The sequence below is a fragment of the Triplophysa rosa genome, linkage group LG1 (genome assembly GCF_024868665.1).
Source record: "Triplophysa rosa linkage group LG1, Trosa_1v2, whole genome shotgun sequence".
NCBI lineage: Eukaryota > Metazoa > Chordata > Actinopteri > Cypriniformes > Nemacheilidae > Triplophysa > Triplophysa rosa.
In genome coordinates, this window is record NC_079890.1 from 10140151 (window position 1) to 10201098 (window position 60948).

The 60948-nt window shown below is 37.2% G+C and overlaps 3 protein-coding genes across 13 annotated transcripts; 2 read left to right on the forward strand and 1 right to left on the reverse strand.

The window, feature by feature from the left end:
- The first annotated feature begins 2901 nt into the window (after nt 1-2901).
- On the forward strand, nt 2902-9528 carry enoph1 (enolase-phosphatase 1). Its single transcript, XM_057321646.1, has 4 exons — nt 2902-3627; nt 4118-4250; nt 6003-6126; nt 9395-9528. Exons 1-4 carry the CDS (start codon nt 3539-3541, stop codon nt 9526-9528), a joined length of 480 nt encoding a protein of 159 aa, XP_057177629.1. The 5' UTR covers nt 2902-3538.
- Nucleotides 9529-14007: 4479 nt separating this feature from the next.
- tmem150c (transmembrane protein 150C) lies at nt 14008-34978 on the reverse strand. Of its 2 annotated transcripts, XM_057331864.1 has the most exons (9): nt 34531-34978; nt 24987-25107; nt 22580-22670; nt 22430-22483; nt 22284-22316; nt 22136-22203; nt 21526-21653; nt 21239-21416; nt 14008-15378 (listed from the first exon to the last, which is right to left on the reverse strand). In XM_057331864.1, the coding sequence occupies exons 3-9, from the start codon at nt 22651-22653 to the stop codon at nt 15170-15172; spliced, it is 744 nt and encodes a 247-aa protein (XP_057187847.1). In that variant the 5' UTR covers nt 22654-22670; nt 24987-25107; nt 34531-34978; the 3' UTR covers nt 14008-15169. The 2 variants fall into 2 exon arrangements, with proteins under 2 accessions (XP_057187847.1, XP_057187857.1); XM_057331874.1 differs by lacking the exon at nt 24987-25107.
- A 5505-nt stretch (nt 34979-40483) lies between these two features.
- carm1l (coactivator-associated arginine methyltransferase 1, like) lies at nt 40484-60721 on the forward strand. Of its 10 annotated transcripts, XM_057331814.1 has the most exons (26): nt 40484-40682; nt 42297-42422; nt 43735-43838; nt 43945-44049; nt 45408-45518; nt 48077-48254; nt 48770-48860; nt 52820-52901; nt 53023-53108; nt 53221-53310; nt 53432-53569; nt 53640-53729; nt 54075-55991; nt 56767-56938; nt 57022-57288; nt 57641-57830; nt 57899-58038; nt 58215-58853; nt 58962-59036; nt 59144-59244; nt 59377-59496; nt 59582-59629; nt 59728-59811; nt 59928-59993; nt 60493-60553; nt 60671-60721. In XM_057331814.1, the coding sequence occupies exons 1-13, from the start codon at nt 40526-40528 to the stop codon at nt 54082-54084; spliced, it is 1368 nt and encodes a 455-aa protein (XP_057187797.1). In that variant the 5' UTR covers nt 40484-40525; the 3' UTR covers nt 54085-55991; nt 56767-56938; nt 57022-57288; nt 57641-57830; nt 57899-58038; nt 58215-58853; nt 58962-59036; nt 59144-59244; nt 59377-59496; nt 59582-59629; nt 59728-59811; nt 59928-59993; nt 60493-60553; nt 60671-60721. The 10 variants fall into 10 exon arrangements, with proteins under 10 accessions (XP_057187797.1, XP_057187792.1, XP_057187811.1 ...); XM_057331809.1 differs by having other exon boundaries at nt 58215-59036; XM_057331828.1 differs by having other exon boundaries at nt 53640-55991; nt 58215-59036.
- The last annotated feature ends 227 nt before the right edge of the window (nt 60722-60948 follow it).

Sequence of the window (60948 nt, forward strand, 5' to 3'; positions counted from 1 at the left end):
ACGAGATATGTCGTTTAAATGAAATAATATGTCGTTTTAACGAGATAATATGTCGTTAAAACGACATATTATCTCATTTTAACGACATATTATTTCGTTTTAACGACATCTTTGAGTGGAAAAAATAAAATGTAAGTGCCAGCAATACGCCACCGTAGTAAAGGGATAATATGACGTCTCATAATAATTACACATTAATCTATTACGTGAAAGTGACATGTTTTCTAGCTGGACATAGGTAAAATGTCATGTTTTCGAACCACGGCCCGCTGTACGGTACACTAAAAAAAATCCATAAAAATAGGGCACAATATACTGTATTAATATGAAGGAATTTTCTGTATTCATTTTTACAGTTGTTTTACCTGTATTTTACATTTTGCACTGCATTAAATTGCATTTTAGCATTAACGGAAATGTCCATAAAATAAAGGAAAATGTACTGGTAATTTTCTGCAACTACTTTATCCGATTTTAAACGGGATTTCTTTTTTACAGTGTAGCCAAAATCAAGAGAGCAATTTCTCTTCTGAGTTGTGCTTACGGATACAGAATATTTAATAAATGTTTGACTGACAACAAATCCAGCCTGAATACATTTCAGATGTAGTAGTTTATATCCACGAAGCTTCCCATAACGGTCTAGTTCATCAACGAGGAGTAATGCCACTTCCAATGGGTCCGTTCAGCTACCACAGTGACGACCGGACCATATTCGTTGCCACGACGTACCAAATAACGTTTATGGGACGTGACGAGTACATCCCAACAACCAAACAGTTAAAATCGTTTTTATAATTGTATTTAAACATATCGTCCCTCGCATGGAGGATTAAATTAATTTGTGATTTAATCTGTGCATTAAAGATTCAATTTTATGCATAATTTAAATAATTTTCTAGTTAAATATGTATTATACAAAATATGACGATTAATAAAACTTAACACAGCACTGTACATCAGCATCAGACACTTTATTCAGATAGGCTACTGAAGTAAATGACATAAATAACCAAAGACTTCAACTCAATGTAGAGGATTCAAAGCAGATATTTATTGACAAAGATTAATAAATATTATCTTTAAGCTTAATATTACATTCTTGTTTTACCACAAGTTTAGCAGGATGTCCGTTTTTTAGATACAACTATCAAAATCTTCTTCAGTCACACTCGCAAACATCAGGGTCAATTTTGTTTTGAACTCATGAAACTACAAAGTTGTGACTTTTTCCATTTATTTGAGTTTTCTATCAAGTATCAAAATGTAATTAATCTTGCAATAGACGATAGCAACGGCATGTCGAGAACAATAAGGACGAATATATAGCATCAAAGTGCAATTAAGCGCAAAATGTTTGGTACATGTATGACTAGAACAGCCATTTTCAAATATTTTCATCGTTTATTACAAATAAATACCTTTACAATCTGATATGTGACAGGGAAAAAGTTCAGCGGACAGCAGTCCCGAACCCACGACGACATGAAGTAGGTAACACACACTTTACGCGCTACGCCACTGGAGAAGTTGATGTTTGTGTGCGTTTCTTACGCTTTGTCTATTCCAATCTGAAACTGATGGGCGGAGTTGTTAGAAATTGCCTCTGCTTACAAAGCAACAAAATTGACTTTGGCAAAAAGTGGTGGGGACATGACCCACCCGTCCACCCGCAAATTACGCCTATGGAAAATGCGTTATAATTTAAGCATTCGAAATGCCACGTGTTATGCATTGCAAAGTTAGGAAACGCGAATGTAAACTGTATTTGCAGACGCGTTTCAAACGCATTGATCATAATGCTTGCGTAGACTTCAGTGAAATGCGCTAGTTTCTCTCGGCGTTCTGAGCTGGTTTGTGCGAGTCTCATCGACAAACAACTCAAGTTCTTATCAGCTCCATCCAGCGCATTTACAATAAATGTGATCACTAGTGGATAATTTCACGCGCTTCCATGTCCAAGTGTATTCTTCCAAGTGTCTCATAGCAGACCTGTTGTGCAGTTTCTGTTTTATGTGTGCAAAGACATTTTAGAAATCTCGACCGAATAATGTTTTATGGCAATGTCCCTAATAAAGAGTATGTAGGCTATGTGTGGTAACCCTATCTACATACAGTTAGGGTGATATTAAATGACTCGATTGCCTTCTCTATGCAACTTCGTCAAACCTCGTTTCGTTCGGTAACACCACAAGGTGTCCCTGTGGCCTCAAAGCTTCAGCACCGCCGCTCTGAGATCGATTGCTAATGTCTGAGGTGAAACACGCCCCCACTCATTAGCATACAGACAAAGAAATAAATAAATGTAGAAATAAATAAATGTAAAAATAAATAAATGTAGGAATAAATACATATATACATGAATAAATGTGGAAATAAATAAATAAATGAAAAAATAAATAAGCGTGAAAAAATATATAATTACCCATAAATAAGGAAATAAAAGTATAAATACTCATTTATTTTTGCTTTTTTACATTTCTTCATGGATTTATTTTTGTATTTATTTATTTTTTATATTGTCACTTTTGGAATTCCATAGCATTAAAGTGATAATTCTGTTCCAAATGTGTATAATTTCTTTGTTCTGATGAACACTGAGAAAGATATTTGGAATAATGCTTATAACCGAACAGATCTCAACACCCCCCTGGTGACAAAAACCACCATATGCTGGGTTAGGTGTGTTTTGATGCTGGTTTGACCATCTTAAACCAGCTATGGACCAGCACATAACCAGCTTAAACCAGCGCATGACCAGCTTAAACCAGCAAAGCAGCATCAAAACATACCAAACAGGCATATTCCGTTTTTATTTCAACAGGGCCATTGACTACCATAGTAGGAAAAATTACTTTATCATTTTTTTTGTTCCGTTTAACACAAAAGAAGACAATTTGAAGAATGTAGGACAGCAAACAGTTCTGGCGCACTTTTGATTATCACTTTTGTTTTTTTCCTACTCTGGTAGTCAATGGGTGTTGAGATCTGTTTGGTTATATAAGCATTATTCCAAATATATTTCTCTGTGTTCATCAGAACAAAGAAATTTATACACATTTGGAACAACTCAAGGTGAGTAAATGATGACAGAATTTTCATTTTTGAGTGAAGTATCCCTTTAAGAGTTTCAACACTTACAATACTGGAATTGGCCCATAGTTTGTGCTAAAATCTGTATCCGCTAAAAAATCTGTGCATTCCTTTTGGTATCATGGTTTATGCCTAAGTAATAACATGGTATTACTAATTTACTATGTTTTTTGGACGTAGTTATGCTATCTTTTGAAGACATACCAATACAATGATGTATGTCACAGTACCATGGCATTGCCTGCATATATAACGAAATTGTGATGGACCATGCAGAATGCTTGCTTAATCCATTTGTGGTTCACTAAATAAAACACATGTCTATTTCCAGGCTGAAGAAGACCTGCGGCAAAATAAAGCATGTCCAGTTCATGCAGTTGACCAGACTGTACACACAGATGAGGAGAAGGCAATCCGTGAGGTTGTGGATAGTGTGCTCTGGGAGATGGCTGCAGACAGAAAAACTACTGCACTCAAACAGTTGCAAGGCCACATGTGGAGAGCAGCCTATCTGATGGGGAAAATTAAAGGCGAGTAAGTAACATCATCTGTCTTTACACATACAGCCCATTTATGCCTGAGTGATAAGGAATAGACTCTTTGCATTGGATGAGGGCCAAGTATAATTTGAGTAAACTCGATTGTTAAATAATTATGTTATGGCTGTGGTCAGACTAAACCATGTTGTTGCAAATTCTGACCAATTTTTGAAGAAACTGCTCAACTGGTGCATGTCTTTTTGATAAAGCGGTCTAATGGAATCTGTTGAATGAAAATTTTAAATAAATTGGTGGATTATAAGAAATCAATTTATTTCCAAAGCCTTTGACAGTAATGCAGTTAAAATGGGGAAATGTGAATAATTGTGTAGCAGGTGGTTTTAAGTTTTCCCTAATTTTTCTCTTTTTGCCCCCAATTCAGTGTTCCTAGTAATACAGATTAATCTAGGGCCCTGGTATGAAAAACTTAACCATGTTGAATATAGACTCGAAAGATGAGAATTTTTTTGTTGTTTTTTTTGCAGGGTGTACCCAGACGTGGTACCAGCCATCAGACAGTGGAGGCATCATGGTTTGCAGATCTACATCTACTCCTCAGGAAGTGTGGAGGCACAGAAGCTACTGTTTGGCTATTCTGTTGAAGGAGATCTATTAGATGTAAGCCTGATGTATTCACACTGATAGTGATTTGCAGTGACAACGTTTTATTTCAATTAAAAAACAAAACATTTATTAAAATGAGCAGCAATGCAATGCTGTGACTAGCAATAGAAAGGAAGACAGTGGAGATCAAGTGTTGGCAATTGTAGGCAAGTCGTTTCTATTATTATAAGCAGTGTTCTTTAGAACTTTTCATTTCAATCGATTTTGCTTGATAATCATTATTGTACCTCACTTATTGTTGTTAATGATATGATGTATTATGCCCTGCTAAAATGTATATACAAACATTTTCGCCTCCCTAACTTCAAATATGATGCTGTCAGTGAGTGCTTTTCCACCATCGTGCCGAACCATTCTCGTTGCTTAATCGTTCCACTCTGTGCCAATCCAGGCCAGCCGGTATGTAAATGGTTTCATTTTCCACCGCTGGGGTGATAATAGACCTTTTTAGAACGTAAATACAAATGCGTCACTCACTGCCTTGGTAACTAGGGTGACCACCACCCAACAAACCAAATATGGGACAGGTAATCCATTTGTGTGGGCCACCACTGAAAGGTAGCATAAAACTATGATATAATAACGGAATGAAAACATTTTGATGATTTTTTTTCTAACTTTTAGCAAGCATAGATAATTTGTTATTTAGTCCATTCCAACTACAACATGATTAAGGCATAGGTCAAATGTTATATAACATAAAACAGTTTTAATAGAGATTTCAATTTAAGGTTAACCGTCTCTTAAAATTTTGAGCACAGATCAGACAAGGAAGCTCTTTGAAGATCTTCTCAAAAAGAGAAAACAAAGAATAAAGAACAAACAAATAATGAAAAGAGTTTATCTTTTAAAATGTATTATTGGTAAATTATGCAATTTATTATTTGCAAATAAATTTAGTTTTAATACGCTAACCACAACCTATAGGCTAAACACAGTTTCAAAACCACAGTTTACAATGTTTTAGTGACTTTTTATCCGGCAAGTTGACATGGGAGGATCGCTACTCGATCTACTGACAGATGTCGCAGCCTCTTGATGACTGAAATCACTGCCATCTTCTGTAAAAGTCAGGCTTTAAAAAATAGTTGCGTTTGTATGAGCTCTTTGGACACTGGTGTGCACCGTGCTGTTAAATAGTTAAATAAACACTGGCGCAAACAAGCGTCTTGTGTGCGTTTCGGGTTAAAGAACATGTTTCTTAATGTGACAACTAAAAGCCAACAGACTGATGAAAATGTGTGATATTTTCTCTATATGCTACGTGCGGGACAAGGGATGAAAATGCTGTGCGCCACAATGCAAAGCGGGATGGGTGGTCACCCTATTGGTAACGCAAGAGACTATGACTTGACGTTTTAATTTTTCTTGGTACCCCCAGCTCCAGCTGTTAACCAGCTAAGTTCACTTTATTTCCTACTTTAATAACGCGCTATTTTGGCTACAGAGAGAAAGTGTTATCTAGGCCACTGATGAGTGACAAATCCTGAGTGGCGATGTCACCTATCAGCATGATTAAATTCCGGGCCGAGAACGGTTTGTAGTCGCACTGTGCCGAACCAGGCTCACGTGGAAACAAACCTGTGACCGTTTCAGACTTTGCATAGAATGGTTCGGTGCGATGGTGGGAAAGCGCTCCGTGTGAATTAGTCAGTATAAGTATTAAAAACTCTTTGCTTGATGTAAATTCTTTAAATTTATATGATTTGACTTCTAATATTGACACTTTGCAAATGTCTGTCTTAGCTGTTTGATGGTCACTTTGACACAAACATTGGTGCCAAAGTTGAAAGCAAAAGCTATGAAAACATTGCAGAGAAGATTGGCTGCCAACCAGAGGAGATCATGTTCTTAACCGATGTCACACGAGGTGGGTTTACAAACATGCCTTAAATATTTTTAGATTAAAAAATGTATTATTTATTAAGAGTTGATGTGCAGTATTATATATATATATATATATATATATATATATACACAGTTAGGGCCATAAATATTTGGACAGAGGCACATTTTTTGTTATTTTAGTTGTGTATCAATATGTTTTCGAGTTACAGTTTTATAATAGATATTGTCTTAAAGTGCACACTCTCAGTTTTATTTAGAGTGTATTCACATCCAGATTAGCTGAAGGATTTAGGAATTACAGCTCTTTAATATGAAGCGCCCCCCTTTTTCAAGGGACCAAAAGTAATTGGACAGTTGAATAAAAATCTGTTTTATTCACATGTATGGGCTTTTCCTTAAATAATTTTGTCATAAATGAAGCATGTTAAAGGTCTGGAGTTGATTCTACATGTGGTGTTTGCATTTGGAAGCTGTTGCTGTGAACCCACATCATGGGGTTCAGGGAGATCTCCATGCAAGTGAAACAGACCATAGTTAGATTTTAAAAACACTACACATCCGTCAGAAAGATGCCAGGAACATTAAGAGCGGCCAAATCAACAATTTGGGACATTCTGGGGGGAAAAAAACACACCGCTGAGCTCAGTAACAAAACAATCCTAGGCGTCCATATGAGATCAAAGTGGTGGATGATGACATTATCCTCTCCATGATAAAGAAAAACATCTTCACAACTTCCAGACAAGTGAAGAATTAATCCGGATGCTTCTGTCTTCTGTTACATCACCAAAAAAACACCAGTGACCCAGTGCCTGAGGACGTCATGCATGGAAATGGAATCACACTGCCTGAACACTATTTTACTGAAGATGTTGTATGCTCATATCATGAGATATTCCAAGCCTTCTCCATATCTTTTATTCTTTTTAGTCTTATGCAGGCTGAAATTAATTTGATCTCTCCAAAAAAATGCTTTCTAGAGCTTGTTCGGCTATTTCAGAAGTCTAATCTACCCATCCTATTCTTGAGGCTTTTGCACCTTGTTGTGAACCCTCTCTATTTTTTCCTTGTATTCTCTTTATTGTTTTGATTGACAAACATTGACATATTTACCTCTTGGAGAGTGTTCTTCACTTGTCCGGACGTTGTGAAGGTGTTTTTCTTCATCATGGAGAGGATAATGTCATCATCCACCACTTTTATCTCATATGGACGCCCAGGATTGTTTTGTTACTGAGCTCAGCGGTGTGTTGTTTTTTTCTTAGAATGTCCAAATTGTTGATTTGGCCGCTCTTAATGTTCCTGGCATCTTTCTGACGGATGTGTAGTGTTTTTAAAATCTAACTATGGTCTGTTTCACTTGCATGGAGATCTCCCTGAACCCCATGATGTGGGTTCACAGCAACAGCTTCCAAATGCAAACACCACATGTAGAATCAACTCCAGACCTTTAACATGCTTCATTTATGACAAAATTATTTAAGGAAAAGCCCATACATGTGAATAAAACAGCTTTTTATTCAACTGTCCAATTACTTTTGGTCCCTTGAAAAAGGGGGGCGCTTCATATTAAAGAGCTGTAATTCCTAAATCCTTCAGCTAATCTGGATGTGAATACACTCTAAATAAAGCTGAGAGTGTGCACTTTAAGACAATATCTATTATAAAACTGTAACTCGAAAACATATTGATACACAGCTAAAATAACAAAAAATGTGGCTCTGTCCAAATATTTATGGCCCTAACTGTAAATAACAATGATTAAGATAATTTATAATTAGTTTAAACATTTACATATAATATAAATATGGTCAGTATATATAAATAATATAATACAATATACAGGTGCTGGTCATATAATTAGAATATCATCAAAAAGTTGATTTATTTCACTAATTCCATTCAAAAAGTGAAACTTGTATATTATATTCATTCATTACACACAGACTGATATATTTCAAATGTTTATTTCTTTTAATTTGATGATTATAACTGACAACTAATGAAAATCCCAAATTCAGTATCTCAGAAAATTAGAATATTACTTAAGACCAATACAAAGAAAGGATTTTTAGAAATCTTGGCCAACTGAAAAGTATGAACATGAAAAGTATGAGCATGTACAGCACTCAATACTTAGTTGGGGCTCCTTTTGCCTGAATTACTGCAGCAATGCGGCGTGGCATGGAGTGGATCAGTCTGTGGCACTGCTCAGGTGTTATGAGAGGCCAGGTTGCTCTGATAGTGGCCTTCAGCTCTTCTGCATTGTTGGGTCTGGCATATCGCATCTTCCTCTTCACAATACCCCATAGATTTTCTATGGGGTTAAGGTCAGGCGAGTTTGCTGGCCAATTAAGAACAGGGATACCATGGTCCTTAAACCAGGTACTGGTAGCTTTGGCACTGTGTGCAGGTGCCAAGTCCTGTTGGAAAATGAAATCTGCATCTCCATAAAGTTGGTCAGCAGCAGGAAGCATGAAGTGCTCTAAAACTTCCTGGTATACGGCTGCGTTGACCTTGGACCTCAGAAAACACAGTGGACCAACACCAGCAGATGACATGGCACCCCAAACCATCACTGACTGTGGAAACTTTACACTGGACCTCAAGCAACGTGGATTCTGTGCCTCTCCTCTCTTCCTCCAGACTCTGGGACCCTGATTTCCAAAGGAAATGCAAAATTTACTTTCATCAGAGAACATAACTTTGGACCACTCAGCAGCAGTCCAGTCCTTTTTGTCTTTAGCCCAGGCGAGACGCTTCTGATGCTTCCTGCTGCTGACCAACTTGCAATGCAGAAGAGCTGAAGGCCACTATCAGAGCAACCTGGCTCTCATAACACCTGAGCAGTGCCACAGACTGATCGACTCCATGCCACGCCGCATTGCTGCAGTAATTCAGGCAAAAGGAGCCCCAACTAAGTATTGAGTGCTGTACATGCTCATACTTTTCATGTTCATACTTTTCAGTTGGCCAAGATTTCTAAAAATCCTTTCTTTGTATTGGTCTTAAGTAATATTCTAATTTTCTGAGATACTGAATTTGGGATTTTCATTAGTTGTCAGTTATAATCATCAAATTAAAAGAAATAAACATTTGAAATATATCAGTCTGTGTGTAATGAATGAATATAATATACAAGTTTCACTTTTTGAATGGAATTAGTGAAATAAATCAACTTTTGATGATATTCTAATTATATGACCAGCACCTGCTAATATATTTACTGTATAGCCTGGTGCAGAAATTTATATCTGCCATTCAATATATCTCTAATGTCTCCCTTACAGAGCGAAGCGCAGAGGATGCTGGCGGTGAATGTGGCAGTAGTAGTACGACCTGTAACATGGAGTTAACTGAAGTGAAAGGAACAAGTATAGGATCTCACATCTTTCAACCAGTTGGAACTGAGTGGAAATGTTGACAAAATGAACTTTGGTTTATGAACATTGGGTTATTAGTGAAAGCCTATAATTTTATTGTTTCGTTCTTCCCCAAGGTCCAGGTGCTTGTATTTTTACACTGAAATCCAACTTGCATTGTAGTGTATTCAACAATCATGAAATGTTTTATGTGCAACATTAATATGTAGCATGTGAACATATGTTGGATACTTTGTCTATTAACCCTCCATACATTTTACGTACATTTCTAGTGATTGGATATGTAATTTTATCTTTCAGCTAACATTACAAACGTACTGTGTCCTTATTAATGTTAAATACACCCAAAAGTACGTCTTAAGACTATATGCACTATATCTCTTTTGAAAGCACACAATATCACATTTATCAGATTTTTGCACCTGGTCAAAAATTCGCTCTTATTCAGGTAAATGACTCTTATGTCAACTCAACTCTGCTTGTGAGTTAATAGTATAAGGATACTCTCACCCAAAATGGATTTTTTTGTCATTTACTCACCTTCCGAGTTGTTCAGATCTGTATAAAATTTCTTTGTTCTGATGAACAAAGAAAGATATTTGAAAGAATGCTTAAAACCGACCGATTTCCCCCCAACCCCGCCCCCCAACCCCCCCCCCACCACTACAACCTTCCAAATATCTTTATCTGTATTTATCAGAACAAAGAAATGTATAGATTTGAAACAACTCGAAGGTGAGTAAATGATGACAGAATTTCATTTTTGGGTGAAGTATCCCTTTAGGATCAATCGCTAGGCAGGTACAGCGATGAAGGGAAAGGATGGAAGACAGGAAACAAAGTGATGATAGGATAAAATGAGCAGAGAATAATCAGCGCTTTGATGTTCAGCCTGACTTTGTCTGACTAGAAACAGATTCAACAGGTATTATACCAGCATAGACAGTGGAAAATTACTGCTTCACAACATTGTCTTGTAAGAACCTTCAGAAGGAGTCCATTGAAAGCGCATATCTTGTAAAGACAATATAAATACAACATCCAACAATATTAAAATAAGAATAAATTAGCCGGTAAAATGACATTACTAATAGCTAATACAGGTGCATAAAAAAGGAGAATATAATTAGCAAATTCTTTTTCTTCTGTAATTTAATTCCAACAAGCAAACTTTCTTATATTATTCATTACGCACAAATTTAAATATTTAAAGAGTTTTTGTTTTAATTCTGATGGCTACGACTTGCAGCTAAAAAATGTTTTTAATACAGTTTCTAAAAAAAATTGACGGCTTAAGGAAATGGGTTACAGTTGCATTCCTAGAACCAAGACCAAGTTGTTTGAAGTCCAGTGTAAAGTTTCCACAGTGTGATAATATGGGGTACCATGTCATCTGCTGGTGTTGGTCCACTGTGCTTTATCAACTCCTAAGTCAATGCAGCCATCTAGCAGGAGAATTTAGAGTACTTTGTGTTTTCGTCTGCTGACAAGCTTTTTGGAGATACCGATTTCCTTTTGCAGCAGGACCAAATCGACTTCTAACTGGTTTGCTGACTATGATATTACTGTGCTTTATTGGCCAACCAACTCATTTGACCTGAACACCATAGAGAACCTAAGGGGTATTGTCAAGAGGAAGTTTAGAAACATCCGATCAAACAATACAGACAAGCTGAAGGCCACTTTTAAAGCAACCTGGGCTTCAGGCTGATCACCTCCATGCCACTCCACGCCACATTGAAGCAGTCATTTGTGCAAAAGGAGCCCCAACCAAGTATTGAGTGCATAATTTAACATACTTTGGAGATCTTTAACATATGTTTTGTAAATCGTTTTTTATTAATCTTTGAGGAAATATTCTAATTTTTTAGCTTTAAAAGTAGCCACCAGAAGAAAAACAAAAAAAAACCACTCAAAATATTTCAATTTGTGAGAAATGAATCTAGAATATAAGAAAATTTGCTCTTTGGAATTAAATTACAAAAGAAAAATATCTTGTTCATGATATTCAATTTTTTTGAGATGCACCTAAATTGCCATTAATAAAAATAGAACAGAACAGAATAGAATAGGTCTAATAAAATGGATATATAACCAATAAACTAATTAAATAAAAATATGCAAAAGAATGTAAGTGAAATACTGCAAAAATGTATGTCTTTACTTTCAAGTCAAAATTTCAGTCATTTCTCAGATAATAAGCACCACAGAACGTTTTTAAGAAACATGTAGCCACAGCCACTGTATCAGGAGGCCTTTACCTCTGTACCACCAACAAATATTGACATGTATACAAATGTTTAATAAATGTTATAAAAAGCTGTGCAATATCAACACAACATTTTGTCACAACATCATTACCTGTACCTGAAAATAATTGTTCTTCTACCTGTAGCTGAAAATATTGTAAGAAATAAGAAATGTAGATAATCTATGCTAATATTAGACCTCAGTAATCACATTTAGGGTGCAAACTTCTGATTAAGTACTAAAAACTACGAGCTGTCACTTTACTCAGCAGGTTGGTCTTCTTTGTATCAAAAGAGAATAATATGTTGTTTACTTATAATATGTTGTCATACTGTCTGGAGTGTATGAAAACAACCACACTGGTGACGCATTCTGCTCGTCAGCATAGACCCTTCCACCAGTGAGTCCGCTGTGTTTATGTCCTGCCCATAATAACATAAGAAACAATGTAAATGTTCCGTTGTTGACCGTAACGGTGAACATAAAGAGGGGCGGACAACAGGACACAGCTCATGTTCTGGGTGAGAGAGCTAAAGTCTGCTCCTAAATTTCAATGCGATTGATTTTATTTTGGCCCAAATCTGAGAATTGGAGAAGTTTTCTGATTCCTTGTCTCCTTAACATCACACGCAGTGATTTTGTGGCTGAATTTTATAGGGCCCTTCAGGTTCTGGCCCACGTAATCGACGCTTTAAACTTGCTGGCAACTTAGCATCTATGGCTGAAGTTGATTCAATAGGGGTTGGTTGTACCCCAAAGTAGAACAATTTGTCCTCTGATGACGCTCTACGGCAGGGGTCACTAACTAGCGGACTCCGGTCCGAATGCGGACCGCGAGATGCGTCCGTCCGGACCTCAAAGCCTTTTGACATAATAAATAAATGAACGCCTAACATTATTTTCTAATGCAATCAAATTTATAGCAGGCACATCAAGGTCCGCTCAGTAGCAGTTTGGGTCCTACGGCGCCACGGACAGTTAACATACAGTATGCGCACTGTTGCTACGTACAGACGTCGACGAGTGAAGAGAGCCGAGACAGACTCGCTGCACAGCGCGCAGACAGATGTAACTCTCAGTGACTGAAAAACAATGCCCTTTTCAAAAGTTAGAAAAGTTGACGCTGAAAACCATGTTTTCCGAGATGAATGGGTCGAGAGATTTGCATTTATTCTTCCTGCATCGAGATCGGTTTGTCTCATTTGCTCGGAGTCTGTTGCGGTTGTCAAAAGTGGAAACCTTAAATGGCATTATGAAATTAGACAGAGACACTTTGAAGAAACTTACCCGCAGCAGTCCGAGGTAAGGACACGGAAAATATATTAGCTCAAAGCCCAGTAGGAGCGATCTACACGGGTCCTCCCTCACTCACTTACTGCCCAACAACCAGATATATGAATGTTCACTAAGAATACAGTGGATCTTAGGAAAACATAACAAGCCCTTTACTGATGGGGAAATAGTGCATGGAGGCTTCTGTGAAACATTTTTAGAAGGAAAATAAAGACATGAACTAAAATAAAATATGACACAAACCCCCTTTCAGCTGCAACGGCCACCAGAAGAGCTGAAATGCTATCAGAGGATGTTGTATCTGCTATTTGTTCATCTCAGTTCAGCAGAAAACAACACTTTAGTTTTCTTTTAAAGTTGTTCATGTTGAAATGAATGTATGTTCAGTGCAGGTTTAGAGATTAGGGAATTTTGCACATTTTCCTTCATTATATTGTTGTCAGACATTGTTATGCCATCGTATAGATATATAAAAAAAACATCTATTCATATTTTTAGGTATTTAATTGTCCGTACCTCGGCTGGTAAGGAGGGTTCATTAACTGGACCTCAAGCAATTTTAGTGTAAGACTCCTGCTCTACGGGGTAATGTACAGTGCCCTAGTGCACAATGTGGTTGCACAGATTCCCTGTTAAAGAAGGCTTACAAGTCTTAAAGGATGTTAATAGAATTATTCTATAAATTAAAGCAATTGCATCTAATTTTTCTTCTCCATTAAAGTATTGCTGGATGCATCTCAGTTTATAAATTCAGAGATTTGATTTCCCATTATCGCTTAAACTTCAGATACATAATGAAATGCATCAAAAATATATAGTTTTCATAGTATCTTGTTTTCTTAAAAATGTCTCTGCTCATTAGCCTCCTCTACATTACTGCGTAGTCTTTAAATCACAATTTGTTATTGATCTTTCAAGATGGGCGTTTTACAGCTTGTGTAACAGCTGAAAAGCCTTTTAGGGAACAAAGTCACACCCAAAAAGAAAATGTATTTATTTCAGACATATCAGTTATTAGTGTACTGAAAAGTAAATTCTTCAAATGTATGTAAACTGCAGTAGTCTGTACAATTAAAAGATTCTATTAATGTGACTACATCAGCAACTGTTGAAAATAAAGTTGATACAATGCCATACGATCCAAAGTCAGTTTACAAAAACAAATTGGGTTTACATTCTTAGGGAACGTATAGCAAAGGAACAAAAAGTGGTAGTACAATACAGACACAATTTGCAGTGTAATCAAACACGCAACACAATTTGGTAAACTACACTGGTAAAAAAAGCATGGTACACATGGTAAAATAACAGTAACAAACATCTCAACAAAACTACACTTTGTGACAAAGAAAGATATTTCAGTATAAAAATAGTACATACTGTAGATAGACATAGACATTTTCACACTTGAATTAAATAAAATGAAATAAATGCTGTTTCATGCACACATTAATTTGGTCTGCTTTATAGCCTTGCACTTTATAAGTTTACGCAGGTCTATGACTTCTGTAAAATTGCTGGTTTAAAATGTTGGTTCACAGTCAAAAACTTGTGAAATCTGTGATCCATTAACAATGTCTTCAGGGTGTTGCCTACTAACTCTGGTTTACTTGCAAGAGGACTTTTATGTTACTTCTGGTTATTTTTCCCACATTGAAGTTTGTTCTATAAACTGTCATGTGGAGCATAGCAACCTGAAGATTCTCAAAAAATCTTAATTTCATCCTTTATTTTTTGTATCAAAGCACTTTAAATAATCAAAGAACAGTTTTTTGGTGATTAAATCCTTTACTATAAAATGTTTTTTTTTACTGTCTTTAAACTATCATATATGCTTTTAAATCAAAGAAAACAATTAAAATCATAAAAAATCAACTATTGTGCAAAAAAGGCTGAACCTGTTTTTATATTTTCTCATTTTATAAGCGTCCTTGGTATTTGATTCACATATAAATATGGAACGCATAACAGTAACATTGTGCATTTCATGACTTTGTTGCTTTCAAAAAGTCTATCTACACATTCAGAAAAGACAGTCATCCAAGGATCTATCTAGAGAAGTTACATTCAATATATATGCATGACTGATAAACTTGCAAACAGGAAGTACGGGACTCAACAGATATTATCAAAGAAAGACTATAGTTGGTCAGATTGGTATTCCGAGACCTCAGAGAAACTTTCAGACAGGCTAAGTGGAAGTTCCTGGTTGTCACTACACACCATCTCAAAATGGCAGTGACGGAACTCAATGGCAAATGTGCTCAGGTATGTCAGGAAAAACATAACCAAGGCCCATTGTGCCCGGGCAGCATGCATGTGTAGCCGCTGTGCCATTAGAGCAAAATCTGTCATTTGAGGTCAAGGTAGCAATAAAAACTGGGAAACTTCAATGAATGAAACAGGCAGCTAGATTATTATTTTAATTTTAATTAAGGATATTTCACCCAAAAAACAAAATTACCTAATGTTTTACTCACCTTCAAGGCATCCTACATGTACAACTTGCTTCTTTCAGAATAATGCAGTCGGAGTTGTAATACAACGTATCCTGGGTCTTGCAAGCTTTAGAATGGGAGTGAATATTTGATGATATTTTGAAGCTCCAAAAAGTGCATCCATCGATCCAAAAACTGCTCCACGTGTCTCCGTGGGGTTAATAAAGGCCATCTGAAGCGAATCGATAAACACGAACACTTTTTGCAGCTTCAAAATCTCATACTATTCACTCCCATTCTAAAGTTTGGAAGACCCAGGATACGTGGTATTACAACTCCGACTGCATTATTCTGAAAGAAAAAAGCCATATATAAATAGATGCCTTGAGGGTGAGTAAAATGGGAATTTTTATATTTGGGTAAAATATACAGTACCTTTAAAGCATTATATAAGAAAAAAGCCAGACAATTCGCAAAACGTAAACAACACTGGTCCAGCCCATCCTGTTTCCGTTTTTGGACACTAAACTAACATTAGAATGGAATTTCGGTAACACTTTACAATAAGGTGCTATTTATTAACAGTTAGTTAAAGCATTACCTAAAATGAATTAACAATACTAATACAGCAGTGGGTTGCACCAACAAGGATTAGGCTTAAATCTAGATTAAATCAAGGTTTATTTAATAATTCTGTTGCACCAAACTGTAAACCTTGTTTAAAAATAATCAGGTTTATATTTAAGATATCATTTGATCCAGGTTTTAATTTTACAGTAAATCTAGATTAACGGCGTCTACGGCAGAGGTCCATCCGCTCATGATTCCCTACTGCGCTCTTCTCTCTTATGTCTGCTCCAGTCGCGAGCTGAAGGATAAAGATGCGGCTCAACTGTCATGTTTGACATATTTGATCAGACTGATCAACGAATTATCCAGAGAGAGGTTTTAAATAGCAAAATTACTTTTCTTTTACATGCACGAGCTGTTTATTTCCTTTTTACATGACAGTGCAACAATCCATCATGGCTGACAACATTAATCGCATATGACGGTTTAAATACAGGTTAAAGGATCAACAAATCCTAGGCTAGCTCTAAACTCTGTTTACTTTAATCCTTGTTGGTGCAACCCACCCCTAGTTTATGATCATTTCAGCATTTACTAATACATTATTGAAATCAAACGTTGTCACTGTTAACATTAGTTAATGCACCATGAACTAACATGAATAACTGTATTGACATGAACTAACATTAACAAGGATTAATAAATGCTGAAAAATTTAATTGTTCATCGTTATCTAATGTTAGCTAATGCATTTACTAATGTTATTACACGGCTTGTTGAAATGCTTGATTCTGATTGGCCAGTCGCGACATTTGCAGGTTCGTTATACCCAGATAACAACCTCTCAAAACTAATAACACACGATAACCCGGATGCAGCAAATCATTTTGACAGTTTTTTTGACAAATTAAATATAACGCCGTTTCTTACCTTAAAACCGAAAGTAAACGGCTTTTCCTCACGGAAAGTCTGCATTCGATAAAAATTAGCTAATAAATATTTCAAATTCACATTTCATGTCTATTTTTTTCTCATGTGGCAAGTAGCCGTGTAATAAGCGGGATAATGTACAAGCATGTACAATGTACAACCTCCGCTTCGCGTCAGGTCCTGATCACACTGTCGGGTCTTATTTCTGCGATAACAACCGGTTGCCTGTACATTATCCCTTACTTAACAAATAGCTTTAACTGAAAGCTTTTGAGCCTATGTTATTTCTTGCGAAAATGGCAAATACATAAAAAAATGTTAAAACCAAAAATTCTTCTATGGCATCGCTTGAAGAACCTTTTAAGCACCTTTATTTTTAAGAGTGTTCTTGGATTATCATATTCACTCAGTTTACCAGTTGAATTGCTGATTTACCAGTTGGATCCTGATTAGATTACATTCAGGCTTTGTTTGACTGTAAATTAAACCTTGCAAATGGATTTATCAGATCAGCTATATACAGTATACTTACCGACCACTTTATTCGGTACACCAGTGCAAATGCTTGTTAACGCAAATAGCTAATCAGCCAATCACATGACAGCAACTCAATGCATTGAGGCATCTAAAGACGACTTGCTGAAGTTCAAACCAATCATCAGAATGGGGACGAAAGGGGATTTAAGTGACTGAACATGGTATGGTTGTTGGTGCCTGAGTATTTTAAAAACTGCTGATCTACTGGGAGATTTACTCACACCCAGCTCTACGGTTTACAGAGAATGGTCTGAAAAAGAGAAAAATCCAGTGAGCAGCAGTTGTGTGGACGAAAATGCCTTGTTGATGTCAGAGGAGAATGATCAGACTGGTTTGAGATGATAAAAAGGCAACAGTAACTTAAATAACCAGAATGCCATCTCTGAATGCACAACCTGTCCATCCTGCCTTGTATCAACGGTTCAGACTGGTGGTGGTGCTGTAATGGTGTGGGGGATATTTTTTGGCACACTTTGGGCCCCTTAGTACTAACTGAGCATTGTATAAACGCCACAGCCTTCCTGAGTATTATTGCTGACCATGTCTATCCCTTAATGACCACAGTGTACCAATCTTATGTTGGCTACTTCCAGCAAGATAATGCACTATGTCACAAAGCTCAAACCATCTTAAACTGGTTTCTTGAACATGACAATGAGTTCATCTGTATATAGACCAGGCTGATTTCATGAATCAGTTTGCAAGGTTAAATTCACAGTCAAACAAAGCCAGAATGCAGTATAATCAGGATCCAACTGGTAAATCAGCAATCCAACTGGTAGTGTTGGGTAAGTTACTCTGAAAAAGTAATTAATTACTAGTTACTAATTACACATTCGATAAGGTAATTAGATTACTGTACAAGTTACTCTCTTCAAAAAGTATTTAATTACTTATTACTAATTACTTTCTATATCCTACATCAACCTTGATGAGTTAAGTGATTCAAGGATAGACATGAAACGGCTCTTTTAATTCATTCAAATAAATAATATAAAACTACATAAAGTATTATTATTAATTACAAATGTGAGAATTATACATTAAAGCACAGATTTTAAAGTCAGACTTTGAATTTTGATGTCAATTCCTCTTCTGCACACACACACATTACACAAAGTATTTAGTTTAATTACATCAGAAGTAACTAATTAAATTACAGAAAAAATAAGAGTAATCCCTTACTTTACTTTTTCAAGGGAAAAGTAATTAAATTACAGTAACTAATTACTTAGTAACTAGTTACACCCAACACTGTCAACTGGTAAACTGAGCAAATTCTATAATCCAACAATGTAATATATGTGTCTGTGAGACCCTGGATCACAAAACCAGTCATATAGGTCAAAAATAAAATAAAAAATAAATAAGCTTTCCATTGATGTATGATTTGTTAGGATAGGAATATTTGGCTGAGATACAACTATTTGAAAATCTGGAATCTGACTGTGCAAAAAATCGAAATATTGAGAAAATCGCCTTTAAAATTGTTCATCAGAGGCGCTGTAGCAGGCAGTTGTACTGGGCCATTGCTAAGAAGAAACAGGTTTGTTTTAACGCTCTCTATTGGCTTACCGCTGTAATGACGTTGTGAAGAGGAGATAAACCCGAAAGCGGAAATTCTAAGCTTTACATAGATACCAAACTTGAGTGGGTAATTCCCAAAGAGCGGGTAGCAGCGACCAAAGTTTGTAGGCATGTTTCCCGCTCATGTTGTTTGTGATTTTGCTGCATCCACTCACAAAAATAAAGTTTTGATATACTGTATATCCGGTAGGATTTTACAAAATATCTTCATGGAACATGATTTTTGGCATAAAAGAAAAATCTATCATTTTGACCCATACAACATATTGTTGGCTATTGCTACTAGTGATGGTAATTATGATTCATTTGAGTGATTCGTTCTTTTTCAGTTCGTTCACCAAAATGATTCGTTCAGTGACCATTTCTATAATACGCCAGCAGGTGGCGAAAAATAGTTGTGTTGTCAACGAACGTATTAATGGACGTATAAACTGATTACAGGCTTTATTAAAATGTGTGTCTCTGATCTACTCATTAAATAAATAAAATAAGTGGTTCAGATGACCAACGCACAACGTTTTTCTGCATAATTAAAAAGTTAATTGTTTGGTCATTTACACATTTATAATGTGAAGTTTATGTATTTTAAATAAACAAGCGTACAAAGTAGCCTACCTGTAAGTGCGCTTTGCATCCGCTTTCTGCTGATTGCTGAACGAGACTCACATGCTAAATGACCGACCTACAGTGTCACTCTCCTTCAATTCCTTCATTTCGTTCATGAACGACATGTACCAGTTCGTTCAATTCGTTCACGAACGAGATCTCTCTCTCTCGTTCAGACCGAACTGCGACTGGTCAGTGTGGGCGTATCCGTTCAGTGGAAGATCTAACCAATGACATGTCCCTTCACAGCCGGAACTGGAATGCTATTTGCTGACGTGACGCGAATGAGAGCTAACCAATACTTTTTTAGAGAAGTGCATGACATGAATTAAAAGTTAGTCGTTTCCCTGATAGCACACATACATCTGGTTTACGTCTATCGTCTGCATTTACATCTGCAAGACATCGTTTGCTCATCTGCAATACGTCTCGGAGATGTCTGCTGTCAGACTTCATATAGACATCTAGAAGATGTCTGTAAGATGTTTATGATTTAGAATGGATGTACAACAGCTCTTTCTAAGATGTTTAGCAGATGTTTTTAAGCAGCAGATCTCCAGATCTTTAGCAGACGTATTACAGACGTTCAGACGTCTCCGAGACGTATTGCAGATGAGCAAACTATGTATTTAAGATGTCTTGCAGATGTAAATGCAGACATCAAATAGACGTAAACCAGATGGATTGTGCTATCTGGGTTTTATTTGAAAGAACAATAAATGATACAAAATGCACACAAAACACCTGTGCTTGCAGTACAATAACTGAGTAAACAGGGCTTGACATTTTCCATGCAATAAAAATGACAATGTTAATTTGTCTTTGTTACATTTAACCATCAGCTTGCATTATTTTATTATTTTCGTAAGGATCTTTACATTGTGTCAGTTTCTGTACTTGTTGAACAAGAGACCTCATCTTTCATTTCGTTTACGAGTGAGAAGTAACAGCTCGTTCACGAACGAGAATCAGCCGGTCCTTTCGTTCACTTACGAACATCGTTCATGTCGTTCATGAACGAGAATCAGCGGGTCTCGTTCAGACTCAAACACAGGCTCGTTCGTTCAGTGAAGGGCGTATTCGTTCAGTACATTCAACCAATCATATGCTCTGTCAAAGCTCACTCTCGAACGCCATTGGTTCATGCTATAGACACTCTTTTAAGCCAAGACGCTCTGTGCTCGAGGTAGAGATTTCAGTGAACGAGAAATATGAGTCATTGCATTTCGTGAACGATTCGTTCACTTAAAAGATTCGTTCAAAAATAACGATTCGTTCACGAACGAAACATCACTAATTGCTATTTATGACTGGTTTTGTGGTCCAGGATCACATATACGTATAGACAGACACACATTGGTAAGATCAACTCTACTACCTGTAGCTGAAATGTTTGTTCGCCAGCTTATACTGTTTCTTTGTTCTATTATCTGCACCTGAAATTATTAGCAAATAATTTTTGTACAGTCAGACAATGTCTTACTGGCAATTTTCACATTGCTTTAGTTCAGTGAAGGATCACTTGAAGGAAGAATGATACAAAGCAGCATGCAAGAAGTGACAGCTACAGACAACAGGAAGCGAGGAATTCCAGCTCGTTTGCCTTCATTTCGCAAGTTGACCTTCAGGGTCATGAAGGACTGGACCCAGCAGAATAGTGTGCCTAGACCAAAGGTCATGGATGTGCCAATATTATGCAGCTTCTCATCATTTGCCAGCTAAATAAAAAATAATATTTCAGATTGACCTTGTTGTTTAGTTTATAATATAAAACTCATTTATGTATTGGTGTACTGTACTCTATGTACAACTTGAAATAATACATACCTGAAAATTGCCAACTAGAGTCATGCCAAAGCAGGCAAGGGACAAAGCCACCAAACTGCCAGTGTTGAGCCAGGGTTTATGCACCCTAGCTTTCAGCTGCAGATATCTCAGCACTCCAAGAATAAATCCTAGAGCCCAAATGACCATGGGATCATTTATTTAGACACCTGACAATTGGCTTAGCACCACCTTAAAGGGATAGTTCACCAAAAAAATGTCATCATTTACTCACCCAACAGATCGATTACTGCCATAATAGAGAAAATAAATAGGTCTACTATAGTCAGTTCGGGTTACAGACATTCCTCCAAATATCTTATTTTGTGTTTAGCAGAACAACAAAATTTATACAGGTTTAGAACAATCTGAGGGTGAATAAATAATAAAAAATAAAATAAAAAATGAATAAAAAATAATAATTTCTGTAAATTCTCTAAATAAAAGTTCATGGTGTGGAATTTTGCAATTTCAGATCAGATCATGCTATGTAGCATAGATATGAAAAATAAAAGCTGATATATACATATTGCGATTAAACACTGAAATAAAAGTATAAACTTTGTAGGCAACAAAAGTCTTCAATTTTGCACCAAATTTGCACCATTCATACCTACAAAGGCCGCCATGTTCATGACTTGACTAAAAACGCAGCTTGCAGGGGGGGCATTGCCTGCAATGCTAAACATAATAAAAATAGTTTAAAAAGGCAAAATAAATAAAGCAAAAAGCATTTCATGATAAACTTTATGAAGATGTACCTGATATATGGAGGAGGCTTTGATTCCGCCCTTCTATACACAAAAAATCAGTTTGAATAGATTATTCAATACTAACATAATTTTAATTATTGAAACTAAAATTAAATCATTTAATTGCCAAACATGTAGAGGTAAATTTCACTTACTTGTACTCTGAACTTAGGGGGGTTATTTTCTCATCCTCTACAGCAATAAAATACCTGTTTTAAACATTAGAATTCCTTTACTTGTAAAATATATAATAGTTATAAAAGCCATTGTACTACTTGTAAGTAAATTAGGCAACGGATGCTCACACAACCCAAAGGCCGGCAGCTGTAAAGAGAGAGAACATCAGGGGCAGGAACATCCACAGACTGCAATTCTTCATGTCTCCTGATCAATTTTCTGCAATATGACAAACATCACATTTAGAGAAAATCCCATTTACATTTTCACTTACCTTGTTTTGTAGTTCTTTAGTTTTTTACTATTTGTTTTCTCCACAAATCTGTGTTTACACCGCCATCAACTGTCGACACATCGCTGTGTTTCACCCGTCTCTTATTTCCTAGTTCTAGTATTTTCCTAGGCGTTTCAAGTTTGGTTGCCCTATTAAAGGGGGTTGCACACCGGACGCGGAGTGCCATTGTTTGCAAAAATGAACATATTGTTTTCTATCAGTGCACACACCGGCGCCAGCGCACCGCTACAACTCTAGACACTGTTCTGAGTCCTGCAACGACACAGCGCGCCACTCGCATAATTTAACATTAAATTAGATGTTATTTGACTGAAATCACCTTTAATGTACAAAATGACTTCACCATAAGCTACAAGATGCATTTATCTGTTTGGGAATAACGGAAAAACAGCGCATTAATAAAGAAAACCTCTAATAAGTTAATCAATTCTACCACATTAATAACAGAGTTGTCCTAGATGCGACACTGAGCAGCTCGGCGCTTCCGCGTATGGTGTGCGACCCCCTTAACAGTTATAAACAAAAACTGCAGTAACTGACGAGAGACGGGTGATGTGAGTTCTACTGCTTTACTCCCTTTAGTAGTTGCTCCAGAAAGTCACAAATTATTTGCATAAAGTTGAACAATTCTAAACTTTGTTGCGTCTCTAGACACGCCCACTTCCTGTACCAACAATGTGCAATTTTATGGAGGATGGAAGTCGCCATGTTGTTTCTATAGTAGCCCTAAACAGACAAACTGCTCCACAGAGTGTGTTCTGTAAATACGTTATCTCCTTCAGCAAAAAAGCAAAAATCTTTGTCCTGTGTCAGCCACTCTATTGCTTTGAAAGGGAGGGGTGAGCGGTGGACTGAGACATTGATTGCAATTCGCAACCTCACTACCAACGTCACGCTAGATGCCGCTAAAATCTACACACAGAACCTTTAATGCTTTAAGTCAGGGGTCACTAACTAGCGGACTCCGGTCCGAATGCGGACCGCGAAATGCGTCCGTCCGTACCTCAAAGCCTTTTGACGTAATAAATAAATGAACGCCTAACATTATTTTCTAATGCAATCAAATTTATAGCAGGCACATCAAAGTCCGCTCAGTAGCCGTTTGGGTCCTACGGCGCCACGGACAGTTAACATATGCGCACTGTCGCTACGTTCTTCAGTAACATATGCGCACTGTCGCTACGTTCTTCAGACGTCGATGAGTGAAGAGAGCCGAGACAGACAGCGGCGCGCAGACAGATGTAACTCTTAGTGACTGAAAAACAATGTCCTTTTCAAAAGTTAGAAAAGTTGACGCCGAAAACCATGTTTTCCGAGATTAATGGGTCGAGAGATTTGCATTTATTCTTCCTGCATCGACATGCATGAGGCCGGTTTGTCTCATTTGCTCGGAGTCTGTTGCGGTTGTCAAAATTGGAAACCTTAAATGGCATTATGAAATTAGACATAGACACTTTGAAGAAACTTACCCACAGCAGTCCGAGGTAAGGACACGGAAAATATATTAGCTCAAAGCCCAGTAGGAGCGATCTAATCGGGTCCTCCCTCACCCACTTACCGCCCAACAACCAGCATATGAATGTTCACTAAGAATTCAGCGGATTTTAGGAAAACATAAAAAGCCCTTTACTGACAGGAAAAGAGTGCATGGAGGCTTCTGTGAAACACTTTTAGAAGGAAAATAAAGACATGAACTAAAATAAAATATGAAACAAGCCCCCCTTTCAGCTGCAACAGCCACAAGAAGAGCTTAAATGTTATCAGAGGATGATCAGTCGCAACTTGATGCTTCTATTTGTTAATCTCAGTTCAGCAGAAAACAACACTTCAGTTTTCTTTTAAAGTTGTTAATGTTGAAATGAATGTATGTTCAGTGCAGGTTTAGATTAGGGCATTTTGCACATTTTCCTTCATTATATTGTTGTCAGACATTGTTATGCCATCGTATAGATATTAAAAAACATCTATTCATATTTAATAGGTATTTAATTGTCCGGACCTCGGCTGGTAAGGAGGGTTCATTAACTGGACCTCAAGCAATTTTAGTTGAAGACTCCTGCTTTAAGTGCTCTTTTTCCATTTAGTAATGTTGTTTGATTTCTGTGGAATGTAGTAGGAATGAGATCTGCCTTTTTTGCGTTTTTTTGTAAGGGTAGTTATAGAAGAGGAGTTATTGTCATTTCCTTTTTTATGACGGGTTTTATACATTGCATTTTATTTTCATTATAAAAATTGGTCACCTCTTTGATGTTTGCCCAGGTACAAGCAAGAAAAATCTGTCTCCATAAAGTCCACTCCTATGGACACAGCTGAATCAAGACACCAGATGACCACCAAATATAATATCCAGCACACCTTACTCTGGAACAGAGAAATATCATCAGTCTATTATTCAAATGATCATAGAAGATGAAAGTTGTCAAACAACATACCTGAAAATAGCATCAACGTTTAATTCAGTGGATTACAGTATAATGAAAGCGTCATCATGACACACTCATACAAATCAAGTTGTAAATCCAGTAATACATTTTTATGTCTATACATCTATATGATAGCAACACAATCAAATGCTACCAGCAAGCTAATATACACAACCATCCATGGAAAAAACATTTAAGATACATATATAGATAAATCGGTGTGTGTTCAGCTTCGGTGCATATTCAGACTAAAGCCAACAAGCATGACAAGACGAAAAACCGGATGACATTCCAACATAAACATAACGCCTAAAGAAAGGTTCTGGCCTTTAGTATTATATTTTCATAAAACAAGCTCAACTGGAAGTTGACTTTTGACATATTAAACTTGACATATAAAACAACATAGCAACATATAAATCAAATAAGAACCTTGATAAAATAATAATAAAAAACAATTTCACTTGCTACACTCTAAAAAAAAGCCGTAAAAATAGGGCACAATTTACTGTATTAATATGAAGGAATTTTCCGTCATCGTTTTTACAGTTGTTTTACCGGTATTTTACATTTTGCACTGCATTCATTTGCATTTTAGCATTAACGGAAATGTCCGTAAAATAAAGGAAAATGTACTGGTAATTTTCTGCCAGTACTTTATGTTCTTTTACGGGATTTTTTTACAGTGTATATTGTCCCCTCTAAACTTCACAAAATTTTGTACAAAAAAAAGAAAGTAACACACTGGATGCAATTTACCAATAAACTATTAATCAGTGCTCTGTGCAACAACTGAGAAAGAAAGTGAGCATTCATAGTTTACATGTGACGTCACACCCTTTTCGTTCAATAGGATGCACAAACCAACGAGGAGACAAGCCTGGGCTATGCTTCTACAAGAATCCTGTATGAGAAATAAAGCCCACAAAGGAGACATTTTTGGATTGGTGCCATTAACCGTCCCTCTGTCCACGGGAAGGGCAAACAATGGCAACCGTCAAAGTACATTCGTATTTGCACCTCATGTAAACACTATCAATCATTGTGAATAATTAAAACTATTGAGCCTGCCTTAACATGGGAAATTTTTATCTTTACAATTTGGTTTGAATTTTTCTTTACAATTTGTTTAAGTTTGCTGTTTGCTTTACTATTGCCAATGACTCATCACCATGACAACAGTTCATTTTTACAATACACTGCTCAAACATTCAGGAAACCACGGAGGTGCTTTCGCTAAGACCTCCAAATGGGAGGAGCTTACGCGGCAAGTAGGCTGGATTTTCACACGTTGAATGAGGATGGCAGGAAGTAGAGACAGAAATGAAAAAAACTATTAAATATTACATTTTCATCATAGATTAAAGTTTTGTTTCCGTCACAATTTGTTAAAATGCATTTAATGAATAGACAATAAAACCAAAATGAAAAATAATTATTTTTATGAACAAAGTGTGTTTTAGTCCACCTGACTAAATACCTTACTCAAGCTCTATGGCAAGTGTCATTGACTAATCAATTATTGCCCAAGTTATGTCCTAGGTAGATGAAACCAGCTGGGAAATATTCAGATTCTACCTATGGCCTATTGTATTGTTAAAAGTCCGGACGGTGAACACTTGGAAAACCAACAGGGGAACAAACAGGGATCGTGATTCATGACAACGCTATAACAGAGTTGCGTACTCTTCAGGCTACAACAACTACTTCAGCCTTTTCTCACAAGACTCACTGATTTGCCAGGACTATCGTGGAGACACTCGACATGACTATGCGGATCGCCCTGCACAGCGCTGCATGAAGTAGAACCCAACATGATTTCCAGAAGCAACAAGTCTGTATAATAGAATATTGAAAAACCTTTAATAACACTTCAATGCTTCAGATTTCATTCCAGTAGGTGTTGTAAATACACCAACAACTGGTTTGCCAACTGCCATCAACCAGAAGTTATTGTGTGAAAGGAGGTGAAAAAAATGTGTTTTCGCTGTCATGTCTGCCGGATTTTGTGGTCACGTCTGCCTCTTAACCAAAGGTCTTGTTGTTAGCACAGTTCGTCTGCATTGTGTTGTGTGCATGCTGTTACAACAAGAAGAAGATGACAAGAAAACTCACTGTGTAGTGTAAATTCCACAGCAATTGGCTAGTTGCACAAGATTGTACCGGTGAGCTTTAGGGATGCCATAGTCGGCAGAGTCATTTCCGGTCATATGACTATGGTAAAAAGAGGATTTTTGGCCGGCAAATATGGGTGTTTTTTAGATAAAAAAGAAGTATAAGACAGATCCTCTTTACATTGCTGAGCACTTCGTTAAGCCAAAACAACTCACCGGCGCCATCTTGTGCAACTAGCCCATTCAGTTAGTCTCACAGTCCTGTAGTGTGAACTTGGCATCACAGATCATCCGTATTATAGGAGACGAATGGAGCTAACACAGAGGTAGGTACACACAGGTAAAAAGTATAATTTGAGTCTTGGTAATCGTATAGAGACCGCTGAGCCCAGACAAATGGTGTGTGTGGCATGACTCTCAAACCGAAGGCTGCATGCTACCTAGACCAGTCCTTAAAAGGGTTTTAGGCTTATGAGTCCTTCTTACCATTAAACACCCAAATAAGATGTCTAGTAAATGTCTATAGGAATGGCATAATGGTTTCCGCTCCCCCCCCCCTTCTTCAAAGGAAGAAGTTTAAAATATGTATAGTAATGTACACAGAACATTGAAACTCAAGCAACATATTGTTTAGTAAACAGTTTTGTGGAGCGGTACTTTAAGCCAGTTTTTACAAAAATTGGCTTGAATATTCTATATAATCACAAATGTAAATATTTGAGCTAACCTATTACAGTGAGGGAAATAAGTATTTGATCCCCTGCTGATTTTGTAAGTTTGCCTACTTACAAACAAATGAAGGGTCTATAATTTTTATGGTGGGTTTATTTTAACTGATAGACACAGAATATTTAAAAAAATCAGGGGAAAAAAATGTTATATAAAGGTTATAAATTGATTTGCATTTCAGTCAGTGAAATAAGTATTTGATCCCCAAGCAAAACATAACTTTGTACTTTGTGGAGAAACCCTTGTTGGCAAGCACAGAGGTCAGACATTTCTGATAGTTGGTCACCAGGTTTGCACATGTGTCCGGATACATTTAGTCCACTCCTCTGTCAATCTTTAAGGTTTCTTGGCTGTCGCTCAGCAAATTGGAGTTTTAGCCTCCTTCACAGAGGTTCTATAGGACTAGGGTCTAGAGACTGGCTAGGACATTTAATGTGCTTCTCCTTAAGCCACTATTTGGTTGTCTTGGCAATATGTTTGGCGTCTTTGTCATGTTAAAGGCTCATCCATGACCCATCTTCAGTGACCTAGTTAAGGGGAGGAGGTTCTCGTCCAAGATTTTACGGTACATGGGCCCGTCCCTCAGCCCCTCAATGCGGTGAAGTCATCCTGTATACCTGTAGCAGAGAAAAAGCCCTAAAGCAGAATGTTTCCAACACTGTGCTTCTCTGTAGACATGATGTTCTTGGGCTCATAGTCAGCATTTCTCTCCCTCCAAACACAGGAGTCCATTTTGGTCTCACAGCAGTGCCAGCACTTTCGCCAAAGCCTTTTCTGAATCATTTTTATGTTCATTGTCAAACTTAAGACGAGCCAGGCGGGCCTTCTTGGGCAGGAGGACCTTGCGGGTGCTTCAGGATTTCAGTCTACTGTGGCATAGCGTGTTACCAATGTGTTACCAATGTTTTGCTTGCTAACTGTGTTCCCAACTGTCTTGAAATCATTAACAGGCTTCTTCCGTGTAGTTCTGGGCTGATCTTTAACATTTCTCATGATCATCTTTACCCCATTGGGGAAATCTTGCAGGGAGCTCCAGAACAAGGGCATTTGATAGTTATTTTGTATATCTTCTATTTCCAAATAATCACACCAACAGTTGTCTCCTTCTCACCAAGCTTCTGTCTGTAGCCTATTCAAGGTTTGTGCAGGTCTCCAATCTTGTCGCTGACATCCTTTAAAACCTATTTGGTCTGGACCATGGTGTTGGAGAGGTTGAACTGGAAGATACCGATTCTGTTGGCAGGCATCTTTTATATACATAACAAGCTGATTTAGGAGTACTTTCTTAAAGTGACAGGACTATTCTGTGGTCCATATAGGCACATAACCAATCTGTGGAGCCAGAATTCTTGCTAGTTGGTAGGGGATCAAATACTTATTTCACTGACTGAAATGCAAATCAATTTATAACCTTTATATAACATTTTTTTCCCCTGATTTTTTTTAATATTCTGTGTCTATCATTTAAAATAAACCCACCATAAAAATTATAGACCCTTCATTTGTTTGTAAGTAGGCAAACTTACAAAATCAGCAGGGGATCAAATACTTATTTCCCTCACTGTATATATATTTTAAAGTTGGCGAACCCATCACTGCAGAGACAGGACCCAGTGTTAATGTAATTACGTATACAATTATGTAGTAGTTAGGCTAATCTCTAATGACCACAAAAAAATTCATGGATATAATAAATTATTTATTCCCATAAACAGACTATTGTACATTGTGAATGGAAAGGAATAAAAAATTGACCAGTCTCAAGATTTCATAAAAAATGGCTGGTTTGTTGAAGTCTAGGAAAACATAATTACTCTGCACTTGCTAAAAAAGTATTTAGGGTTAATAGTCAGGGCTGGGCTGAGTAACGAGATACATGTAACTTAGTTACATATTTAAAATACAAAATTAGAGTAACTGTATTTCATTACAGTTACTTTTAAAAAGGCTGTAATCAAATTACAGTTACACTCAAAAAGTATTTTAGATTACCAAAGTGATTACTTGGAATTTTAATGTCATTTATTTAATTTAAACATTAATATAAACTGTAACAGGCAATTAAAGAGTAAATATTTTGTGATTTTTAAGGTCCAACTTTGGTTTATGGAGTGTCCAACAACAAGTTTACATACATACAATGGTGTAAAAACACTTTCATTTTCTAATAATAGGCAGTTATTATTACCTCACTTCTTGACAGACTTTCAAATAATTAGTTTGGCGATTCATATGTCTAATCCCCTCCTTTCTGTCAGCCTACTCTGATCTGATTAGTCAGATGGTCTAGTCTGCTGTGATTGGTCTACCACGTGCAGTGTCGCAAATGGAACGTTGGCGGGCATTACACAGAGTGACGCAAATCTGACACGGAACTGAAATTTGAACGACAGTCGACTCCTTTTTTGCCAAGCCAATAACTTTGTTATTCGTTCACTTTCAGCTGGGCAGACTGCTTACATTCACACACAGCAACATTTTGCATGAAATGTAATTTTAAGAACATTATAAAAGTTATTCTTCAATGTAAACAGCAATCTGTGATTCTCTGACAATCTGCAAAAGCATCCTGAACTACAGTTATGATCATAAATTTTATACTTATTGCCAAATATGCAAAATTTGAATAATTATAACAAAATAAGAGGGATCTGGTTTCTTAGAAATTGCATGGTAATTTTATTTAGTACTGTCCTGAATAAGATATTTCACAAAATAGAAGTTTACATCATAATCCACAAGACAAACTGACACACATTAAAAAATGTACATACCCTTGAATCTTTATTGTCTGTTACCTGAATGATCAATGACTGTTTTAATGTTTTGTCGTAGTTGTTTGTGAGTGTCTTGTTTAATAATTTTTTATTTGTCTCACAGTTTTGGCTTTTTCCTCACAATTTTGAGTTTGTATCTCACAATTCTGACTTCTTTTCTTAGAATTGTAAGACATTGTATACACTCACAATTGTGGACTATAATGTCCAATGAGGGAAAACTGTAAAACTGCTGTTGTTTAAAATAATATGCAAGTCCTCTGTTTGGTGATCCCTTTGTATTATTAGTATTCCATCCAAAGTATTCTAAAGTAATTCGATTAAGTTACAAAACCTGTGTAATCTCACGAAATACGTTACAGATTACTCTTTAAAGCATGTATTTTGTAATCTGTAGTGAAATACATTTTAAAACTAACCTTCCCAGCCCTGTTAATAGTACAGCAGGTTTTTGAGAGTAAAATGCAGTGTGTATGTGTGTGTGCGTGCGTGCGTTTGTCAAGGCCGGATTTACCATTGGGCTTGACTGGGGCATGTTCAAGCTCAAACCGGTGCGCAACGTTTTGCTACGGTTTCTGGGTTGAACGACACGTTTCCTGGAAACGGTTTGCAACAGTGTGCAACAGGGTTTGAGATGCGTTTTCTCTTGTTTGGTGGGCGTCAAGAATGTCGGCCCAATCAGCAGCAACATGTATATAACCCACGCGGTATTAAAGAGACAGCTGGCACAATGGGTCCAAGTACAGTCGTTTAAATGTGTCCGCTGCAGCTCGGTATACGCAACAATTGAAGATATTAGAAGAGATGTATTTTGCAGTATTAAACACGTATTTATTCCGATTTCATCAGGCTCTAAAAATTCTTCAAAAAGAACACAAAGAATGGCCTTCTCAGCTGCCATAGTTCAACTCTTGCGACATCACAACAGGGTTGTGACCGCACCACCGTTTCCGTTTAAAAAACGTTTTGTCGGGGCTGAACGCAGCCCTGGGCTCCACCCAGGGGGCCCGCCCTTCAGGGGGCCCGCCTGCTCTCGTTCATTTGATTTGTTTAGTTATATGCCAGTCATTTTATTTTTCATTTAAACTTTGTTCATTGGCCTACCAAGGTTCAATAGCACTGCCTTATAGAAGGAATGATGTTGTTTAATTTGCTAAACTTTCCGTCAGTCATGTTGGCGTTTCCTGATTGGTTATTTGTGGATTCTATCCATCAAGTTTACCGCAGTTGAAACCTGTCTGCTCAGACGCTTGTTCTAATGGCTGACAAGCACGCAAAAGAAGGCATTAGGCAGTCGTGGCCTAATGGTTAGAGAGTTGGACTCGTGACCAGAAGGTTGCCGGTTCGATTCTCAGGGCCGGCAGGTAATGACTGAGGTGCCCTTGAGCAAGGCAACCTTACCCCTACTTGCTCCCCGGGCGCTGCAGTCATAGCTGCCCACTGCTCCGATTGTATTTGTGTTCACGACTTGCTGTGCATGTGTTCACTACTCTCTGGATGGGTTAAATGCAGAGGTCACATTTCGGGTATGGGTCACCATACCTGACAAATAGGTCACTTCATTTAGGAAATAATAATTCTTTACACCCATATGGCACCACACCTTAATCTTTAGGCAGAGAATCCAGAGCATACCTGTCAACACCCCCGTTTTTCACACCCATCTCCCGCCAGGCCGCCACCCTCCGGTTTTATTTCAGTTATTTCTCCTTTGAAACTTGCGGACCGACGGGGACCGGAACGCGTTCACTGGGTGGCACTGTGGCTTGAGCCGCTGCCCATTTGCCCTCACAGGCTGGCGCCCTTTGGTAGGCAAATAGAACGATAGCCGAAGTAGAGAGGATTCACATCCCCGCGAAAAACTTTCTCTTAATACACCACTATATTATTCCACTCTGCATTTTCCATTTAATGCGCACTCCTCACAGTCTGTGTCCGCTCACTGAAGACGACAGATGGTTTCATCGACAGGTAGATAGAGTCTACTAGCTGTTGTTGTTGTTAAACTTTCTTTGCTTTTACAAAAAACGTGTTATGAAAAGTGTTGTGTTCTGCAGACAACTCTGAATAAAAACAGCTAATATAGAGTTTATTTCTAATATTTATGTATAAGGTACATTATAAACATATCATTTTATAATATAATGTTATTATGTACATTATATATAATGTATGTATGTATAACACAAAGCTCATTTATGTTCATTTTTCTTAAATGGACAATGTTTAGAATTATCGTAATTGCTGTTCTATTATTATTGTAAAAGTGAACACACACACACACATATACATACACATACATACCTATATAGGATATAAAACAATTACCATGGCAATCACAATAATTCCAAACGCAATCAGTATAAGAATTAAATGAACCTGCTTTGTACAGTTCAATCGGCGTGTTCAGCCACTGAAGCACGTCAGCACTCTCAACAGACTTTCCCAAAAGCCCGCTCACGATAACGTGCACGAGAACAAAGCGCGTTATTGCGCACGAGCACAAAGCGCATTCTCGCGCGAATTTACGCTCTTTGCGTAGAGAATTGTCGGCAGTCAGTGACAATACGCCCTTTTCACATGACGCCACGCATTTTCCGTTCTGCCGCGAAGCAGTGTATCGTTACTTCCGCTAGCACTCCAGTTCATAAGGTGGCGGTAATGCACATATAAGCTGGTTTACCAACCGCCAGTAAAACTCAAGAAGAATAAGTTACTTCCGCTAGCGCCTCAGAATTTTGTTTACCAAGTCCCTTGCACATCTGCCACAAATACGGCTAGATGATGTACAACGTTGTGACAAGCAGAGTGGGACGAGAGAGATGCTCGTCATCACTCGCGTCACCGGCCTCTCGCAGTTCCCTCACAGCCCTCGTCCCGCTCTGCTTGTCACAAACGTCTTGCAGTCAAATTTTAGCTAACGACAAGATCAAAGCTAGAGAAAGGATACAAATTCTTAGTTGAACAGTACCTGTTTGATTATGAAGGTAAGTGTTTTCTTTTTGTGTTAGCGAAGGTGCTAGGATAAGTAGGAATACGTGTTCTGTCAGTTTTTTTTCTCACTAATGTTAAATTCCAGCGCGACGTCAAAACGGAAGTTCTGCTTCTTCTTCTTGTTTGTTGCAAGACGGATGTTATGATACACTGCTTTGCGAAAAGGCGGAAGTTAAGTGACGTCATTGTAAAAAGGGCTTATAGCGCCTACTGCGGTCACAAAATATCACGGGTAGCAGAATATTTTGTAACACCGGCGCTTGATGGTCAGTAGACAGCTCCAGGTTCTGAAATGAGACACCCTCTTTTCATTTCCAGCCCATTTCAAAGTTTGTTGACATATAATGTTACATGATTTTAACATCAATACACCACCTGTCTGACAATATGTGTATATTTCATGTGACAATTCCAGGAAGTAGGCTAGGCTAACTCACAGCGGCCAATCTTTAGTATATTGTATGGGCTTTCTTTTCGTATCCACACGATTCACGCAGAATTCTTAATTAAAACCTTGCTTTGTACTATTACAATCGATGCAACCCCCCCTACTTGGAAATAACAAAACGACTGTCACGAAAAGCGTTAACAAAACCTCGATGCATGCTCATCGTGTTTTATTGATGCCCAACATTTATCGGTCGGCTGTCTAAATGAACCCAGTCCTCGTTTTGTTTTCTTTCGCCGGGGACAAAACTGAAACAGTACGCCTGTCATATTAAACCACACTGAGAATAAACATCTTACCTTGTAGACAGTACACTCTTTCATCCCGTATACTTCACCACACTGTGACTTTACACAAACATCGTCAAGTCTTTACGGCTTGTAGGCAACGGGCCGATAGTCAGTACACCGGACAGGCATGCTTCATTATCGCGCAGAAATTATTTGCTAATCATACGTTACGTGAAGCTTATGGAATTTAAATGGACCCAAAACTCACGCGCATGGAATCCGCGCGCGCACGCGCTATGCAAACGCGCATAATGATAACCACGCGCGGAAAGCTGCTCCGCGAGGGCGCATTTAAACTCCGCGAGCGAGCAGAACAGTATCCGCAAGCGGAAAAGAATCCTCGCGCGGGCGCATTTCTGCTCCGCGAGCAAAAACTCAGTCCGCGAGCAGAGGCTTTGACGAGCGCGCGCGCGATTCTCTCTATGCTCTCGCAACTGCTCAACACTTGCTCGCTCGTTGAGTTGACTTCTAAGACTTTGGAGGCGGGACAATGGCAGACTTCTCTGATCCTTTTTTGGTCACTTTTAACATGCACTCACCTACAGTCTCCGACATGTATCTTACCCGTTGTACAGACGTCTTAATTTGGCATAACACGATACTTTTTTCCGTTTTTAAACTTGGGTTACAGTGTTATGTATGCCCTTGGCTTTGGATTTACATATGTGGCATCTTGACAGGAAGTTAGAAATAAATAGTTTGTTATGTGTATTCATAATTGCTTTTGTATTGTTAATATTTTCATGAAATTGTTATAAAATGAGAATTAATAAATGGCTACAACAGTATAACTCAAAGCACAAGTTATTATAAATTACAATATGACGTACTCTATAAAATTTAAATAATTTATTTGTTTTGCTTTATTTGTTTTGAAAATATTAAAATGGGCTATGCCAGTAAACACATATTAGATAACTCAAATTTAATGACTACAGGAGACATTTAATTATATTATTATAGTATGTTTTAAATAGGTCATACATGACATGTAAGTTTAACTGCTACATTATATAGCATAATTTTTGTTGACAGATGTAAGAAATCAAAATGTCACTTGTTAAAACACTAACACATAGCTAAGGCAAGGTAATACACTAATCATTCGGTAGTAAGACATATAATCTGTAGGTGACTGCATGTAGGTGAGTGCATGTTAAAAGTTACCAATCAAATGCGCGGAGACCTCATTTGATTGGTAACTTTTAACATGCATTGTCCCGCCTCCAAAGTCTCCGAAGTCAACTCAACGAGCGAGCAAGTGTTGAGCAGTTGCGATATGGCGTTATTATAATGACAAATGTCGCGAGCGCATTATTACAAGGCGAGAGCGCATTCTTGTCATACGAGCGCGCGAATCTCTCCGCTCGCACGCCGATTTCCTTTGCTCGTGCACAAAACTGGACGCGCGCTTTCAACTATACGCTGCTCTCTTATGAATTTAATCTCCTCTCGCTCAGTGAGCGTGTGTGCACTCAAAATGCGTGCCGTGCGTCCACGACTCCTTTGGTACTCTTGCTCTCGAGAGGTCCTCCTGTGTGTTCCAGGCATTATAGGCTGTCAAAAGTAGTCAACCAATCAGGGATAGGCTTCCACGGCGGGCCAATGAAAACGCGACCTCTTACATGGCATTTTATGTGACTCGACGTTTTCAACGAAGCAAGATGGATCCACCACGTTCTCAGGTAACAATATTAATATATTTGATGCAACATTATTAGTCAAATGTGTATTAGAAATGAACGGGGCATTAGGATGCTTTGTAGGCTACATATAAACGTCAGTTTAACTACCATGTTATTCAGACAAAACAGGCCAACACCCTCAAGTTCATGTGGTCCTCATGCATGTCCTACACTAAACATAGTATTGTCAAAATAGTACTAAATTGATTACCGAACAATTTAGATTGGTGTCTTAAGTTAGCTTTATTCTAAAATAATGTTTACTACAAGTAACGGTACATATCAAAACAATAATAGCACTGGAGCATTTGGAAATATCATATAATATTCTATACCTATTTGGTTATGCATTTAATGCGTTTGCAGACAGACACTGTAAGTGTTCTGCATTCAGTGTTCCAGAAGTTCAGGGCATAAAACTGAACTTCTATGCAATATACCAAATGCTCCCTTACCGTTCATTTATAATATACATTTGATTAATAATGTTGCATCAAATATATTAAAATTGTTACCTGAGAACGTGGTGGATCCAGAGGCGTATTAAGACCTCATGGTGCCCCCTATCCACCCACCTACCCACACGCAAGAATCCACTCATTAAAAGATTTATATATTAAAAGATTTTATAAGAATGAAACTCAGCAATTTACAATATACTATTTTACAAGAATTACACTTTAACATGACACTTTTGTAGAAAAGAACACGAAAAACAACTCTTCATCAAGCATTTTTAACAATTAGGCCTACTGTAGTTAAGAGGTCGCATTTTCATTGGCCCGCCGTGGAAGCCTATCCCTGATTGGTTGACTACTTTTGACAGCCTATAATGCCTGGAACACGCAGGAGGACCTCTCGAGAGCAAGAGTACCGAAGGATTCGTGGACGCACGGAACGCATTTTGAGTGCGCACACGCTCACTGAGCGAGAGGAGAGAAAATTCATAAGAGAGCAGCGTATAATTGAAAGCGCGCGTCCAGTTTTGTGCACGAGCAAAGGAAATCGGCGTGCGAGCGGAGAGATTCGCGCGCTCGTATGACAAGAATGCGCTCTCGCCTTGTAATAATGCGCTCGCGACATTTGTCGTTATAATAACGCCATAGTTATCATTATGCGCGTTTGCATAGCGCGTGCGCGCGGATTCCATGCGCGTGAGTTTTGGGTGCATTTAAACTCCATACGGGGGGCTCGTTGTAGGCTACTTAATGGTGAAGGAGTGGAGAACAGAGCAGCATTTAAACAAAGCTATATTTAACTCTCAAAAGCGATGTAAATCACTGAACAGATTTGCTCTTTCTAAACAAATACGTTGTTGTTGTTGTTTATGAGTCCACTGTGTGGCAGTAGTGCTGTGTGGTTTTTCTTCTATAAATGTAAAATAATGTGGGGGCAGTCGTGGCCTAATGGCTAGAGAGTCGGACTCGTGACCAGAAGGTTGCCGGTTGGATTCTCAGGGCCGGCGGGTAACGACTGAGGTGCCCTTGAGCAAGGCATCTTACCCCTACTTGCTACCCGGGCGCTGCAGTGATAGCTGCCCACTGCTCCGGGTGTATGTGTGTTCACCACTTGCTGTGCGTGTGTTCACTACTCTCTGGATGGGTTAAATGCAGAGGTCACATTTCGGGTATGGGTCACCATATCTGACTAATAGGTCACTTTCACTTTTTGGGGCAGTCGTGGCCTAATGGTTAGAGAGTCGGACTCGTGACCAGAAGGTTGCCGGTTGGATTCTCAGGGCCAGTGGGTAACGACTGAGGTGCCCTCGAGCAAGGCACTACTTGCTCCCCGGGCGCTGCAATGATAGCTGCCCACTGCTCCTCCGGGTGTGCAGTGATAGCTGCCCACTGCTCCGGGTGTACGTGTGTTCACGACTTGCTGTGCGTGTGTTCACTACTCTCTGGATGGGTTAAAAGCAGAGGTCACACGACTTACATCACACGACAGCAGTTTGAAGTTATGGCTGCACTCAGTGACTTTGATTGGAGGTAGCTGGGTGGGTGTTGTAGGGAGTGGGGGGGCTTGTTGGTTGTGGTTCGGGGCGTTTCATTTGTTGGGACTGTGTGGGTCTGGTCTGGTTGGTCTTGTTTTGTGGTCGATGTCGGACAACAGAGGAATAAAGTTAATTATGCCATTACTACTTTTCCCTGGTTGTTCCTCTGTTGTCTGTTGTTGATCGCGGAATGGGACCGGGTTGGACCTGCACGGTTTCGGCGGGTGGGGCTTCCTGGGTCGCGGCTCGTGGGCTCTCCCTGTTCTTCGTGGACGTTGCTCGGTGGCTTTGGTCGGGGTCACTGAGTGCAGCTATGACACGTCAGAGGAGATCTGGCCCTCCCGGCTGAGCCTGGTTTCTCCCGAGGTTTTTTTTTCTCCATTATTCATTATTGGAGTTTGGGTTCCTCGCCACAGCAGAGCAGTGCAGTGTTGGCTTGCTCACCGGGAGACTGCATTTATTTATTCATTTATTTATTAGATATTATTTATTATAATGATCTTGCTTGATCTATAAACACCATGCACTGTGCTGTGTTTTACCTTTCTGTGTTTTTCTTATTTGCTCCTGTAAAGCTGCTTTGGAACAATGCACATTGTGAAAAGCGCTATATAAATAAAATTGAATTGAATTGAATTGAATTATTGTTTCTGCTAGTGCATGTGGATGACTGCATTACCAGACAAGAAGATAATTGATGATGACAAATAAGATGTACATTGACCTAACATAATTGAAAATAACTGTCTAATTATAACCAATTTTAAAACAGAAACATAATAGATTTTATGACAATTCAAGAAATGGGCACACATCAAAAACACCAGACATTTTGTCTGAAGGTTCTTACCTACCACAACGCTTATCAGAATCAGAAAGAGCTGTATTGCCAAGTATGTTTGCACATACAAGGAATTTGTTTTGGTGACAGGAGCATCCAGTACACAGAAACAGCAACAACAGTACACAGAGACCATAACACAATAGAATACAGTACACAGATGATTTAAATAAGGGCCTATGGGTATAAAAAATTAAGAAATGCAATACAATAAACATAAGATAAAGATATAGAGAGTAAAGCTATGTGTGTATGTAAATATAAATATGTACAAGTAAAAAATAAGAATAGACTATTGTAGTACAAGGTATGTGCTATATATAGCAGAATAAAATATAATTTACAGAAAAAGTTGTATAAAAAATAGATAGTGTATTATCTGGAGGATATAATTAATATTGCACTTAATTATTATTGCACAGAGTTATTAATTGCACAGTGGGTAAAAAAACATTTAACTGTTCAAGAGGTAGATGGCCTGAGGGAAGAAGCTGTTTTTGTGTCTGGTTGTTTTGGTGCTCAGTGAGTGCTCTGTAGCGCCGACTAGACGGCAGCATTGTGAAGAGACGATGGCTTGGATGTGAGAGGTCCAGGGTGATTTTCTGAGCCTTTTTCCTCACTCCGGATGTATAAAGTTCTTGGATGGTGGGCAGGGGAGCACCAATGATCTTCTCAGCAGTCCGAACCGTGTGATCATTATGTGATCACAATGTATCAAAATAGACCAAATATTTAATAGACCAAGTTAGCATCACACTGATTCTCAATAGGATTTATCCATATTTTGGATTATTTTAAAAAAACGTTCTGTGATCAACAAAAGTTTATGATTCTTACACATTTTGACCATCAAGACAAATGAAGAAAAATTTGTCCATCAAATCTTAACAAACAATACATGAGACTACATATTTTTTTAACCACGGACTTGACTCCAGGACCAGGAAACCAGAGGTGCTAAAATGCAAACTTTTTTCTGGGGTTTGGAAAATTTACGCCATAACTGTAGCACTCAAGTTTAAAAAGTCAAAAGATGGTTCTACAGAGACACTTAAAAAGTGCTGGGACCCAATAAATATACAGCGCTGATCCTAAAATAGCTAAATAAAACACAAGAACAGGTTAGCTGGTGTTGATTGTTTGGGAGGCTTGGCTTTGTTTTTTTTCAGCTGTTGTCAGTGTTGATCAGGCTGGAAGACCACCTAAATTATTGTAATTTAAGCTGTTTAATGTTTTTTTCTTCATGGCAATATTATTTATATTCTTGTTAGAAAGATTGTTATTAGTAAAAATCGTAAATAAATTGAATTGGATTGATTAGTCTGTTTAATAATAAATCTGAATCTGTTTATTATTCTTTTATTTGAACTCCACCCTCTTTGAAAGTCTGTTTAAGACCCTCCTTTCGTGTGAACCTCTGTCAAAACATTTATACAGTATGGATATGAGATGTCCTGCACCTTACAATGATAGTTTAGATTAGTCATGGGAGAGAATCAGATGAGTTTCTCTGTCACTCTGGTATTTTTGAATGAAAATGATATCGAGCAAAATCTGATGGATTCTACAGACAGTCAACATCAGAAACATACACTTCATGTCAGCAGAGAGCTGGATGATCCTTCGTTCACCGTTAATGACGGTAATGATCTTTGTCTACATTGTCAGTCTGTTTACAAAGATTCCTCAGATGTGTTTTGATCTGTGTGTTGACAGAAAGATGTAACTTTGAAGGCTCATACAGAGGGAAGCGTTATTGGTCTTTCATAGCTATACTTATGGAGCTTGTGTCTGAGATGCTTTAATAATGTATACACACTATATCAGCATAGAGCTTTAAAATAAATTTGGATGATGAAGAGAAGTTTTACAACTATAAGAAATGTTTAAATTTATTTTAAAAGCGCTGACTTGATGATATTTTACCTTACTTTCAAGTGTCAGTACAGTTTAAATCATCTTTTGAAACGCAAAGTTTTACTTTAATTTGCTTTTAAAACTTGACATTGATTTCTGTCAGACCTAAATCTAGATATTAAAGCAATCATGTTTTCAGCGTTCCAGTGGGAAGTCCCTTTTTTATTTCAGTACTTCTCTTACACTTGAGTCATACAGGATTATGTGGCAACTTTTCATTTTCTACTCTCGTCTAAATAAAATTAAAACCAAAAGTTAAACAGTTTCCCAATTACAGTTAAGAACCACTATTAAGGAATACTGTGTGTGTGACAATTTAATTCCATTGAATTGTCTTATGAAGCAACTTCTGCCATGGCTCTTTGCATAGCAATGTTGAAGGACAAATGAAGACTCTTTATTCAGGTGTGAGACACGTTTTCTTGGGTCTCATTGTGTGGTCTGACCGCACCGACAGGTCACTATAATTTACTGCACTGCTGTGCAAACTCCATGAGCGATGAGGCTGTTGGGTTCCTTGGGCTCTAGCATATTCTGCAGTGGACATTGTTTTCTTTGACATGGTACACTAATCCTGGCTGCCAGCACTTTCTGCCTGTTGCCGCACAAAATCAGATAGCAGTGTTCTGTTATGTTATACCTTGCATAGCAAGACAGTTTTGCTCCCAGCCATTAGCTGACCCACTACCTTGGCAAAATGAATGCATATGGTAATGAATTTAATTACAAAAAACACAAACTGTACATGGTTCAGTGATGGTCACAAAACTATTTTCAACTTCAATCAAAGAATAATAGAGTGAGTGGAAAAAAATCTAAAAGATTCCAGCATTTTGCCACCTTTCTGTCCTTCTAAATCTGTATGACGTTTTTCATGAAACATTATTCCCAAATTATGAAAGCATGGCCACATGGCTTCATTATCCAAAAAGACAAAACAAGTAGTTTCTTTTCGTCACAGCTGTCAGATTTCATCCACATACAGTATATTTAAATATAGCATGTCATGCCAGGATTAGGGCTGCAACTAACGATTATTTTGATAATCAATTAGTTTGGCGATTATTTTTCGATTAATCGATTAATTGGATAAAAATTTAATTACATCTTTTGCTTACTGCTTAAATGCTTACTGCTCCGTTGACAACGAATTTCATTATCGATTATTATCGGTTTTATCGATTAGTTGTTGCAGCCCTAGCCAGGATTAACATTTAACATTAGAAATGGACAATTGCATAGTTTCTTGCACATTTAGGTTAATGATTTTTTAGATGAATTCTTTCTTTAATTTTTAAATAGCTTCCACATGCCATTTTTTATTCATATGATCTTGTAGGTGATGGGGTTTGTGTTCTAAAATTCTCAATCACATGGGAGACAGAGTGTTGTCGTGTAGCCACCCGCTCATTTCTAATAACATTGGGCTGTTTCAGTATACTTCTTTGCTTCACAACTCAGTCAGGTGAGTTCTCTTTGTTTTTATACTTTCTTTTTTAGAGGCTATTATCAAAATTTCAAGTTTTTCAATTTTCAAGTTTTGTGTTTTTATCCAGCCTGTTTCCAATATGAATCTTTCTTAATTGCATTTCAGATTCATTGATTTAACATCTTGCTTGCATTACTAATCCAAAATCAAAGAGCAGATTTTGTTTACTTTCCTTTGAGAAATATCAAGTATTTTCAGCACATGTGTTCTACATCTGTGTTTAACTACTCATGGAGATTTTGGAAAAGTGCTGCTCATACCCGGACAGCATTCCGTTCCACAACTCTTCCCCCACAATAACTGAAATGCTATAGGCCGTGCTCATGCTATTAGGACACTCAAGCTTCTTTTGCCAAATTCTGATATGCCAGAAAACTCTCTGCAGAATGAACACATTCTTCAGAGTTGACTAGGAGAACCATGAGTTCTTTCAGCCACTGCCATGTCTCTTCAAGTGACACGTATGAATGTGTTTTTTTTGGTGGGTCAAGCTGGTTTAGTGCTACACACAATGGTCTTCCCAGAAAGTTCTTTGGTCAACTTCCAAGCATTTTGAATCTCTTCTGACTGTGGTTGGGTTTACCGGTGCAAACCTTCTAATGGATTCTTGTAGGGTGCATTGACCTGTCCAAATGGTTCTCAAAAAGCAAATATTTTATTTGTCTCATTTTTGTGAGGTGCTAGAGTGCTGAGGTCTTCTTTCTCTGCTTCTGTCCAGATTTAGGACTTGAAGCTGGTAGTGGTAAATGTTTGGTAGTGGTAAATGTAGAGACTTGATGTTAGCTGCACCCAGTTATGAATCTTTTTTTTAATAATTTATGAATGCAGCTCAAAGGTTTGCCCTTCACCAAGAAAAGACTTTCCCACTGGGTGCTACAACTACAAGCAATAGTGCTTGGGTATGTGACGCATGACATGACTATATTTATTCCTAGAGACGTTTTCCTTTAATCTGTTGTCATGGCTAGATTTTTTGAGTGCATGCAAGTGTTGTGCATGATTTAATCAGATCTGTGGGAAATAGATGCATTGAGGAATTTACTGGTTTCATTCCCTAAACGTTCGCCTTCCACTTTTTCGAAAAAAGGCGGGAAGAGCCTTTACTCTGGCTGGCTTTTCCTTTCTAGACATTTCTGGTTTTGTGTACTTTAACTGACATAATAGAACTAATCTGCACAAACTATTTTAATATGCACAAAATATTTTAAGTTAATACCCTGCAAGATACATGATGATAACAAGTTACAAAATGCAATGTATGTGCGATCAATTCTGCCCTTCTGCACAGAATTTCTGAACTTCCACAGAAGGCTAAGGTCATGGAACGACCTCAGGAGAAACCAGTCTGTGTTTCACCAGAGAACAGAAGATTCATCTGCACTACACTTCCAGGTAGAGATTTGTGTAAACATGGAATTCATTTATTTCCCTTTTATGTGATCAATATAAGTTCTTTATCTTTGTGAAAAAAAGTAACATATTTTCGGTTTCCCTGCAGTTCTATAGTTGTCTGTCACAACACCAGAACAAGCTACAGGATTATCACAGAATTGCAACATACCAAAAAGCCATTTTGCTCAACGATGTTGACTTCAAAGATAAAGTATGTGTTTGTGTTGTTTTGTCAGTTCAGTTGTGAATATATTACAGCATGTTACTGGTTATGACAACTATATTTGAAGAGTTTGGTTCCAAAACGCTATAAATCCATTTTGATTAATTTGATTAAAAACGTGTTTTCTTTACAAAGAAAGTGGCAAGATGAAAACCGCTATTTCAGTTTTAAAGTTTCACATAGCATATTTAGGTTCTAGTAACATAAAAAAATTCAAATCCAGATTTTGATTTTAAAAGATTTATTATAAAAACTGGTAATTTTTTCCCCAAAATGCAATAAATCCATGACAAAAATTTTTTTAATGCAATTGAAGTTATTTTTCACATTGAAACAAAGTGAGTTGATCCACATATGGCAGCCTCTGAACTCAATACAATACTAATCTTACATACATGCACTGGACTAAAAATACTAAAAAAGTCATCGCTCCTAAAATGAATTCAACGGGTCATCTTTTTAATGCTATAAATTAGTGCGTCATCTTCTTAATCTCCTCACGTAAATGATTAGATTTCGATGGCTTACGTTTCTTCCCCACCGCAGAAACCAGCACAGGTTCATCAATGCTGTCAAAATTATTCTTTTTTGTTTGTTTGTTGAACATAAAGCACAAAGTAGATCAGGGAAACTAGGATGCCGACTGTATTCAGAGTGCCCATTACTGTTTACAATGCGTGGAATGGTGTGCTGTGATTGGTTGAACGGATATATTGCATTCTGCAGAGAAGTGAGACTGCCGTATATTGCGGTTTAGAAAAAAGGGATAAAACATGACAGAATAACACGTCGGATATCGCATTTTGCGTAAAATTAAAAAGTGACTTCAATACTGAAAAAAGTACCCCCAGAATGATGTCTACTATGATTTATTTATTCAATTACATTAAGATTACAACCACTCAGGTCGGAGGCTGTGGCCTTGTGTGTCCCAGCTTTACCCGGCTCTTTTGACTCCCCCCTCTCCTATCCTCATGATTGTCCTCTCAAAAATAAAAGAGAACATACTAAAAAAAATTAAACATATTTATCAGCTATACTGTACATTGTTTTGAACAAACAACACACACCTACAGTAACAGCATCATTAAAATAATAAAAAGGTCTTATGGGACTAGATCTGCTGCTGTTGTAGCTGCCATGTAGCCATATATAATACCCCCCCAACAAACAGGCAAACTGCATAACACAAACTAAGAAAACCTAAGTTCTGACAGAGGTTGTCATAATTCATGCACGAAAGGGTTAAGTTTTTTTTTTAGTGACTTGTGCTCCAGCCAAATTGGCTAAGGACAATTTTTTGAATGCTTTGTTAAATCCTGTTCATTAATTTTTCATTTTTGTAGGTGGTTCTAGACGTGGGTTGTGGAACAGGAATATTGTCTTTCTTTGCTGTCCAAGCTGGAGCTAGGAGAGTATACGCGGTGGAGGCCAGTTCTGTGGCCAAATATGCAGAAGTATGCACAATCCTTTCCTTATTTCATTCCATTTCACCTTTATATTGCTTTCTGAAATTAACAATTAATTCAAAAGAGAACATTCTGTACTCGGAGTTGTCTAAACAATGTAAGTGAATAAGGACAAAATGCACTGTAATGTAGTAAAGTACTATATAACATAATGAAGATGTTAATATAAAATAAAAAAGTTGTTATTTGATCAATATTTTACCCCCCAAACCTCGTTTTCACTTCCGCATATTCAACACATAGCATCACTGAGCGCTTTTCTAACATCGCACCGAACCATTCTAAGCACAGTCTGAAACTGTTACAGTTATGTTTCCACGCGAGCCTGGTTCGACACAGCACGGTTGTCTAACCGTGCTGAATCGTGCTAATGAATGTGCGCAGAGGCGTTATAGCTCAGTCTCTGCTGTTACCAAGGCAGCGCGTGACGCATTAGTGTTTACATTCTAAAAATTTCCATTATCAGCCCTGCGGTGGAAAATGAAAATATTTACGCACCGGCTGGCATGGATCGGCACGGAGTGGAACGATTAAGCAACGAGAACGATTCAGCGTGATGGTGGAAAAGCACTCACTGATTTTACCCTAAATGTGGTTCTGTTCATAACACAAAATAACTGTATAATACAACAAGACTTTTATGATACTGTAACAGTGATTTGTGTTGATTTTTTATCCTTTTTGAAACTCAACATTCCCATTAATGCTGTCACTTTCCTTGAGTGGAAAAGAGCAGTGTGAATATTCTACATATAACCTTTTTTTGTGTTACACAGAAGAATTAATCTCCTACCATTTTGGAACTAAGGAATTGTGTGGCAACTGAAACAAAGAGGTAACACTTTACAATAGGGTTCCATTCAGTAGTTAGTTGATGCATTATCTAACATGAAATAACAATGAGATATATATTTGTACAGCATTTATTATTTTTTGTTTTTAGTTCATACTAATACATTTGTTCATTGTTGTTCATGTTAACAGATACAACTTTTGAACTTTTTTGAATTTTTCTAAATGTAGAAATGCATGTACTAAGATCAATATGCTGTAGAAGTATTTAATTGTTATTTTAAGTAAACTAATGTAGTAAACTAATGTTACCAGATAGAACCTTGTTGTAAATTGTTACCAACCTTTTATCCAAAAATCTATTACAAAGAGCTTTCAGTAAATAGTGAGGTGATGTAATTCATGGCCACTGTTGGATATGCTAGCATAATAAATGACTTACTGTATCACTATCTGTGTTGTCCTGTTTACTAAAGCTCAGGGCTATGGGTTTTGTGAAAAAATACAGAGATCAAGTCAATCTTACCGGAAATTTTTGACATGGTTTCAAGAACTTCAAGAGAAGGCTGTTTCCTGCATGCTAGGAATGCATGACCATAACATTTTGGGTACTAAATTACTTGAAGACATATTTGGCCAGAACTTGAACTGACCAAATAGGTCACAACTAATGCTTACTTAACAGACATGCTTAGTATTAATTTACATTAAAAGTTTTTAAGCTACTATCTATATAAAAGTCTTTAATGTTTTAACACCTAAGATTTAATTGTAAAATTCTAGATTTTTTTCTTTGTTTCAAATAATACACAATTCTTGTGTTATTTTTTTCACATGTAAGAGTACCATTGATTTGGGAAATACAAACACATATAAACACTTGAGTATGGCTATTTATTTATTCTTGAACTAACAAGGCTGTTTTGAATAATTTAATAAATGTTGAAGGTTTGATGTGCATCACATCATCTGCAGATACAGTACTAACTATTTAAATACACAGCCAAAATACGCTGCTCTATTGATATCAGACTAAAATACATTTTTACAAGCAATATACAAATCAGTTTTTTTTTAAATGGCTGTAATGAGGCTGAAGCCGAATCAGAATCCATGTGCAGTCGTTTATTAAAATCCACAGTAAACAAATCCAAATCGATAGGAAGGTAGCGTAAACGTGAAACAGGCAGATGTAAAATACCATAAAGCAGTCCAATCCAAACAACGTAACAAGGGGATGTGGCAGCAGACGTAAACCGAACAGGACAGGCAATGGTCATAACAGAGGAAACAAGCAGATACAATAAACGCTTGGTAAGGCAGGATAAACTGGCAATACTTCGCAATGGGTAAATGGAAAGGCATGCTTAAATAGTCCAAGAACAGGAAGTAACCAGTGAGGCAGCAAGTGCGGTAGCCAGTCAATACTCGGGAGAGGGCTCCCTCTGCTGGCGTGGAGTTACAATGGCAGACCTTAGCCTACAATCCCCAGTATGGCAGCATGAGGATTGCATATTTTCTAGAAACACTATACTCCTTCTAAACAAAATGTGCACTCTAAAGTTTTCTAAACTGTAAACGGTGGCCTAAACTTTGGTTACCAACATAATCCGTGAGAGTCCAATGTGTCACACTTCTTTAATTTATAAAACTACGTACACTTCACACTAGTAGTGAAACTCATTTTATGCTGAATGTGATTACTTAATGAGTATGAATCCTAATTCTTAATTCAGAAATTTTCAATTCTTTAGATTCTGGTAAAAAGCAACAACATGTCTGACAGGATCACCATTTTGTCAGGGAAGATTGAGGAGGTTTCCTGCCCTGAGAATGTGGATATCATCATCTCAGAGCCCATAGGCTACATGCTTCTCAACGAAAGGATGCTAGAGAGCTATCTACATGCCAAAACCTGGTTGAAACCCAAAGGTTTGTCCTGCAATACATGAAAATCATAACTGACAAGACACTGATACATCTACAGTATACATGCAGTACTTATCAATGCTTAATTTTAGTCTTTTGATATGGGTCATATGCAGATGGTTTTATTGTTCTACAAGATGTTTATTTGGAATCCCATAGCCATTTCACACCTACATCCCAAACGTACCCCTAACCCCAACATAACTAGTGGCAAATGCAAAAGAGTTTTCCCCTAGGAAAGATATAATTTAGGCTATTAATTAGTAATAAATGGGAAAATTTTGAGGAAGAACTTGATTGGAAATGTAAATTTCGCATAGAAGAGTGCCAGGCAGTTGACAGCAAGGGCTTGAGGGATTACGAGTGATTTGTGACTTTAGAACAACAACAGATTACAAAGACATTTTTTTATATCATTGAAATAAGAATGAATTATAAGACCAGGGCTTTTAGCAAAACACATATGACTTCATAATTTGATTTCATGTGAACATAAATATTTTTTTATCATTGGCTAGGAATGATGTTCCCAACCAACAGTGACATACACTTTGCGCCTTTCACTGATGAACAACTTTACATGGAACACCATGCCCGCTCCAGCTTCTGGTAAAAGTATACAACTTCATCAGCCTTTCATGTTCTTGCAGCTATTGGTATGACATGACACAATCAGCTACAAGTCATAGCCAATCAGAACTGTGTTATCGTCTGTTTGCCTGCACAGCATCCTAAACTTCCTGTCAATCTATCATTGTTCATGTTTGATGTTTACTATCCATTAGGGAAAGGATTTTAAAGGTCCATTACGTTTTAAGCGTGGATCAGACCAAGTCGTGTTGAGGACTAAAAATATTTCGGAAAACATACATATTAATTTTTCGTTTTATTATTGTGGTGTTAAGGCCACTTAAAAATGGAAGTAACCTTAGAATTGAGACAACTGACAAATATGCTTTATTGAGTGTGTATAAAATCAGTATAAGTTGAATATAACTGTCCCTAATGTTTCTACAACATACTGTGGTACTGTGAAATATGTTATTAGTATTATGACTGATGATAATGACAAATGATTATTAAATACAATTATTAAATATTCTGCAATTAATTATTTACAGTATTTTTATGGAATACGTAATGTAAGTTTGTGTACAAACATACAAGCAAATGTTTTCTTTTAAACTGCTGAATGCTGGCCTGTTCAATTCAATTATAAGTGAATTACACCGTGTCTTCTTTGGACGCTAGGCAGCACAACGATATAAAACAACCCATTAAAATAATGATGCACCACATCCATTGTGAACAGCATCACACGGGCGTAGCCAGAACTTTTATTTAGAGGTGGCCAGGTAAGACCCATTGATTTTATTAGGGTGACCAAAAAATCCTTACAGACAGAAATTCTTTAACTTCTACTGTAATTTACACCAATTCTTCATTACACATAGTTTGCTGGTCAAAAACATACACAAAGAACGTAAAGTAAACTATTTATTTGCAATGCTTTCATGTGCTAACATTATTTTAAAATAATTTGCTAGCTATCATTTGCATTAAGTTAGCATTTTTTATAGAAAATAAACATTGAAGTACCCCAACTTAAACTTTCGCGAAAATGTAATTAATGAATGAAATCCAGTTAAACAAGACTGATTTTACTGACCTGATCCTTCTGCTCGCGATGAACTTCCATGGTACACAGACAGTACACTGTCACGAAGCGGTTAGCAGCTGTTCAGCTATAGCGCTCAGACTGTTTGCGTCAGTGCATCTGCGTATGACATCATATTAACGCAAGAGTAATGTTCTCGCGTTACTTTCAGTGCATACGCTAAATGATCTGCGCAGCACTCCGTAAACTCCGACACACATCTTAAAACTGCTTCGCACAACAGAGGTGGCCAGATAGGTGGCCATCCATCATTCAGGGGTAGCCGTGGCCACCCATGGCCACCATGTAGCTACGCCCCTGCTGGTGTAGACACAATATTACTGTAAATAGATTTTCAAGGAAGAACATAATAAGAATTGTTTTATCTGTGATGATTGACATTACTACTCAACAAATACTTTTGATAGCGCTTAACTATTGAACCAGGGACTTTCCTTTAAAATGGTCTACATGATCATGTCTCCACAAAAAAACCTGTAAATCCCACATGCATAACAGACCTATTCATGATGGTTTATTTTACATTGGCCCACAGGGAATTGTGGTTTGCTGGAATGGAAAGACAGTAATCTCCCCACCACCCACAGCTCATGCTGTACTTGCACTGTGCCGTGACCATGCTGAAGCCAAGCAGCTTCCCGGTGCTCTTAAATGCTCTGGTTCATTCCAAACTCATAGCACATTTGTCGTCTATCTGTCTGAGCTAATAAACCACACTTACTGTGATATGTGTGTGCGTGTGAGCAAACCAGTAGCAAACCCTCAGGGCTCTGTGATGACCTAGACTATTGTAAAAACTAATATTTAAAAACTTTAAAATAATATATTCAATGAAAGTTGGCCGATTTTCCCTATTAGATATGTATATTTGACTTCCTGGATCTATGCGGACTCTATCCACGTGAGATTTCCAAGTAATTCAAGATCACAGTTCTGCGATGTCATACGCTGTCTGCGTAGCCTGCGCATGCTGCAAGAAGTCGAACGTGTGCTTACGTCGGGCGCCTTCTGTTAGCATACCGCTGTCTGATGCTACAGTAAATCAATGGGAGAGATTAATTTTGAGTGACAGTAAAACTGACCAATCATGTCATCTTTCTAAACGGGCGCGCTTTGTTTTTTGACAACTTTCCGCCATCTGGGGGGTTGTTCACCAGCAATCTCGTAAAGTGGAAGAAGCATTCAAGTTGGTTCGGCAACCGCCAAACTTTAAAAAAAAGAAGAAATGCGGAAAACGTCATTCAAAACGCAAAACACTAACAGCCTGTGAATTAGCTTTGTTATCAAGTCTTGGAAAAAACGATTGTCTTTGTTTGGTTTAACGCAGAGAAGATATTTGGACAAATGCTTGTAACCAAACAGTTCTTGGACCCCATTGACTACCATAGTAAAAATTACAATAGTAGTCAAAAGTTGCCCAGAACTGTTTGCTGTCCTAATTTTTCTTAATATGGTAGTCAATAGGGTCCAAGAACTGTTTGGTTATAAGCATTCTTCCAAATATCTTTCTCTGTTCATCAGAACAAAGAATATTTTACAGATTTGGAACAACTCAAAGGTGATTAAATGATGACAGAATTATAATTTTGGGTGAACTATCCCTTTAACCCAAATCATTTTCATATTTGACCCAGCTATGGGTTTAAACAACCCAGCATGTGAATTTAAAACCCAACAGTTGAGTCTTTGCATTTTTTGAGCTAACCATGGGTAAAAAAATAACCCAGGTTTTTAGAGTGTACTTTTCCAAGACAACATACGTTTTTTTCTTTCTCATAACTCACTGCCAACATTTTTCCCTCATCTTCATTTCTACGGCATGAGTTATTCCCCATGAAATGCATTTGCTGTAAAAAATGCTGTGCTATTTCCCACATTTTAATGCTGCAGTAGTTGGGTAATTGACAGACTAATATGCAATTTTAAAATTATAAAACAATGTAATATAAACAGTTTGTTTTCTAAATTTTTCTATGTCACACCGACATGAACGATTTATTCCTCAACTACACAAACCTGCTGAGAAACTCAAAGAAAATATGTTAAAAGATTAAATTCTCATTTTCTGAAGTGAAGTGAATTCTGAAGTGTATAATTCTTATATTTAAAACAGAATTAAGCCCCATACTGTCAAAGATAATAATTCATCAATTTTGGAACTATCCAGCTTTACATTGGCTTGTTTTTTGGTAAAATGACCTAAGAGACAGAGCCTTAAAAGCCTGCTAATACAAAGACTAAATAAGTTATTTCTACTACAAAGTACAAACACTACAACTACACCTAACTGCATTTAGATTGCCATCCAAAATTTGCTGAAGCTTTGACTTGACTGAAGTAGCTGCTATTTATATACCATGCAATTATGGTATATTCTCTTTGTATATATTGGTTACTTTTTTGAAAGTTTATTTTATTATGGTTTATTTATATTTTGGCACACCGTATTTTATAAAAATACTATTCCACTTAGCTGTATATTAAACATCAAATGTTTCTTCATTTTCTGTGAACATGAAATCAAAGTTGTGTCATGTTTATTATGTATCATTTTATTATTAATTTTGTGTATTAGTTGACATGACAAAACCTGTTAAACTGTGATTTATTTGAAAATCACTTTTCAACTGGTTTCGCTTCCGGAGCCAGATTTTACATTTAAGATTTTCTTGTGTGTAAACCTGACACAAAACCAAACCAACTTGTAACATATGGATGATGTTTCCTAACTTTCTATACTTTTATGAACAGACCAGTGAGCCATCTTCGGTAACCCATCAGTTGCTTTAAGCAATTCTCATTTCTGAAGCAACAAACGATTCTGAAAAGAGGAATTAGAAGGATAAACTGGGAAAAGTGTTTAAATGTAGACAAAATGTGATTTTAAAAGGACCCAGAGCAGTTTCTATGGTGTGAATTTGGGTGGACTTCATTCATTTGCTGCGGACGAGTTCTTCAGGCAGCCAATAGTTGTGAGTTAATGTGTCTTACAAATTTTTTGAGATGTTCATCCAACTGCATGAATTCTGTTTGGATCTCAGATTGCCTGATAATGCTGTTTTGAAAGCCAATCAAGTTTTCCCTGCCTTTTAGGACACGTTTGATGGACACATTCTCATGGCCAGGACTGTGAAGTACAGTATCAGATTTCTGGAGGCAAAAGAGGAAGATTTACATCAGTAAAGACAATTAAAGAATATACTTGTTGCATGGGCTCAAATAAATTGTGGATCAAACAGTAAAACCCACAACTGGTTGATTCTTAACATTGTATGTATTTTACATTTCTAGGATGGAAATTCCTTTTGTCTTTAAAATGCTACAGACGGGATTGATTCATGGGCTTGCATTCTGGTTTGATGTGGCCTTTGTTGGCTCAAGGTGAAATTCACAAATATGATTATAAGTTAGAAAACATGCTGGTGAATAGTTAAATATATATATATATATACACTGTACAGGTATATGTATGTATGTATGTGTTTATTTATTTTTTGTACAGGACAACAGTATGGCTGTCCACTGCTCCTAATGAACCTCTGACTCACTGGTATCAGGTGCGATGTCTTCTCCAGACTCCTCTTTTTGCCAAAATGGGACAGACATTATCTGGACATGTCCAGCTAATAGCCAACAAAAGGTAAGTGAACCACACTTGGTATCACAGTTATTTTATTGTCTTGCTATGTATTTAAGGTTCTTTTTTTCAGACAGAGCTATGACATTCATATAACCGCTGTGGTTGATCAGTCTGGATTTAAATCTGGGAACACGCTGGATTTGAAAAATCTTTTTTTCCGGTAAGCACACCATGAAAGGGGCATTCTGCACATCACACAAGAGGTGTTTAAAGATCCAATGATGCCCCCTACAGCTTAAATTTGAATAATGTAACCCAGATAGTCCTTAGAACTAACCAAATATTTTTTATTAAATGTCACTTTGAAACTGCTCAGTAACAATCTTATGGAATTTGAAACACTGGTGCTGCAATAACAATAAATTATCCTCTTTCATTTTTGGAATAGGATGAGTTAAGTTTGATTTCATAGTGCAATGAATAAAAAGATCCTCATGGTCTGACCCATATAACGTATAATATCTTATGTGAAAGTAAAAATAATGCAGGTTACAACTTTTTTCAGGTATGCCTGAAACATGCCTGAGGAATATCACTCACAATTATGCGTGACACCAGAAAAACATTCCTTATTATTTATATGCATTATGGGCTACATCTGAAAGCTGTTACTACATTTCTGTGTAGAAATGCAATCTAAAGTTGTTGAAAGTGGAAACAGACTTACAGAAAACAGCTCCAACCGCTTTCTTGGATAACATTTACATTTTTTGAGCTTGACCTGTCACCCATGGATGCATTGCACACCCACAGAATTGTGGGGTATCAAAGCCAGTAAAAGACACAATACCACATTGTCTAGCATTGGTCAATCAAATTGTCGCACCTCAAATTAAGGCCATTAATCGAATCAGTGTTGATATGTCAGGGAGGTGGGCATGCACAAACATCCATTTTAATGTTCTTTTACTTGCCAGTACACCTCCGTACTCTTAAGAGTTCTTACAGAGTACTCTTCAACTCTTTATTTGATACTTAAACTTGTCAAATTAGGTATAGTCCATGTCATATGATCATACATGTGTTCCTGTAGCAGATATACATGTATTCCTATACATATTTGTGTCTGTATGTGTATGCATTTGCTTTTTGTTCCGTCCCTATTTTATATTACTTTTAACGTTATATCTTACTCTGTGTATGTTCAATGTCTTGATTTTGGTTGTTTTTGTACAGCTGCTTTGATGCAATTGACTTGACTTGTTTTGACAGAACTAGTAAAGTATCGTGTTTGCATTAAGTCTCTTTAAATAAAAGCTTCTGCCCAAAAATATTCTCATATGCAAGTTCACTTAAAAACAACAAAGACACTGGTCCTAATGTCCCATAAGGGACTAAATGTATACATTTGGTACCAACATGTACCTTAGAGGTACCAATGAGTGCATAGTAGTACCTTAATGTACCTTTTAAGGTAAAAAATGTGTACTTTCAAAAAGCGTTCTGCCCCAGTGCTTGGATCTGCACTTTGAATATTCTCTGTGTTCATAGGTTAGTCAATAGGGCTGGTTACCAACGTTCCTCAAAGTATCTTCTTTTGTGTTCTGCAAAAGAAAGTCATACAGGTTTGGAATCGAGTGTGTAAATTATTAAAGAATTTTCTTTTTTGGGTGATGAACTGTATGCCTTAACATACACATCACGTATGCCTGGTGGATTTATTTTTACATAATTAAAAAAATCTCAAGTGATCCTAAATTTTTGTAAACATTGGCATATTAACTTTATATCAGTTGAATAAACTATAAAATGATTTGGGGAAAGGAAACAGACATGTATAATTGGATATCTAAATTCATACAACAGTGTTTCCGAAATCTGACTGAGCCATGCGCTATTCCACCAGTATCACCAGAGGAACAGCTTTACAGTTTGTATCACTCCGCCAGACCGCCACTAAAGCCGGCTCAGATTACAGGATTCTCGGCCAGAATTTACCCCGATTTCCCCTCCCGAGAATCTTTGAAAAAATCGGGTCCAGAACCTCGATCGGGTCCGAGGTTCGGCCCAGATTATCACGTAATGTGAGGCGTTCACAGATCGAATCTTACACCTCCCGATCTGCTCCGAGAGAAATCGGGGCCGCCCCGATCATATCAAACATGTCTTATATTTAGGATTTTAAATCAAGTAGTCCCCGCTGCAGACTGTAGCGCGGTGACGTCATGCATGTCAACGTCATGCACGTATAAATGCGCATGCGCAGCGTGACGTACTGCATGTCCTTTAACCGCATGCGCGGTTAAAACATTGCCCATGTCTTCACACTCCAGTCCAGTTGGTGGCGGTAATGCGCCATAAGTTGGCTTGTCAACCGCCAATAAAACGTACATGAAGAACTATTGCGCATGGTGAACTTTTTTTGCTTATTTATGTTGATGTAACATGTTCGAAAACGTGGATGGATTCGATTTCGATGGCAGTAAGTAAATGAGCATATTAATGCTGTCTTTGGCAAAGTCATAGAAGATATCATAACATTTTATAATACGTGTTCGCGTTTAAAAAGACAGGGTTTCTGCGGGTCTCAAAAATATGTTAGAAAAAACCCTTAAACAAATTAAAGCTTTATAAACGATCTTACGTCACAACAGAAAGCCTTATTTTAATACATTTATCGCATTTAATGTTGCATGCATTGCAAAAACAATGTTTTTGGTTCTCTATATATGTTTGCCCTGTGCCCTCAACGTCTTTAAACCAAGCAAAATTATGTGGCTTTATACGTAAAACGATCAATGAATTAGATTATTCATTGAGTTATAAAAAGTGTTTGTTTAGTTTACTGGTAGATATTTAGATTGCATGTTTTATATACTTTATATTGTATACATATTTTATGATGCATCTTTAGACATTTGTACTGGATAACAAGACAAAATATTCTTTTTTTTTTTTGATTAAGTTATTTTCTTAATAGTGGTTGGGAGCAGAGTGATTCAAATGTGTGTTAGACAATGTAGACATTTAGACAACATATTCATGAATGAGTATGAGTTCTCTTCAATTCATTCCTTAAATTTTCTTCACTTTGTCTTAAAAGGGTCTTAAATAAAGTATAACATTTAATTTCATGTTCATGACCTACAGAGACCTTGGAAATGTGACATAGAATGAAGCAAACCTTTAATAGATTGCAAATAATTTTTGGATTGTAGATGCATGTTTGTGTATTTGTTATTATCTTTAATTTGTAGATGCATGTTACTATCCTTAAAAAAGGAGAAAAAATAAGATTAAACCAGTGCACTTCGTGTTGTGATAAATATCACTGCCCGTTTTGTGAGACCTGTGTCTACAACCCAAGGGAGTTTTACAGTGTTGCTAACCATGTCGAGAATCATCTGAAGGCAGCAATTGAGGAAGATGGTATGTATAATGCTTGCACATACACACACATTTTCTTTTGTCAGTTTAAATTCATTTTACATTGGTATTGCTTACATTTGCAGATTTCATTATCATCAGGTGCAATTTAAAATGCAGAGATGATGCACATTATCATTGCTGCTACTGCTCTACCACTGTTCTAAGAAAAGGACAATTTAAAATTCATCTCACAAAATGCAAAGAAAAGAAGGAAAAGGCTACATTTCCACAAAGATCTGCAGCACCCATGGCTGTGATTGTTAATCCTGATGACTTTGAGGGACACACCAACATTGCTTCCTTCTGGGACCTAGTGACACAACAGATGGTTGGTCGTGGATTTTCTCAAAGTAAGTTGTTGTTGTTAGTAGTATTATTATGGTTCTTTTGTTGTTTTTGTTATGATTATTAGTAACTTATGTGATCTCCCAAGTCATTTGCACAGCACTCTTTCTTTTATTGTGGTGCGTTAATTTAATACATTTCTTCTTACAAAATAATTTGCACTCACAGAGATACAAAAGTATTTAGGTATTTTGTTCAAACATTGGGGGACAGAAACACAGACGTTTCGGCTAATGCCTTCTTCAGTGTGTTAGCCGAAATGTCTGTGTTTCTGTCCCCCAATGTTGCTTATGTAAGTAAGCAACTTATGTGATCTACAATGTGCTTGTTAATATGGAAACACTTTATATTTGCAAGGTGGCAGGAATAACCCCTTCGTAGTTCCTCCATGTTACGATTGTTGGGATCCATGGATTGGCATCAACACCAGAAAATCTGAAATTGTGTTAACACTGAATTTGCAAAAATTCAGAAACCTAAGCCATGTGATGTGATTGATCTTGATATAACTGAAGAAAGACTAGGAGAGGAGCTCTTTAAGCTGAAGGTCAGATCCTAGATCGTTTTTTAATAAAGTAGAAAGTGCATTTCACTTATGTCGTAATGTTGGTCTAGGTTGAAGCCATACGGAAACTTTGCAAAGAGTGTGGTTTGGACTCGAAAGGATCCCATGGACCTTGTGTTGCGGTTAAGAGAGGAGATGCAAAACCGCTCATCATATGACAAAGTTTTCCAACAAATCTGGTGTGCTTCTGGTACGGTGATTTCTTTCTCCTCAATATTTTGTATAACAGTTTTAATGTTGCATTGATTTAAAATTATTTGATTCAGATAGCAATAAAAATGAAGGATTGAGTATGTTTGATACAAACGTTTCCAACTAGGTTTCAAATGTGAAACTATTATACTAATTATTTCTCCTTTTTTTTAGGTGGATGGGCAGCAATTACTTGTCCGTGTGGAGTAGTTTACTCAATCAAGTTTAACATTAGAGCAGAGTCTCCAAGAGACTTTGCTGAGTTGCTTTTGTCATGGAAGCACTTCCCCAATGTTACCATATATGATTTTGCCAGAGGACTAGCTACTCACACAAATCTCAGAGAACCAGAAATTTTACCTTTTAGCCCTCATGAGGGCAGAGTTTCAGAGCCAACCCCTGAAAATATTCAGCTGGCTAAAGAAAGCAAGTTGATTGTGAATCTGCCCTGGTTAAAAGTAAAACAACAGGAAAAAGATCCCACCTGCCATCCTCTAACGGGTTCTTCTGACCATTATGCTCTGTATGACCGCTTTCATGAGTATAACACAAAAGATGCACTCAGAAGAATCCATGTAGTCCCTGAACTAAGTGGGTGGTTAAATACCCAAACTGCCGAACAACTCTTTGCTGGCATGAGAAAAAAAAATTACTTTATGAACGTGCTCACACCGTCAGCACATATTTTCTTAATGCGCAACATAATTCACCACTACAACAAATTACAAAATGAATGTGTGATTGAAAAATTCAGAAAAAATGTGTCACCAGATGATCAGTTTACCTTCAATGATAATGGTCAGGTTATTATAGGTAATTTATTTTGTTTGAATATGTTATTTGTATGTGTAAATTCTTTAATTTTTTTGCAAGAGCATTACCTTTTATATATAATGCATCAACTTTTATTTTATTCTAAAGGCACACCTCCACAATCTGTTAAAATCTATGACAGACCCGCAGAAAACCAAAAGCAAAACCAACATGATGACAACTGTATGGTTTTAAATATGTTTTTGTTTGTTTGTTTGTTTTTTATTAATTGGTAATGTGATGTTAAACGGTGTTTCAGTAATTTATTCTCAAATTTTTATATTCTTCAGTCCCTATTCAGTGTTCCACAATGGGTATTTCCACTCTGCAACATGTACAGCCAAACAAGGCATGCTGGACACAGTCCCCCAGTTCAGCCCAGCTGGAGAAGGTTAGTTTTATACCATTGTTAGATTTTTGTTGTAGAGTATTTTTTTTATTATTATTTTATAGATTTTTAAGATTTTTGTTTTAAGACCAATATAGAGAAAGATATTGTACTACAGTAGTGTTCTTTTCATAGCTAAACCATGCCTTAATGGAGACAGAACCACAGAATGAATTTTTGGCATCTATTGGGACCACAGTCCTCACCAGGCAGGATTTCCTTACATTAGGACACCTTCGTGATGTAGAGGCAACAGTAAGAATAAGCAAACACACACATATTTTAACACCTACAGAACAGTGCTTTGTGGTCTGTTAATTGTTTCCTGGAATATTTACAGATTTTGAATGCCTGTCTTTCAATTGTGAAGGATGTTGCTGGGCTTCAGGTAATGCGAAGAATTACTTTGACCAAAAACACTATGTATGATGTGCTTAAAAAATAGGGATGTGGCTGCTTGTTTTATTGTTATATTTTACTTAACAGGGTGTAATGGTCCATGCCTTTAGTTCTTATGTGACAGTGACTTGGTTGCCACCACTGTGTGCTGACCCACTGTCTAATGTTCCTGTGAGTATTGTGAGGTTTTGTAACTAGGGCAGTATGAAGCCATTTATTATGTGTATAATATGACATATATTGTAAGTAATACATTTATTACTATTTCTCTTCTAATTTGTCTTTAGGAAAATCTAGCAAGTCAGGATATAATTCTACTGCCTTCCTGGACACACAATCATTGGATGATATGTGTATGTCTAAATTAATTAATTACATAATACTTTAATAATAATAAACACTATTTGTAATATGTAATGTAATATAAACAGAATCAGAAAATGTTTAAATGTTCCACTTATTTCAAATCAAGCAAGGTTTTAGCACATGAAAGTTGATGTCAAAGTTACACTGTCTTAGATTATGAAGCCCAAAAAAGAGAGCTCTTTTGGCTTGACCCCCTCAACGGAAGTGGCTTCAGTGATGCTCGTTTTATGACCAGTTACAGGTTTTATGTGTGAAATGTTCATAGTTCATGAGTTTGGGATAATGGTAGTTCAGTTTTAAACCATATATCTCCCTTTTTTTTCTTTTGGTTCACTTTTCTTGCATAATGGATTTATTCAGATTTATCTGTCTTTTTATATGTGTGTATTTGATGTTCTGTTGATCAGTCCTGTCCGTCTTATTGTAGGCCCTGTAACAATATCAGTATTTATTATTTTATGTTTCATTTAATATTGTACTTTACAGATAACTAGCACAACATATAAACCCTGGGACATGGAGGGAGTACAGCTGTGATGACATTACAGTAAGCAGCAGCCATAAGCATTGTTGGCCTTACCAGCTTTTGATGATTTCAATTCATTAATGTGTATGTATATATTTATATATATATATATATTTTTTTAATTATTATTATTCTCAGGGCATTCCCAGACAACACAGTTCAAATAACTGTGGTGTGTTTGTGATGATGGTAAGTCCGTGTTCTAACCAAAGTCACATGAAAAAGTAGAACTAAATATATCCTACTTCTCAAATATATTTGCATGTGGTGTTTTGTTGCTTGGTTTTAATCGATACAAAACAAACATGTAATTTTGGCATATAATTGTATCTTTATAATAATAATATCTATAATGTCTGCTCTAATGTGTTCTAATTTATATCGTAGTATGCACTCTACATTGTTATGGAGGGGCA

Bases quoted from the DNA above. Each gene is read 5' to 3' on its own strand.
- tmem150c (XM_057331874.1), bottom strand. From the start codon at position 22,653: ATGAAGAATTGCAGTCTGTGGATGTTCCTGCCCCTGATGTTCTCTCTC. The intron at 22,204-22,283 runs GTACATCTTCAT...TATTATGTTTAG, and splicing joins AAGCCTCCTCCATATATCAG to CATTGCAGGCAATGCCCCCC. The intron at 15,379-21,238 runs GTATCATTCTTC...CTCAAATGACAG, and splicing joins CACTTCTTGCATGCTGCTTT to ATTTTGCTCTAATGGCACAG.
- carm1l (XM_057331773.1), top strand. From the start codon at position 57,954: ATGGACCTTGTGTTGCGGTTAAGAGAGGAGATGCAAAACCGCTCATCA. The intron at 59,630-59,727 runs GTAATGCGAAGA...TTTACTTAACAG, and splicing joins AGGATGTTGCTGGGCTTCAG to GGTGTAATGGTCCATGCCTT. The intron at 59,812-59,927 runs GTGAGTATTGTG...ATTTGTCTTTAG, and splicing joins ACCCACTGTCTAATGTTCCT to GAAAATCTAGCAAGTCAGGA.
- enoph1 (XM_057321646.1), top strand. From the start codon at position 3,539: ATGGCTGCAGACAGAAAAACTACTGCACTCAAACAGTTGCAAGGCCAC. The intron at 4,251-6,002 runs GTAAGCCTGATG...TGTCTGTCTTAG, and splicing joins TTGAAGGAGATCTATTAGAT to CTGTTTGATGGTCACTTTGA. The intron at 6,127-9,394 runs GTGGGTTTACAA...TCTCCCTTACAG, and splicing joins CTTAACCGATGTCACACGAG to AGCGAAGCGCAGAGGATGCT.